At 48.4% G+C, this 63,076-nt stretch overlaps 5 protein-coding genes and 4 long non-coding RNA genes across 9 annotated transcripts; 5 read left to right on the top strand and 4 right to left on the bottom strand.

Annotated features, from left to right (window-relative positions):
* The first annotated feature begins 4,930 nt into the window (after positions 1–4,930).
* Positions 4,931–15,202, top strand: LOC120697924 (zinc finger protein BRUTUS-like). Its single transcript, XM_039981308.1, has 15 exons — positions 4,931–5,404; positions 6,261–6,470; positions 7,061–7,255; positions 7,346–7,689; positions 8,060–8,285; positions 8,387–8,555; positions 8,652–9,854; positions 9,940–10,111; positions 10,225–10,443; positions 10,909–11,046; positions 11,469–11,703; positions 11,778–11,837; positions 12,372–12,443; positions 12,513–12,651; positions 14,259–15,202. Exons 1-14 carry the CDS (start codon positions 5,114–5,116, stop codon positions 12,645–12,647), a joined length of 3,669 nt encoding a protein of 1,222 aa, XP_039837242.1. The 5' UTR covers positions 4,931–5,113; the 3' UTR covers positions 12,648–12,651; positions 14,259–15,202.
* On the bottom strand, positions 13,415–18,031 carry LOC120697925. Its single transcript, XM_039981309.1, has 5 exons — positions 16,702–18,031; positions 16,500–16,579; positions 14,498–16,288; positions 14,253–14,382; positions 13,415–14,122 (listed from the first exon to the last, which is right to left on the bottom strand). The coding sequence occupies exons 1-5, from the start codon at positions 16,868–16,870 to the stop codon at positions 13,449–13,451; spliced, it is 2,844 nt and encodes a 947-aa protein (XP_039837243.1). The 5' UTR covers positions 16,871–18,031; the 3' UTR covers positions 13,415–13,448.
* Positions 18,032–25,045: 7,014 nt separating this feature from the next.
* On the bottom strand, positions 25,046–26,596 carry LOC120697923 (formin-like protein 14). The gene is made up of 2 exons (XM_039981306.1): positions 25,809–26,596; positions 25,046–25,489 (listed from the first exon to the last, which is right to left on the bottom strand). Exons 1-2 carry the CDS (start codon positions 26,505–26,507, stop codon positions 25,424–25,426), a joined length of 765 nt encoding a protein of 254 aa, XP_039837240.1. The 5' UTR covers positions 26,508–26,596; the 3' UTR covers positions 25,046–25,423.
* A 3,098-nt stretch (positions 26,597–29,694) lies between these two features.
* On the bottom strand, positions 29,695–31,033 carry LOC120701261. Its single transcript, XM_039985381.1, has 3 exons — positions 30,238–31,033; positions 30,050–30,109; positions 29,695–29,950 (listed from the first exon to the last, which is right to left on the bottom strand). The coding sequence occupies exons 1-3, from the start codon at positions 30,739–30,741 to the stop codon at positions 29,936–29,938; spliced, it is 579 nt and encodes a 192-aa protein (XP_039841315.1). The 5' UTR covers positions 30,742–31,033; the 3' UTR covers positions 29,695–29,935.
* A 2,055-nt stretch (positions 31,034–33,088) lies between these two features.
* Positions 33,089–34,434, top strand: LOC120697922 (predicted GPI-anchored protein 58). The gene is made up of 3 exons (XM_039981305.1): positions 33,089–33,823; positions 33,925–33,984; positions 34,073–34,434. Exons 1-3 carry the CDS (start codon positions 33,278–33,280, stop codon positions 34,076–34,078), a joined length of 612 nt encoding a protein of 203 aa, XP_039837239.1. The 5' UTR covers positions 33,089–33,277; the 3' UTR covers positions 34,079–34,434.
* An 822-nt stretch (positions 34,435–35,256) lies between these two features.
* LOC120701260 lies at positions 35,257–36,457 on the bottom strand. The gene is made up of 3 exons (XR_005686019.1): positions 36,279–36,457; positions 35,704–35,806; positions 35,257–35,616 (listed from the first exon to the last, which is right to left on the bottom strand). It is a non-coding gene; the product is annotated as an uncharacterized LOC120701260 (long non-coding RNA).
* A 1,840-nt stretch (positions 36,458–38,297) lies between these two features.
* Positions 38,298–38,722, top strand: LOC120701259. The gene is made up of 3 exons (XR_005686018.1): positions 38,298–38,354; positions 38,435–38,550; positions 38,657–38,722. It is a non-coding gene; the product is annotated as an uncharacterized LOC120701259 (long non-coding RNA).
* A 19,852-nt stretch (positions 38,723–58,574) lies between these two features.
* On the top strand, positions 58,575–59,630 carry LOC120701258. Its single transcript, XR_005686017.1, has 3 exons — positions 58,575–58,846; positions 58,930–59,404; positions 59,499–59,630. It is a non-coding gene; the product is annotated as an uncharacterized LOC120701258 (long non-coding RNA).
* A 191-nt stretch (positions 59,631–59,821) lies between these two features.
* On the top strand, positions 59,822–61,658 carry LOC120701257. The gene is made up of 5 exons (XR_005686016.1): positions 59,822–60,312; positions 60,437–60,831; positions 60,952–61,189; positions 61,302–61,377; positions 61,523–61,658. It is a non-coding gene; the product is annotated as an uncharacterized LOC120701257 (long non-coding RNA).
* Positions 61,659–63,076: the final 1,418 nt, after the last annotated feature.

The following is a 63,076-nucleotide window of genomic DNA, read 5'->3' as shown; positions in this document are numbered from 1 at the left end:
CCCCCGCCTTCCTCCGCATTCCTCGGCTCCGGCGGCCTCCGCTGTCGTCTTCTCTTCGCCCCTGCCGCCGCCCACCGCCCACCGGAGATCTCGCCCGCCCCGGCCGGCGGCGCTCCCGCGCCGCCTCGCCCTCCGCCGGCCGAACTGCCGCCGCCGGGCCCCCCCCCCGGGCCTCTCCTCTAGGTCCGACGGCTATGGAGCCCGGCCCAGCCCCCAGCAACCCGAAACCCTAAACTCCGGTGCCTCCCACCACCACCCGGTCGCCGGCGACCTCGCCGGCGGCCACCCCCCCCCCACCAACCACCCCCGGACCCTTGCATCCCCCCTCCAGTAGCTTGGCGGCCGCCACCATCGCGAGAAGGATGAAGCACAGTACAAGGGCCCACCTGCAGCAACCGCCGGACTTCTTCTGCGATGCGTCGCCCCGTTTCGCGCGCGCGATGAATAGATCCGGCGGGTGAACCCGGCGACGGCACCAGCAGCGTCGCCCTTGCGGTCGCCCTCCGGGAGCTCTCAGCGCCTCAGCGGCCATCTCTGCCCTCCCTCAGTCATAAATTTCCATGCAGACTCGCATCAGCATGGCTGGGCATATTACCCGAAGCCCGAAACCCGTACCCGAAAAACCCGAACCCGTATCCGAAAAACCCGAACCCGAAAAGTCCGACCACTATTTCGGGTAGCAAACTCCGGTACCCGAAATTATTACGGGTAATTCGGGTATTAAATCCCGGTACCCGAAATACCCGAAGTGCCCCGTACCAAAATCTGTCTCAGAAGCAAATTTGGCCCACCACAGCCCAATCCCTGTATGGCTACCCACCTCCAACGCAACCTTATCCTCTTTACTGTCTTCTTCTCCCAGACCTAGTGCCCAATCCCCATCAGGAAATTTTCGGGTAGCCCGAACGCCCAGGCCTACGCATCAGGCAGGAATCTCGGAATTTTGCCCCGATTCCAAGAAAATGAAGAAATTCCCAGCGCTTGGCCTTCCGGCGGCTGGCGCAGGTGCGCGCTGGACCAGCAGTCCAGCACGCGGACGGAACGGAACGCCGGTTGTCCGGTGTCTCGGCCACTCAACAAGGTGTGGGTGCGCGTACGTGACGGCGTGTGCGCCACACGCGGAGAAGCACCAGGCAGACACGCGAGGGGCTCGTGCCGCGCCCGCCCCCGGACCGTGCCGCGCGTGCCGACCCCACTGCACGGCACCCGTTTCCTCGCGCCAAGCCAGCGGCGCCACGCGCGCGCGCGGTGACGCCAACCAGCGCGCGAGGTGGCAGTGTGGCGCTGGCACCTGCGCGCACACCGGACGACGCGCGCCGCGCCCACCTGATCTCGCCGTGGCGCTGGGCCCGCGACTATAGCCTTGCCGCCGCGGGTCGTTCCTCCGGGGTCCGGGCGATGCGAACTCCCGGCCGCCGGGCTACGGCTGGGCATAGTTCTCGGGGAGTATCCACCTGGGCCGTGCGCACTTGTTGGGTGCATGCCGCATGCATGCGTGATTCACGCTTCGCCTGATCAGGCGCATCGAGAGTCAAAGACACATAGTATATTTCGAGAAATAGGAAAGGTTATTTGGAGGGCTAAAGTTTAGTTCAAGAAAATAATTCTTCAATGAATAGCTGTTGAGGTATTTAAATCCAAAGACTATTTGATTCATAAAATACTTTTCCAATCTTTTGACTGACATTTTTTCAAGAGAGAGTGGGAGAATCAATAGACCCCACCCGAAATAGCACTAATAATACCCTTAGATGAATAAATTTTTGTGTGGGCTATTTGCAAATAGTCCAAAAATAGCCTCTTGTTTGACTAGCTATTTAAGACTATTTGAGAGAGAGTTAAAAAATAACACATGAATTCAAACAAGATCTATATCTACTATTCGTCAGAGTTCAGAGTGCCAGCACGGCATGCAAGCAGAAAACACCTTCTCCAGTAGTCCCTCCGTGCTACCCCGGGGCCGACACGTCCGTTTTTTGTTCGTTATCGCTAGCAAGCAGCAGGCGAGAAGAAGTTGGGGTCAAGCCTCGGGGTTCTCTCTTGTCAGCAATCATCGTTGTCGCCTTCATCGTCGTCATCATGGACACTCTTGCCGTCGTCTTTTCTTAGCCCGACAGCGACCGATTCGGCCGGACTGTCATGCGCGCCTGCAACCATGCACGAATCCACGATCACATATAGTGGATCAGTTTGGTTTGCTTGATCATATAATCACCAAAGTGGCCCGAGAGCTCTCCATTTCGGACGGCTATGATGACCATGACCCGCCAGTGCCAGAGTGCCTCCAGCACTGGCCGCCGCCGGTGCCGAATCGAGCCTTTTTTTTCCTTCTCTTATCAGCTCGTTGTTGTGTAGCTCAATGGATTTATTTTTTATTATATATACGCAATTATTCCGGACCGGGCCGGGCCACTGGGATCACGACGGGAGGTGGGATCGGAGGGCACCCACCCAGGCCACGGCCACGCGCGCGCCCTGTCAGTCGGAATACTCTAATCATCTTCCTCCTGTAATCTGGCTTTTTCTGGAAGTGCGTGTGGTTTATTTTAACTGATCGACCCGCCGGGTAGTGCGTAGATGAACCCACCCTCTGGGAAAGCTTGCATGCATTGCTAACTTGGATCATTGAGTAGTATATATATCCAAGTATCTAACCCACCCTCTGGGAATAATTTTATCATCTTTCGTGTATGGTAATAGCCTATAGTATACGAAAGCGACCCAGATTCAGAAATGTTGACCGCGAGGTCGTCAGGCTCTAGAGACCGTGTCCGTGTAAATATAATCGAGATCAGCGACAGCGTTGGAATGTTGGTTTGCAGCTAGATCCGGTAATAACTAATAAACCCCACACTAGTTAATTAATTTGGTTGTCAACGTCTCATGCAAATCTACTACTATGGTGCTGTTGTTTCCACGGACTTAATTAAATTTAATCCCTATCACATCAAAGAGAATCTTGCTATTTAAGAATATTAAATAAAATCTATTTATAATTTTTTTTGACAGATGAGTGCTAATTTTAAACCTAATTAATCCATGATTTGCAAGTAATTATTCACTAATTATGGATTAATATATATCATTAGATTCGTCTCTCGGTTTAGCCCAGAGTTCTTCAATTAGTTTTATAATAAAAATTTATTTAATACTTTTAAATATCAGAATTTTCTTTGATGTGGCAGGGACTAAAATTTAACACCTGAAACAAAGCAACGCCTATGTCAGCTAGCAGCCGATGGATTCGGATCGGCATTATGTATCGGAGGCATGGTTCCATGCCATGCGCCATCAGATTTTCTAAGCGGCACGCGGCACGCCGCTTCACTTCCTACTACGGGCTACGCTACGGCTGACACGGCACCGGGAGGAGGAGGGGCCACGTGCGCATGGGCTGCATGAATTTGCACCAATCCGCAGCCGCGGCACGTCCACACGATTTTTGTAATTTTCTCTGTTTTTGGATGGATGGTCGAGCATTCTTAATTAGCTGCAACCTGCAACGGGGGCACCTGGTGTGTCAAATTAATTAAAGCGAGGTCACTAGAGCTGGTAGACACTGTGTTAGACTGCTACACCTTGTGTCTCAAGTCTGAACTGCTTTCCCGGTCGGTCACAGACTGATGACAAGTGCACGATCATGTTCCCCTTTCTACAGTATACCTGAGAGGGGCGAACAGAGGCGACGCCGCTGCCGGCGTCGATCCGTCCGCTCCCCACCCTTCGACGGCCTTTCCGGCGCCGGAGCGCGTGTGGGGCGGGGCGAATCGACGCCCGGCATAGTTTTAGCTGTTAGTTTATAGTTGTCCATAGCTAGTAGGCTAGGTTTGCTTGTCGTCCGTGTGGCGGCGAAGCTTAAGCTTTCCCGGCGATGGTGGTGCTGCTATCCCGGCAAATAAAGAGTCTCCAGGCCTTCTCCGACGATGCCGACATCGGCTGTGGCGTCATCTTCGGCGAGGGCGCTGTGATCTACTTTTGTCTGCTCTGCTTCCACTTCGGCGAGCTAGCGGAGCTCTCTGGCGTCGCTGGCGCAGCTGGCGGCTTGGGTGTCTCCTCTTTCTCCGGCGGCGGTGGTAAGAGCTTTGTGTGCCCACTTTTTTTGCAAAAGGGTGGGATTTTACGGCATCCCCGATGGATTCCGTTTCCGCGCTGCTGTTGGTTTCGGTGGCGTCGGTTTGTTCTTCCAGTCGTCGGCCTTTTGGTCGGCGGCGGCGGATTGTTCTTCCTCTCTACTACTGCACAGGTCGGCGGCCGATGTTCTTTCAGTGATAATGATGCGTTTCGGTGCGTCCGTGCGCTGGTTTATGCGGCGTCTCCAAGGATTGGCGCCCCCTGCGTGGTTTGGAGGTGGACCTTGGCCGGCTCTGGGTTGTCTTCTCCGGCGAGATCGACGGGAAGATGCTTGGGCGGCGATGTCGAGAGCGTCCTGGAGATTTGGGGCTGCACTTTGTAATTTCCAAGTTGTCCAGGGTGTTTTCTCCAAAATTTTGGGGATGCACTGTACTTCATCTTAATATAATTCCCCTTTCGCAAAAAAAAACTGATGACAAGTGCACGCTTCGAATATCAGAACATGAATGAATGCATGGCTGGCGTTCGCATCGTCCTTGAATGTTCAAGCTAATCCCTTGTCGATACTATCGGTCAGAATCAGATGGCTACCGCCGTTAACCATTCACAATTTACATCGATCTCATCCACTACGGAAAAGGCTAGTAGTAGTACCGGGACAAGGTACGAGTAGTACAAGTCAGCAAAAGCACGCTCAGTGTGATACCTTCCCAAGCTACGCTCTACACCTGGACCGTAGAAAAGTCAAATATGTGCTCCTACCGTCCCTACTTAAAATGAAATCCCACTGGAAAGTGAGCGAAGGCGCTCGCCAGACCACACCACCGGCGCACACAGGCAGATCGCAGAGCAGAGCCGCCCACAACGCCCACCCGCACCCGCGCCGCCCGGCGGCCGCGAGCATATAAGCCCACAGAAAACAACAAATTAACCAGTCAGAAGAGAAAAAAAAAAACACCGAAAAAGTTAGCCGAGCGGGCGAGCGGGCCGGACCAGCGCACGCAGAGCCACCGCGCAGCGCCAGCCGGAGCGAGCGGAGAGCATGGCGACGCCGATGGCCGGGGAGGGCCCGATCGCGGCGGCGATCCCGCGGTCCCCTCCGCCGCCGGCCGCGGCGGCGGAGGGCGGGTCGGCGGCCGAGGCGCCCGTGCTCATCTTCGTCTACTTCCACAAGGCGATCCGCGCGGAGCTGGAGCGGATGCACGCCGCGGCGGTGCGGCTCGCGACGGCGGGGCCCGCGAGCGGGGGCGGGGGCGGGGGCGTAGCGGCGCTCGAGGCGCGCTGCTGCTTCCTCTTCGCCGTCTACAGGCACCACTGCCACGCCGAGGACGCGGTACGTGCGGTTCGGGCCCAGCGCCGCCGGCGATTCTGCTGTCTCTCGTTGCATTTCTGTTTCGCTGGTTTGGTACTGAGATCGTCGCGGCTACGAGTTACGAGCCTGCGGAATTGTGCTGGTTGGGAGGAGGCCAGGAGGGGAGGATTTCGCAGTTGCGCAATTGACACAAAGGTTGGGAGGATTTGGTTCGGTTCCGGTTGAATCGCGGTTGCACCGACATGATCTGAAAACGGGTGGAGTTTGCAAGCGCAGCCGGTTGGCTGTGATTTGGTTATTCTCAAGTGCGCAGTCTGAGATTCGTTTACGTGTACGGGACATGTGACTGCAAACAACTAGCTGTTGTCTGACATCATGCGCGGGATTCGACTGCCACTGTGATGCCAACGTCTCGTTATGCGTTTAACTAATATGCCACCCTGGTAGCGTCTGACTTATTCGGTTCCATCTTGGATTGCATTTTTTGTAGTACTTGTTGGAGTAGCATAGCCACTGTGGCTTGTTAACAACGGAGTTGATTAAACTTGTTTCATTTTAAGTCCCATTAGAAGCTTGATACTTGGACCAAATGAAGGCTGCAATCCCTTGTGTGAATTGTTGCAAACAAATATGTTATTTGTGATTACAACTATTGTTCCTGTTTCATACGACCATACTGGGAAATGCTAAGCCTTTTATATTCTGATGATCGTTCAAAAATGGACCCTGCATATTTGCGCTGTAGATAATTTCTGTTTTCTATAGATCCAATAGGTCGGTATATTTGAGGAGATTTATAGGGCAATATAAGTCTATTGTGATGCAGAGTGTTTACATAACATTTTGAGATATAAGATTCTTCTGTTGGTAATTGCAGGTTATTTTTCCAGCACTTGATATTCGAGTGAAAAATGTCGCAGGGACATATTCTCTTGAACACAAAGGGGAAAATGATCTGTTTGAACATCTATTTGCTCTGCTACAGCTAGATGTGCAGAATGATGATGCTATTCGGAGGGAACTTGCATCCTGTACTGGAGCAATTCAAACGTCTGTAACCCAGCATATGTCCAAGGAAGAAGAACAGGTTTTCCTGTTTCCCTGCTTATTATGTCTTGCCTTCTGTATATATTTTATTAAATACTGAGATAAAACTAGCAGGCTTTCAATCTGTCCATTAAGCAGCTGTATGAGATGCGTTGGCATGCTCTTTAGTAGTCTAATAAGGAATCATTCTTAACTTTTTAGTTGCTCTTGTCACAATTGTAACAGTATTGTTGTAATCGAACCACATGGTTGTCTACGCGTTTTAAGAAAACATGTTCTCATCTGTAGTTCTAAACATTTTACTGAGCAACAGGTTAAACATGGTAAGGCACATTTTGTAACTTCACAATTGCATCCTAAGTATTGCTAGTAGCTGAAACACTTCTAGGAATCACTGCTAAACAAGTGTAGTAATCATATTGAGTTACACCAAAGGGAAGTGTATCCTTGAACTTCAACAAATGCTACGGAACCTTTTTAGATTGTGGTCATCTAATTTAAAGTGTATCTGAATTATGCAACTGTTCAGCATTTCAGTGTCCTTGTGAATTCAGACCAGCTCTAGTATTGGCTTCTTCTTCCAGCATAGGCAATATAATGCTGCTGTCTAATCTTCTGAGAACTTTGCAGGTCTTCCCATTGCTCATCAAGAAGTTTTCACATGAAGAACAGGCTAATTTAGTTTGGCAGTTCTTATGCAGCATCCCTGTAAATATGATGGCAGACTTCCTTCCATGGATTTCTGCTTCTGTTTCGCCTGATGAGAATCAAGATATTCTTGACTGCCTACGTAAAATAGTTCCTGAAGAAAAACTCCTCCAAGAGGTCCTCATGATTATGACATCATGCATATTAGCTTTCCATTTATAAAGCTACTGGTGTCTCTCACTTAATTTAGTTTTTTACTTTGTGAAGATTGTATTTGCATGGATTGGAGGGAACTCATTCAGAACAATGGCACAAAATTTCAGTGATTCTTATTTGAAAGGCAGTTTTACATGTGAGTATATCTGTGATCAAACGGATAAACATGCATGCACACTTGAGCACTCTAAAATTGGAAAGAGGAAGTCCACAGATTCTAGTCAGCTGGTCGTGCATCCAATTGATGAAATTCTGTATTGGCACAATGCTATTCGGAGAGAATTGAGTGATATAGCGGATGAGGCGAAAAGGATCCAGCAGTCAGGAGACTTTTCTGACATAGAAGGCTTTAATATGAGGCTGCAATTTGTTGCAGATGTGTGCATTTTCCACAGGTATGATGCTTTGAATCTCAACTCATTTGAATCTTCTTTCACAACCTGTTGCATCAAATTGGAATTCAATTAAATTTACTTCTATCATGTTAGACTTATTGATAGTTATCAGCTGCACATTATATTGCTTAGACATGATGCAACAGCTCGTTATGCTTTGACTCTTTAGCTGCAACAGATGCCACAGTGAAGATGTGAACATACTAGCCATATGCTAGAATATGTTCTTTATTTGCTTTGCTTAAAATAAATTAAATCTATTTTTTTCAAAGCACTTGAAGTTTCAGATCCAACTTTGTTTTTTTGTGCTCTCAAGTGAAGTGTATTGCTTTTCTTTAGTTTCATCAGTTGCATTTTCGTTGGTCTGCAGTATTGCCGAGGATCAAGTTATATTCCCAGCAGTGGATGGTGAATTATCCTTTGTGCAGGAGCATGCTGAAGAGGAGCGTCGGTTTAATAAATTTAGGAGTTTAATTGAACAAATCCAAATTGCAGGAGCCAGATCAACTGTAGTGGATTTTTATTCTGAGTTATGTTCACAAGCTAATGAAATTATGCAGAAAATCGAGAGGCACTTCAGTGATGAGGAAACAAAGGTTAGTTTAGTATTTAAAAAGCGGACTGCTGTTCTATCAGTCAGAATATTAACTCTACTTTCCCAACAGATTCTCAGCTCTTGTTTGCCTTTGTTACCCAGGTACTTCCTAAAGCTAGGAAAAATTTCTCTCCAGAAAAACAAAGGGAACTTTTATATAAGAGTATATGTGTCATGCCACTAAAGCTATTGGAGCATGTTCTACCATGGTTTGTAGCAAAGCTGAATGATGCAGAAGCAGTGTCTTTTCTTCAGAATATGCGATTGGGAGGTATATGTGTTCACCTTTTCTATTTCTCTCTTGAATAATTAACAGTTTTGCACAGCCTTTCCTAATTTTAAGTTATTAACTGATAATGCATCACAGCACCTTCCTCTGAAACTTCATTGGTCACCCTTCTCTCCGGCTGGGCATGCAAAGGTCGTTTGGAGGACACATCCAGTCCTGGAAAGTTCATATGCTTGGCATCAGGAACAGCAAGCTGTGCATCGAATGGAAATGATTTTAAACAATGCCAGTCATTCTGTCCATGTTATGCAAGTGAAAATGGAGCTTTTTCTAGACCAGTAAAGAGAGCAAGTCATGGAGAATCTAGCATTAATATTAACAGAAGTCACTGCTCCGAAAGTGCTGGTACTCAAGCATCCCTGTCTAACAACAGACCCTGTTACATTCCCAGGTTAAGAATAGAAAGTAGCTACCTTGGTGTTAATTCATTTACCCCTGCAAAATCCTTTCGCTCTCTGCCGTACAATTATTCTGCACCTTCATTATATTCAAGCCTTTTTTCATGGGAGACAGACACACCATTTTCTGGCCCAGATAATATTTGTAGGCCAATTGATACCATATTCAAATTTCATAAGGCAATTCTTAAGGATTTAGAGTTCTTAGATGTGGAATCTGGAAAGCTTATTGACGGGAATGAATCTTGTCTTCGCCAATTCATCGGAAGGTTTCGTTTACTGTGGGGTCTATATAGAGCACACAGCAATGCTGAAGATGAGATTGTATTTCCTGCTCTTGAATCAAAGGAGACACTCCACAATGTCAGCCATTCATACACTCTTGATCACAAACAGGAAGAAGAATTGTTCCAAGATATATCCACTGTCCTATCTAAACTTTCGCAACTACATGACGGTTTGAGCCACCCCCTTGATGTTGAAGATGGAACGGATCATATTTCAAATAATGAGATTGATTGGGCTAGAAAGCATAATGAACTTTTGACAAAGCTTCAAGGATTATGCAAGTCTATCCGGGTTACCTTATCAAATCACGTTCACAGAGAAGAACTTGAGTTGTGGCCATTGTTTGATAAACATTTTTCTGTAGATGAGCAGGATAAGATCATTGGTCGCATAATTGGAACTACTGGTGCTGAGGTTCTGCAGTCAATGTTACCTTGGGTCACGTCAGCACTTACTCTAGAGGAACAGAACAAGATGCTGGATACATGGAAGCAAGCCACCAAGAATACAATGTTCGACGAGTGGCTAAATGAATGGTGGAATGGACCTTCAACTTCATCTGACCCATCAGATAATGCTTCCGCTCCTTCAGAAGGTATGTTCCAGTTAGTTCTCCTCTCCTCGAGAATGATGGAAGGGACTTCTATGTCACTGAGATATTTTTTTATTTGGCATTGTAGAAAATCATTTTCAGGAGAATCTTGAACAGAATGACCAGATGTTTAGACCTGGTTGGAAGGACATCTTCCGAATGAACCAGAGTGAGCTCGAGGCTGAGATACGTAAGGTCTCTCGAGATTCTACTCTTGATCCAAGGAGGAAGGCCTATCTGATCCAAAATCTCATGACCAGGTTTGTTTTTTTAAAATACAGTAAATAAGTTAAGTGACATTACCCATTATTCCCCCTTATAATACAGCAAGTTTGTGGGGCTATTATATATATTTCTAATTTTGTAATTTCAGCCGTTGGATAGCTGCTCAGCAGAAATCACAACCAGGTGCTGAAGAACATAACGGGTGTACACGACTACCTGGTTGTTTTCCTTCGTACCGAGATCCAGAGAAACAAATATTTGGTTGTGAGCATTACAAACGAAACTGCAAGCTTGTTGCTGCCTGCTGCAATAAGCTATTCACATGCAGATTCTGCCATGATAAAGTTAGTGACCATACAATGGACAGGTAACTTCACTATGGCCACACTTTTCCTGCTGAGGGAGACTTATGTCTTTATGCTAGTAGAATTTTAAGATTTTTTTAAAAGATTGAACTACCAATATCAAATAAGCATGCAGTTTTACTTGGAGAGAGTTGTTTGTGATGCTGCTATGGACCTGCGCTTTCCTTGTGAAATGATCCCTTTTTCTCTCATTGAACTTTCTAATTGTAGCTTTTATTTTCTATGGGGTATTTGGCTCTTGGTATTTAAATTTTGCATAATAAGGACAAAACAACGTGCTTGTATTTGTATACTGGGACTACCTGTGCTAAGATCTGATTGTTAGAACTTAGAAATCTCTTCCAAGGCAAGAATAAAAAAAGCAATATTTTCTGTGTTAAGATCTGCTGATTGTTAGGACTTAGTAATCTGTTACAAGGCAAAAAAGGTTATATACTTAGCTTACTTTGTGGGGCTACTATTTGTAGGAAAGCAGTGGTGGAGATGATGTGCATGCTGTGTCTGAATGTTCAACCAGTTGGTTCAAATTGCCAAACTCCTTCTTGCAATGGACTGTCCATGGCAAAATATTATTGTAGCATATGCAAGTTTTTTGACGATGAAAGGTAATACTGCACAGATCTGCATTTTGGTTCCTTATGCAGTATTCGGTCTTTGCCTTTGTAGCTTGTGTACAATTCTCACATAAATGCATTGGTGGCTCAGTTTTCACCGTTATCTTTTGGAACGATGTTGATTTTATTTCTTTGTGCCAAATATATGGGTGCTTATTCTATTATCCTCCTATTGTTGTATTCTACTTATGAACAATAAAATTACCCTGTGCTATTTTCTTCTCTAAGTTCAGCTTCATGCATGAGTTTGAGGCTTCATGCCACTAAATAGTAAATAGTAAGATGTTAGAGTGCCTATTATATTGTGTGCCACATTTAGTTTATTTATTTTGTTGCATCATTACATGAAGTTTCTTGGTTGATGTGGTTCATCTTTGTGACATTTAAACACCTAATTTTGGGCTGTTTCACAGGAGCATCTACCATTGTCCTTTTTGTAACTTGTGTCGTCTTGGGAATGGCTTGGGCACTGATTTCTTTCATTGCATGAAGTGCAATTGTTGCCTTGGGATAAAGATGATAGAGCACAAGTGCCGAGAAAAGATGCTAGAGATGAACTGTCCGATTTGCTGCGACTTTCTATTTACATCAAGTGCACCAGTTAAAGGTCTTCCTTGTGGCCATTTTATGCATTCAGCTTGCTTTCAGGTATGATAATCTAGTAGTATTTTCATTTACTACTATGGCTGGAGTAAGTGCTGTTTTGACATATTCAATTTCAGGCATATACTTGTACCCACTACACTTGTCCAATCTGCTGCAAATCCTTGGGTGATATGACGGTAAACTACACCACTTTAGCTGAAAGAGTATTTTGCGTTTGCCATTTGATTTGCTCTGCCACTGACAGTACATAGGAATACTATTCTTGTGCTGCTTGAAGTGTGTTCCGTTTTGAAAATAAATATATAGAAGGGCCAAGAAACAGAATTTGATCTATTATAGGCTTGTCGCGTTATGCACTCCAAGTTGCTCATACCTACTATGCAGAAAGCGCTGTTTCCTTTTTTTTTCTTTTTTGAGAAAGATAAAGCAGTGTTTCTTATTTGGAGTCGTAGTAGCAACAGCAAGCCTGCTCAGTCAGCCTTAGAGGCTTCGTTTGGACCCCCCCCCCCCCCCCAGTAAATTCCTTGATGCTTTCTCTTGGCATCTCCGGCTGAATGTTTTCGAGCTTCTGGAGTTGTCTACTGGTGTATCAGTATTGTTTTTGGACATGTTATTCTGCTCACATACCTTGATGCTTTACGTCCTACAGCCATTTGCCGCATTATCTAATCCGTTAAGATGGTACCTAATGCAACCTTTCGCTTCTGAAGGTGTATTTTGGCATGCTTGACGGTTTGCTGGCTGCAGAGCAGCTCCCTGAGGAATACCAGGACCGGTGTCAGGTAACATTACTCTCCTATTCCCGGTTCATTATTTCGTGCGTGTATTTACCATTACATCGACTGTCCCAGGATATACTATGTAACGACTGTGAGAGAAAAGGCAGATCACGGTTCCATTGGCTCTACCACAAATGTGGCTTCTGTGGTTCGTACAACACCAGGGTCATCAAGACCGACACGGTAGAGTGTTCTACATCAAACTGACCAGGCGAGACTTCCCCCCCCCCCCCCCCCTGCAAGTTTCGCACTTTGTAATTTCTTTTTTGCGATTCATTTGTAGATAATATATATCTACGGGAGAGAAACCTTGTGCTTGTATAGCTGTGATAACTTAAGCAAGGCATCCGTTTTCGTTTCATAGCCGGGTCGGCATGGATTGCAGCGTACGCACCGTCCTGGCACGCCGCTTGCTCGGCTCGGTCGCTCGATAGGTTCCAGTCTTCCACTGCGGATTGGCGTCGGTCGTTTCTACCCGTGCAGTTGCCACGAGAACGAGACGACCGAAACCGAATCTGCCCAGCTGGGCTTGAACCGTGCCTGACGCGTGCAAGGCTGCGGTCCCTGGCCCGTGCGTGCGGGAGACCCACATGGTCCAGACCAGGACTACGACGCGGCCAGCTCATTGATTGTTCTTCCCTTTCCCGAGCGAGGCGCCCTGAATTCCTCGTCTTGATCTCTAGCACGCGGCACCGCAGGCGCGTCTCGATTGATTATTCTCACCCGATCAGACAGGGCCCAAACCTCCTTTCCCTGTGGCCGTACGAGGCGGTGCGGGAGCAGTGCGCTCTAGTTCTCAGCTCTCGCCCCTGTGAGTGTGCCCTTTACTGATCTTGAGCAGCGCTGCGAGTCAGCACGCACCCAGCATGCTAACGATATGCATGTTGGCATGTTGCCTTGACAATCTTGCCGACCAGCCGGCTTTGCGAACGTAAGGCAGGCAGGCAGCTTGGCATTGAGAAATAGGCGAAGTATTAACTAAGGAAATATCAATCATGTATTATGAAGTCACCAACGCCTGAACAAGTCAAGCCCCATCTCGTCCACAAGCTCCTGGACCAGATCCTGCTCTATCTGGGCTCCGATCTGAAACGCTTCCAGCATCGAATTCATGCCAGCCTCAACCGCGTTCTCCACTTCGCTCACAGCCAGTTCGTCCAAACCCCACCCAGCCATGTCGCCGCACGTGGCGACCTCCTTCCCGACCTCTGCAGCCAGCCTCTCCTCGGTGCAGACCAGGCCCAGCTTCGTGAACGACCTGTAACCCGAGTCGCAGAGCTGGGTGCACATCGAGTCAAGGCAGTCCCAGACGAGATCGAGCGCGAGGTTCCTTAGCGAGCTCGCTTCCTTGGCCTCCTTTATGGTGCTGTTGGGATCCTGCTTGGAGCCCGGCGTCAAGGTGGACAGAGCGGACTCAATTGTCCGGAGGAGGAACGTCTTGGACGGCTCCTTCGATTTATCTCGAGTAGAAGAGCGGACGTTTGTTAGCAGCAGCTCGACCGTTGTTGTAACCTCTTCAGGGTGTTTCAGCTTGCTGTCTTGGAATTCCGGCTCGAACGGTTCAGCACCGTGGTGGCCAAAGCTGGGTTCGGAACACCTGGGGTTGCTCTCGGTAGTTGCATCTTGCATGCTAGCAGCCGGTGTACATGTGTCTGTTGGATGGCAGTCGGTGAAGGCAGCTTCTGTTGGCAGTAGTTGATGACAAGAAACAGTCACAACACAGCTCAAATTTCCAGGATGTTGCGTGTCATAACGTGATAACATGGCAACCTTTTTTTTTTTGTCAATGCACTAAAATGGTTGTTTCCTTACCTGCAGTTTTGAGGGGAATACATGGAATGAAGGCATCATCCACGGATGTAGATTGCTGAATAGATGTATGGGTTTTCTTCTTGCTGCCTCTGGATATAGATGGAGATGGACCGCAACCTTTTGCATCAGCCTGCAGATAGTAGCGAGCAAAGAAATTTCTGTCAGACTAAATTAAAAGTGCTGTTTCCATGAGAATTGACTGTGTTATCCAACGGATGAGAACAAGAAGGATCAAAATGACTGACCTCATGCTTCTTACGAGTTTCACACATCTGGACCCGTTTAGAATTGTCTCTGAAGCCATAAGTCACAGTATCCACTGAGTTGCGCTGCCATAGCAGCGCATCACTCAATGATTCTTCTGTAACACGTACAGCCCACTTATTTTCAAACAAAGAAGAGGCTGTTCTACCACCAGGAATATCTCTATTTTTCAACTCATCTTGGTTAAAGAAAACTGATTCTGTGGCCTCCAGACTTGATATGCCTTGTAATACTTCCCTGGAAACTAATCCTCTTTGAGGAGATGTATTTTGCCAGTCTCTACGAGAGTGTCTCTTAGGGCAAGCACTGACTGGAGATACCTGAACAGCGGTACCCATTCTTGTAGAATTGTCACCACACAAAGAAGTAGCATCAACTTTCACTGGTGAGCTGAAATTGGAAGAAATAATGCCTGATTTCTTGTTACCCCTTGAAACATTGCATGGAACTGACTGTCTCTGGAAATCATTCCTTGCACAGTTTTGACTGGCAAACTTCGGCTTCTCACTGACCAATCCTGCTCCTTTTGCAATTATTTTGTCTTTCCCCATAGCTTTTGGCATTACAGTTACAGTCTTTACCTTCAGTTTGTTAGAGGAATCACTATGCATGCTGCTGCTTTGACGACCTTTTATGGTCATGTTCTTGTTCTCTGCATTAGTATGTGACTGACTAAATCTATCCAACTCCTTCCTTTTTGACCTCAAAGATTTACTGCCACTCATCTTTTTGTTCAGAGAAACAAAGTCGTGAGCTGTGTTTGCCGCATTTTGCTCCCCACTTCTATGTTTATTTCTTTGGACCATATATCCTGGATCTGCCTCTCTACAAGCTGCAGGTAGTGTATTCTGCTTCAGGTTGTTTTGCTTAAGAGGGCCACGACGAGCGCTCTCCCGGGATGTGCTCCTAGGCTGAATTTTTCCGGCATCTCCATTTGTAACAGCAACACAATTGGAGGTCCTCTTAGCACTGTCCTCAAACACAGGGTTCTCACTCGAGCTAGTGAGCAAGTACTTGCCATTTCCTTCATGTTGCATTTGACATGGTACATTCTGGTCTGACCTCCTAAGCAGAAAACTCTTTCTGCTAGTATCCTCTTCAATCCACTTATTAGAAGTCGAGTTGTGCTGAGATGTAGCTCCCATGTTGTGAGCACCTAATCTTTGTGCATCGACATCAGACATATCCCTTAAGAATTGATCAGACAAATTATGCAAAACAGCAGCACCACCGGGCACACCATCATCACTGCTGCATGAATACTCCAAATATGCATGTCGCCGTGAGAAACGGCGAGTTCTTGACTGCAACCCAGGTTCCAGAACCTTGACTGCTGCTTCAATCAGCCGAGCCTTGTTCCTGCTGGACATCGACCTTGGGCTCTTAATAGGTGAGGCCACCTTGTGTACATGCCGTCGTGGCCACAATGGCCGTGTATCTGGAGCATTGAACTGACTTCCATTGTCCTGCCGCCGATCATCTATGACCTGCCCTGTCTTCTGTTGCTTCTGAGGTGGTGTGTATATGCTCCGAGATGTACCGGACCAATCTTGAGGGCATGAATTCCAGTGGTCACCGAGCTCGGTGGAGTCTGTGGCTTTGGTCGGCCGTAGATGGTTCACAGCCGGCATCGAGCTGAGACCCATCAGCCGGGCTACCACTCCGGGAGCACACATTTCATTCTCACCGCAGTTTCTGTCTTGGCCAGACTGTGGGTAGTGACTGGTGCCATTGCTTTCAACTTTGCTCCTTGAGTACTCTGCAGAATCAAGCTGCAGGAGAAGAACATGAATGAGTTTGAACTATTGGAAAAACAAATTAACAATGGCTTGGAAGAAGGGGAAATTATCTTCTCAGGCATAATTTTTTTTGCTGGAAGCAAAGGGCTCAGAATTTCAGAACAAGAACTCCAAAGCAAAATTGCAGTTTCATGGCCCCAAAAAAAATCTGATGAAGAAAAAGAAAGAGGAATTTTTGCTGTACCAAAAGGGGCCTCATCTTGGCCGCCTCCGTCTTCTCGCCGCCGCTCACCGGTCTCCCAGGCGAGAACTTCTGTGCGCGCACTGAAACACCGAATTTGCAAAGGCTGACGAACAGCGGCAGATTCGCACAGTTGCCCGGAGGGGGGGGGGGTAAAGATAATTTGCGCGCAGCAAAGGACAATGCAGTTTCGTTGCAATCTTACCTGAGGGGAGCAGTTTGTTCTTCTTTGAGGACGAGGAGAAGAGCTTCCTCCTGGCGAACATCTGGAACAGCGCCGCCACGCACGACGGCGCCGGCTTCTGCCGCTCGGTGATCGCCAGGCTGCCGCCGCCGGCGTTGGGCGCGGAGGCGCCGCCGCTGCCGTTCTTCATGTCTCCACGCCCGCAAGAAGAATTCAAACTCAATTCTCCTCTCTCCTTGTACCGGAATGCATGTCCTCCCTTTGAATCTCGGATGCCTCCTCACTCCCGCACATACTTTTGGTACAGCAAACAAAATAGAGGACCAGAGCAAAATAAGAACTGGTGTAGTGAACCAGAGCAAGAGGCAGATGATCCAAGTGTTGGAACCGGGCGACTGGAGAACGGAGTGGAGGCCAGGAGGGGGAGAGAGAAGAGGACGCCAGGAGTGGACTTGTGGGGACGCTCTCTGCAGGCTTCTCTTGGCACTGTTGGCTGTTGCAGATAGGAAGCGACGTCTCATGACTGTTCTTGTTTGTTTCTTTGCATGTGACTCGGCTTGCGTGATGCGTAGGTGACAGCCCTGTCAGCGGCTAACCTTTCTGCGCTGACATCTCTGGGGTTTTGTTCGTTTTCCTGGCACGTCTAGTAGCTGTTACTGGCCTAAGCTAATGTCTAATCCTGATCCAAACTTCAAAGTTGTTCCAGAAATCTGCGGTTACTATGGCTCCAACGGAGGGTTGGGTGCAATTCAAGGCAAGGCAGGTCAGGAAAAGTGAAACGTTGCTTGTAATGCTAGACAGCATCAGTAACGGAACATAGCGATGGTAACAATTTACTCGTACAACAGCCTAGCTAAGCTTCTATCATTACAGGGCGATTAGGCTGCTCAGATGCCCCGGCACGTTCGGTGATGGTGCATCTACCTATTGTTGGATGTTGGGCTGCCGACTCATGTCTACTGTCTAGCTAACCGAAGAGTGAGGTCAAAGCAAAGAGAAAGTTGCTGCTGCGGTACACGGACATGTCAAGTACTCCTCGTAACTGAACTAGAGACACACGGCCACCTGCTACATCTTCAATTTACTGTCCGAGGGAACACGTAGCGATCCCGGAGTACATTTGCTCCCTTTTTGTCAAATGTCAACTACCCTGCACTAGGAAGTTTGAACAGGATGGCGCATATGGACAGAGACGCTTGATTTGAAATTTGAAACTTTTCAAATGCTTACAGTGCCTGTTCCGCGGCGGCAGAATAAAATGACGCATCACGCGACAACAAATGACGAAACCGACATTTAATTTGTTTTTGTGTCCTTGAGACGGGCAGCCTTGAGTGCTGAACCCACTGACATACTACATATACTACTATATATAATAGTACATCAAGTCTACAAAGTGTACAAAAATATGTTCCAGGACCCGGGTCAAATGTGGCCTCGTATTCTAAGCAGGTTTCTAGTCGGACATCCTTGGGCACAGCGTTGACTACTGGCAGTTCGGCCGCGTTGATAGTAAACTGCTACGGTGGATGTGGATGGGGTGCTTCCGGGCTTTCGGCCGCGTTGATACCAGGGTCTTTCAGTCAACCGCCAGTACTACCGATTATAGATTATTTATTGGTCTATAAGAAACTCTGATACGCAATGATTTGGCTGATCGCTTTTTTTTCATAATTATGTGGCTCTCCATTGCGGACCATACCTGCCGGGAGATGAGCATTTCAGCTCGTTTCTAGGATCTTGTCCGAGATTGCAGCACCCTGTTCAATGGCGGGGCCGGGGTACGAGCACTGCGCGCACAGTCGAGTGAGCCGCAGCCACCCCACAGCCTGGCCAGTGGCCTGTCCTGACTCGCTCGAGGACCGTACCGTCTACTATCTGCAGCCCTTGTGATTGTGACCCTGACAGACACCTCGTCCGTGCGCCGTGCATGGTCCAACACTACAACCCCCTTGTCAACGGGCACCTCCGGGGCCACCTGCAGAGGCACTTGTCGAGTACTACTAGTAAACTGTTGTTCATATGCATGGGTGATTGGGTGGTCCTCCGTGTCCTGTGATCCTGTCGTCGCTTTGGCAGTTGCGGTAAGAATAATCGCACTCTTTGGGTCGTAACTGCCCGGGGGATTAGAGCAAATCGTCGTGGTCGCCGTACTTGCGCCGCTCGAAGTGGGAGGCGCGGAGGCGTCGAGGCTAACCCAAAATTGGGATGGGCGAGGGCCGGGCACAGAGACAGAGTGTCCTCGGCCTTCTCTCTTCTCTCCCTGGATGCATGCACGCGTTGAACCGACACGGCGCGGCACAGGCAGTAGCAGTTCGAGGCGGTGAAACCAGAGACCAGAGTGATCGTTCACTCAACTCCCGGTGTCCTTTTTTTACCGCCGCAGCTACGAGTAGATCGACTCCTGTAGCCTATACAGTAATTGATTGCCCCCTGAACAAGAAGAAGAACCGGCGAACTGTCAGGAAATGAGAGTGATTGATTTGACGCTAAGTTGTGTCATGCATTAATCTGATCTCAAGTGGGAAAGTGAAATTACTTGACGCGCTACTAGCAGCACGCGGCGCGCGCGCAGGAGGAGGAGCACCACCTGGCCGACCGTGCACCCAAAAGGCGTGTGGCTGCAGGGCTCGCCGCTGCCACCTGCCCTGCCCCCGCCCCCGCTCCCACCGCCACTTGCGACCCGCATCCATCCAACGACGGCAGCCGGCGCGCGCGGGCATGCACGGCTGACCGGTGTCGGTGCCAGTGCTGTCCGCTGCCTGAACCTGGAACGCCATGATTAGGTGCCCTGCCGTCATGGAGGCCTAGAAGAATAAAAGAAAGCTCGATGAAAAATTCCGGTTACAAAATTTATTTACATTGAGAAGAACAACGGAAGGTTTGTCTTTTACAAATAAGAAAGAAAAAAGGATGCGTTTCTGCACCTACTCCAGGTAATCCCTTCCCATGGCGCATTTCGGAAACACAAGTGCGTTGCGCCAGTGCCCAACCGCGACCGGTGGTCCGGAGTACTGGCAAGGCACGCGTGACGTGTTCGCGTCGAAGGCAGCTGAGCAGGGCCGTGTTTAGTTATAAAAATCAAAATTTCAAAAAAATTTCTGGCACCTACATGGAAACTTAAATCTAGATGAAATAAAAAAACGCATTGCGACTGCTGTCTGTAAATGGCGAGACGAATCTAATGAATCTAATTATGCTATAATTAGATGCTAAATTGTTACAATAATGCTACAGTAAATAATCTCTAATGACGGATTAGTTAGGCTCATTAGATTCGTCTCGCGATTTACAGACGAGTTCAGTAATTATTTTTATAATTAGTCTATGTTTAATATTTCAAATATAAAAAAATGACTTTTCAAAAACTTTACAACGCGACTAAACACGGCGCAGGTCTCGTGGCCTGTGTGCCTGGCCCCCAGAGGAGACGAACAGGGTACGGTCCCTGTGTTCCTCCCTCGCGAGATGAGTAGCCGCGGCGCGTGTCACGTCGTTTACGTTGTCCCATCGATGCCTTCCTCGTCTCGCTTTAAAAAAAATACAGCAAGAAGATAATTAAGGCCTTGTTTAGTTGCGTAAAGATTTGGGTGTAAAACACTGTAGTACTTTCGTTTGTATTTGATAATTATTGTCCCGTCATAGGTTAACTAGGCTCAAAAGATTCGTCTCGCAAATTACAATCTAACTGTGTAATTAGTTATTTTATTTAGCTACATTTAATACTTCATGCATGCGTTGAAACATTCGATGTGATGAGGAATCTTGTAAAATTTTGGAATTTTGAAGGGAACTAAACAGGGCCTGATACAAACTCGTCTCCAGACATTCCTCTCGATTTTATCCAACGGAATCCAGACGAAGTTGACGTGCGCCTACGACCGACGTCTCTCAATCAAGGCCCTTCCCAAAAATTTTCAACTCTCCTTTGAACGTATGTATGAAGCACTAAATATAATTAAATAACAAAACTAATTACACAATTTGGATGTATACGACGAGACGAATCTTTTGAGCCTAATTAGTGCATGATTAGCCATAAGTGCTACAGTAACTCACATGTGCTAATGATGCGGTCGAAGGCCTCAAAAGATTCGTCTCGCAGTTTCCAAGTGAGTTCTGAAATTAGTTTTTTAATTAGTGTTCGAAAAGTCCTCCCGACATCTGGTCAAACATTGACGTGACACACAAAAATTTTCACCAAATAGAACTAAACAGTCGACAAGACTGAAGACTCGATACCACTGCTACGATACAGCAGACAGTATTCGCTGAGCTACTGAATTTCGCGTGCCTGGAGAATTGCGTCCAGCGCTGCGCTGCTGGAGCATCGCGTCGGTTACGCCGTCGCTTGTAGACAGTCCCAGCTTTCCTTGTACACACCACAGTCACACACACGTGAAAGTGAAACTGCAAGTTCTGGTGAACTGGGGGCATCCGACAGCCCATAACGCGTTTACAGCCCGGCCTGTACGATGGCAGCACTACATTCCAAACCCAACACACAACAGAACATGAGATGCCCGAGTCGCGTAGCCAAGCCCAGCTGATGCTGCTCGAGTGACCCTCGGCCCATGTCTATAAGGTCATCCCGCAAGAGTTCTGGCCCATCCCGTCTACCTTCCTTCCTTGGAGGTCGCTGGTCATGCCGCCCGCGGAAAATTCCCAGAGGAAAAACAAAAACCGCCGGCAGCAGAGCAGAGCAGACTCGGGCGCGAACCAGCGTCTCGCGCTCATGCCTTTTGACCATGGTACGGATCGTGCGCTGCGCCGGCCCACCCCGAGCCGGAGGGCAACGTATCGCTGGCCTACCTGCTGGCCGCTGGCCGCTGGCCGCTGGTGGCGCACCCCTTCGCGTTGCTGCTGCCGCTCTGCCTGGAACAGCGACGTCGCAACTCGTAACGCCACGGAGCCGAGCTAAGGCGCCAGTTTTCATTTCACGGCTGCGGGTAGGGTCTACTGTCTACACAAGCAGAGATAGATCGACGTCTCTCTTTTTTTCTTCAAAAGAGATAGATCGACGTCTCGGAGCGGCCGTGGATGACTATCTGAACACGTCACGCCCACTGTTCGGTTATCACTAGAAATCCAAGGGCGCGGCATTGCCGCACCATCTTTGAGTTGGACACCAGGGATTTCTTTTTCCCTTGTATCCAGTACATTAACTTTAGAATTTGACGGACACTTATTTTAGTTTTCCATGTCATTACTGAATTGCTCGTATTGGTTGTCTCTAGAGAGCATGAACTGTATTGAACCCCCAATATTATCTTCCTATCATGTAAATGCAAATATGACATGCTCTTCCTGACCTAGGCAGGTCTTTCGTTTGGATTGGGGAATGGTAATCCTCTCTGAGGTCGCCGTTGTCTTTTTGTTGGATTGGGACAATGCAACGGGACTGATTGTTTATAGTACAATGAAGCACATATGTAGTTGACAACATGGTTGCCAGGAACAGCTTGAATTATGATGTAAACATATTAATTTACAGAAGGAAAAAGAACTCTTGCTCTAGTAGTTAACCGGTTTGGGCTAGAGGGATTGGTATTTAAACTGTAACAAATGATGAATACATAATCTAGATGTGCCTCTCCATTTTATTTTGAAAGAAGCTTATCGGCACTTGTACAGTCAGAGTGCAAGATGGTTCTAGGTAAGCAGATACGACACACTACCTGACACCCTGATTGTGTGCATCATGAAATGGATATAATCAGCAGAGAACAAATTCTATCAGCGTACTGTTCCTTGATCTGGTTATTCTCAGACAGCCTTATTTGTGTAACACAAGGCATAACATCTTAGCATTTCAGTTATTTAACCTGAATAGAAAGATAATTAAACAATAGAACATTATTTAGAATCATGTCACCAAGAGTTGCATGTAGCAATATGCGTTGGGCTTCTGCTGATCAATTGCCTATCAGAACTTGAAGTTCAGATGTATCAATTGATTTGAACCTCTATACGTACCATAAAGTAATTCACTTGAGATGTTGCAAGAGCTCCCAGAGCAGTTGCAGCCACATATGCTAATTAATACATGTGTTAGCTTTGGCTATATGCCATCAGATGATTGACATTCAGTGGTACACATGCAGGACATGGCTGCGAAGACGATGCTGAGCGTCTTCATATCGCACATGTCGATGACGGCCTGCTGTATGTTGCTAGCCACGTTCATCGCCGGCGCTTCTTGATCTTGCGTAATAACTGGACTCTGTGTCCTCACGCAACTATACTGTTGTTTCCCGCAGCGATGGGCCACACCTCGAGGAGAAGGGGAGAGGTGGGCGATACGAGCATGGCTACACAGAGGGGAGGGCGAGCCGGGTAGATGAATAGTCGTGTCGCTGGCCGCAATGCAAGAGGATGATGCTGCACGAAGGTTCAAGAAGATGGCTGAAGGCAGTGGCTGCGCTTAGATTCTGGCCGCTAGATGCAAGATTGATGGTAGGGGATTTGAGGCAACGTGGCCCAATAACCGCTCGATTTTCCGTCCAGGTTTCGTCTTTTAGAGATGTATACACGCCCTGTAAATACAACACAGTGGGTACCCCGTGTGTGTTTAATGAGTTGGTTACTCGATCTATTTAATAACTGTTCAATCTGTATCAATAATCGTTTGTTTTGAATAGATAGCTGAACAGTAGGTGATCGACTGTTTAGCATTCACCGTTTAGGCTAACACTCGTCACGCCGCACCTTCGCCGGAACAGTGGCTCCCGCACGGCCGTGCGAGTGCGACGTACCGCCTACAACGGCGGCTGGACCCCCGGCTCGACCTGACCGACGTGTGTAACGGGCCTCCGGCCGTTCGCCCAGCACGTGGGCGCCGTGCGAGCCCCTTCGACGGGTACGTACAGGCAGCGGCGGTACATGGTGAACTTATTTGATTTTTTTTTTCTCTCATTCTTTGAACACAAGTCACAAGGTGCATGCTGGGGATCATAAACCACGTGCCTCATCACCTCCAGACGACGACGCAGCGAGCGAGGGAGCAAGGGGCGGCCTAGGATTTGAACTGCAGGGCCATTCTGATTCGGTGGGGCCTGCTGGTTTAAAGCCTGCGGTCCCCGGGGGAAGCGAGCTCGTTAGCCTTACACGCGGGCCCCTGCCCGGGCCCGTCTACAGCCCCGGGGGGGCGCCACGAGCCCACGACAGGTCCTGCGCGTAGCAGTACTACCAGCATCCATTGTTTTACCTACCTGACGCTGATGATCACGAGCGTACTCGCTGACCCTGACAAGTGGGTCCGTCACGCCCGTACCCGTGTACCCGTCTCGCCGCCTGATTGCCTTCCTTCTTAATTGACCGTGAAACGGGGTTCTATTGACTATTGTATGCCTCTGTGCCTCGACACCGTACGGCAACAGCGCATCCCTCCGCTAGGCGTTAGCATGGCACGGGCAGGCGTGGCGCGGCGGTGTGGCGTGTGCTGGAGTGATGGCGGCCGTCCGTGACCGTGCTCCATCGCTCGAGAGCTTCCGAACATGCGCTCAGAGCAAAGAGGACGGCACAGCGTCCAGTGTGAACACCGAGCAGTGCGAGTCTGCTGGACGTTCGTGCACTGTTTCACCGGACCGGACGGACGGCAAGAAACCGTCCGTTTTCATGGACACCACCACATCCACATGTCCGCGTACATGGAGATGAGATTGAGAAAGAGATGACAAGACAAGACAGAAACACATCCCCGGGCGGTTTCATGATTCATCGTTCGCTTGGCTGGGACCTGACAAACCTGCACGTCAACAAGGCCGCCGGCCGCAGCACAGCGGCGGCGCACCACCACCATGCATGATGAATCCCAGGGCCCCGTTTTTTTTTCTTCTCCCAATCTTCTGTAGGCTGTAGCAGTGCTATCCTGGTGATGATTGGGTCAGAACGAGGTCGCGGGAAAGTGGCGGGCTCCCTTTCCCTTCGTGGCGAGCTATCCCCGGCCCCGCCTAGCTCCCAGTCCCAGCAATGATAGACGGGGCGCTGCACTTGCACCGCGCGGTGGTGGAGCGGTGGTGCGCGGCGTGGCGTGGCGACCCCAGCGGCGGGAGAAGGGGTCCGGAGAATCCAAACACGCCCGGCCGCCGGCCCAACCACCCAGCTGCTGGCTCGCTCGCTTTCTGCGTGGTACGCTGCTGCCTCCGCTCCGTCTCGACAGGCGCTGGGTAGCCCCCGATAAAGCACCACCACGACCGGATCAAACACATCCACGGGGGCGGGGCAGCACAAAGTAAAGCGCGCAGGACCCCGGCCGGCACGCGGCTCGACTCGGCTCGTGCCGCTGGCATGGCTGGCGGCAGGTACCAGTACCAAGCAAGCACAGCAAATGGAACGAGCACTGAATGATAACGGTAAGAACAGGTACTGGAACTTGTTCTTGAATTGAGCAGCAGCAGTAACCACAAAGCACACAACTGTATGTACAGCCTGCTAGAGGCAGGTGCGGGAATGGAGCACACGTACAGCACCAGGAGACGAGGGGAGGAAGCCAAAAAAAAAAGTGAGAGAGCATGGGAGGGCATACGACAATCAGGGGAGGCGGACCTACCAGGCTGGGTGTGGGCTCGAGTCGACCTGAGTTGTAAATTCGGGGCGATGAGACGACGCGACCGCGACGCGATGACGCGAGGTGGTTGGATGTCCCAGCTTCCTTCCCTTCCTTGGAGCCCTGGTGTTGGAGCTTGGAAACTGGCTGGCGGCGCCGGCAAGGCGGGGGCGGCAGGAGGAGCAGCAGCAGGAGCTACTCGTCCGGCACCCGGTACGCGTCGGCGGTGATCTCGGTCAGCCACAGCCCGGGGAACAGCGACTGCACAGGCAACAGCGCGCACGCGATTTTGTTAGTGGTTTGGATCGCGGGGTAGGATATATAGGAGGATTATTCTTGCACACAACAATTACTGTATGTAGGTCAGTCAGTGTGGGATATTTATATATATATATATATATATATATATATATATATATATATATATATATATATATATATTATTAATAGCAATATAAGCAAAGCTTAAAGCGTATCGAGCGGGGTGATAAAATAACAGCGGAATTCAACCGGTTTTAATTAATTAATAAAGTGGTTCGGAAGGAGGGGGGGCAGGGGCAGTTCGGGGAGTTCGCCTTACATCGAGCTGCCGCTGCACGGCGCGCGGCCGCTTCCGGGGCCGCCGCCGCGGCCGGGCGCCGGTCAGCGAGTAGATGTCCTCCTCGACCTCCTCCGCCGTCAGGGACACGGAGAACGGGGCGCGCCTGCGCCGCCTGCGCGACGACGACGAGGGAGGCGGGGGCGGGGACGCGGCCCACGACCTGGCGGCCGGGCGCCGCCGCGACCGCTCCCGCAGGTTCCACGGCCTCGTCGCAGCCTCCGCCTGCGGCTGCGGCTGCTGCTGCGGAGGAGGAGGAGGAGGCGGCGGAGGAGGCGCACGGAGCTCGGGCTCCGAGTCCGTCTCGGGCGGTGGGCTCGCGGCCTTCGGCTGCGGCGGCGGAGGAGGAGGGTGGGGCAGGGAGGAGCCCCAACTTCTAGGCTGCGGCACGCGGAGCCGGTCGGCCGCGTCGCGCAGGTGGCCCATGAGCTTGGCCCGCAGCGCCTCGATCCCGCCGCCGCACGGCTCCTCCCCGACGCCCTGGGCGGCGGCGCCCCGCCGGTGGGACGACGACCTGCGGCGATCGCGGGCGGCCGCGCACCCGCCACCCGCGGCGGGCGAGGCTGCCACGGGAAGGACGGGCATGCGATGCGGTGACGGCTGACGCGCCGACCACGGCTCGAGGTGGTGCGGCGGTGGCGCCGCCAGGGGCTTGGCCCGCGGATCTGCCGTGGCCGCCATGGCCAACCAACTCGGCCCGTGGAGGCGGCGGCGCGGAGCGGCTGCGTGCGTGCGTCGCCGACGAGAGAGAGAGAGAGAGAGAGAGAGAGAGAGAGGTGATGGGTAGGAGGCGAGGCGAGAAGGTTTTGAGGCCACAGGGGGTGGGGTCTCTCGCGTTTTGTTACGGCCGCGGGGGCAGCCTGGTAATTGCCCAGCCAGGACTGGCACGTCGGAGGTTTCGGCCCTAAAGGACCAACCGCCTGGGCCGTTAAGTAGCTACCCTATGGCACTGATCCATGGGCCCGCTCAGTTTCCATGCCCGCATGTCAGTGGCAGCAGCGTTGCCGGCGACGGAAAGGGAATTGGCCTCCGGCCAGTTCTGTTGCGCGACCACCAGGCGTCGCGGGGTGAAAGCCGGTGGCGTGCCGGTGTCCGTGAGGTCGAGAGGTTGGGGGGCCCGCCGCGCAGGGAGGCGTCCATGCACGGGTGGGGTCCTCGTACGTGCGTGGTGGGTCGCCTGGGATTTTCCGGGGCGGGGCCCGGCGGCCAGGATCCCGGCGCTCCCTGGACCTGGTCTTTCCCCCGGCGGAGCGGTGGAGGACGGCCGCGCGGCGCGGTCCCCACCGCCGGCCAGCACGGCAACCAAACCCAACCCTGGCGGCGGGGGGCGGCCGCGCGCGCTCCCCTCACGCTGATATTCCCACGGCCACGGCCACGGCCACGGCCACGGGGGTCGCAGGCTTGGCTGTCGGCGTCGCTAATGAAAAGGGCCGCCCGGGCCTCGCGTGCTCCGGCGGTCGGGCGATCTCGGCGGACGGCGGCTGCAGTTGTTGCTCTGCAGCCAGCCAGTACTCGTACTCACCAGGGACGACGAGCCAGTACGGGCGACGTTCGTTTGGAAATTTGGAAAACCCAATCCTGGATTTGGGCTTTGTATATAGGAGTACTTGGAACGCAAGGATTTATCTGTCGCCAATTTTCGCGTAGCCATTTGATTCTTGAGGGATAAGTAAAGACTGATATGAGGCATTCCAAACAAGATCATGGATTGAGACAACCTCGGCAATCGATCGCAAAGCACGCCTATTGCCCTTCCAACTGTGTGTTGTCCCGGAAACGAGCGCTGCTGGCTTTGATCGGGGTTGACAAGCGTGAGGCGACCGTTTGTTTGACCAGGAGGACACGGCTCCCTAATTTCTTGTCCACGACGGAGGATTTGTTAAATAAAACAAGAGGCGGCGGGGTGGCGCTGTCGCGTTTGAGCTCGCAGAATATTACGCCTGCCCCCAATGGATACCGTCCGAAACTTCCTTTCCTTCACGACGGATCCGGATCGTCTCTACACGTGCACGACAAGGGGGTAGATCGGGGGGCTATACAAAGGCCAATGGCGATTGGAGACCAGGGCGCGGGTGTTCGCTTTTCAGAGCAGTGAATTCCATCCTGGCTGGTCAACATGGAATCGTAAAGCGAAAAAATTCCTTCGAGAGAGGCCGCGATTTGGAGTTCTACGCGTGACCTATGTTTTTTTCCCCCAATAAACGGTTTGCTTCGCACCGTACGTCCACCTGTTTAGTACAGTGCCCTTTAAGACTTGATGGTGGTCTTTGTAAACTACTCTAGAGGCTAGTGGGGGGCAATTTTATAGTATCGGGCACGCGGCGCGGCACGAGGAGTATCGTGGCTGATGGCCAGCTAACAACTAACCGAAAAATACTGCTGCTAGTACAACCGATGCTCTTGTGGCAAGCAGAGTCTATCGCATATGATGGACAGGTAGGACGATGATTCTATTCTTCTCTCACCATGACAGGTAGGACAGCGAGCAGGAGGCTACTAATTTTTTTTTTAAAAAAAACGCAGAATAAATCGGCGAAACTATGTCGGTGGAAGCTCTTCGTAATCCTCTCAAGTGTAGTTCGGCGAGTAAATACGGCAGGAAGCATGGTCACAGTAAAAACAGCACACGGAGAGGCCCCAGTGAGGCATGAGCACGATCACTGGGCGCATCGAGATCGGCAAGTACATTTGGCAGGAGCGCCGGCTAGTCTGGAGCGCGAAGCTGCGTGAGAAAGAAATCATAGATTAGCACTAGTCATTGCTAGCTGATCATGGCCATTGCTTGCTATAAGACACAAAGAACTGGTCGGTTACAACTTACAAGGACACATTTGGCTCATGAGTCAGAGTGGCCGAGTCTCAAGTCTTTGGCCTGTTCACCAGTCTGGTTAAAAGCCCAACAGAGATCAGTGCGATACAATGGCATCTTTGGGCAGTGTAATTTTTTTAGAAAAAAATGTGGAAAGTAGAATACTGTTTTTTTTTAGGATGATGAGAAGATTGTACTCCAGCAGGATCATTCTCATTCTGACATTCTCGTTGTTTAAGGGGTCGCTTTCAGCAGTGGCAACTGACGGAACAAACATCCCAGTACAGCGGATTAATGATTGCGAAATCATGGTGCTCTAGCGTCACACATTTCTCTCCGTCCTCTCTCCCCTCTCCTTGGAAACTGCTTTTCGTTTTCCCAATCTTCGTGAGCGCCTACTGAACTCGAGTCCCCGCACGCGATTCTGATGAACCACTCGTCGAGTCGAATGCGTGTGGATGGAATTTTCTGACCATCCCAAATGGGCATACAGGTCCCCTCTTTTATCTTGAAGCAGATGGATCAATGTCAAACAAACCGCGTAAGTGACAGGACTCTTGCAAGACAAAGGGGAGATGGGAGTATTCTGTTCCTGTGCCTGTCTTTCGAGAAAATCAATTGGCTGATGATTAGAGCAGGTCTTGTACTCTGGTGAGGTGTTGTTTGAGAAGCCTTTTGCTTTGTTTCTGTAAGCTGCCACTGTGTTCGTGCGCGTAGTGCCTTGAAGTCTACCACTGTGTTCTTGTTGCTGCAGTGGCAGCTGTCTATGCTGGCGCTGAACAAGCTGAACACATGCTGCTTTGCTTCGTTGAAAACGAGCAGGGCAAATGTTGTGTGTGTTTTTTTCTAAAACAGAGCAGGTCCTGCTATGAACTGTACTACACAGTGCAAATCAAGACGCAGCGAAAAAGGTACTGGGCTGAAATCAATGCCCAAGATTACATGGCATCCGGGAGTGATGGCAGATGAACGGAGAATGTGCAACTGCATCTCCTGCTGACAGAAATCAGAGATTTGTGATTCTTCTACTGCAGAATTGGCGCCCGTGCTTGGGCCAAAGAACGGGAGAATCAGGCTTGATGGATACCCAAAGGTAAACCCCCAATCAGTTTAAGAGAAAGAGAACCCAACCAACACATATACTGTTAGGGTTTGGCATACATGATCAATTGCGTAACTACCGAAAGACTGAGGCAATTAACCCTAAATCTCTCTTGCAACTCTGATGAGCCAGCCATTGCTCGATCAAGCTCCTCGGTTGGAAATCCATCTCCTCCGGTCCTCCCTTCGCTTATGCAACTCAGAACCCCCCTTTCTGCACCATTAAAGAGTCGAATCAATCGGTGTCTCTTCGAGAACCTCACAAACAGATTCCGGGGGAATCAAAGATGGAGTTTTTTTTTTTTATGCATACCTCATTCACCTTGTACCGGTCGCGGGTCATCTCCATGAGCGAACTCCCAGGGCAAAGCGTCTGCGCCACAGGAGGAAGAGGAAGCACGAACTGGGTGGTCAGTAATCGAGGAACCAGGACGAAGATTCGCGATCGCGGTTAGGGAATCAAGATCGGCATTGCTCTGTTTGCGTGCCAGGAATACGTACCTCGATTTGGCGCTGGACGCTCTTGGTCCGCTTCCTCGGCCGGCGCGGCGGCTTCCGGCCGGTGATCGCGAGGAAGTCCGCCTCGATCTCCTGCCGCGTCAGGGCCACCGAGAACCCGCGGGTATTGTGGCCGGCGGCGTCCGCGCTCCCGAGCTTCTTGGGCTGCCGCGAGTCCTCCGCTCTGTAATCCCGCCACGACGTCCGCTCCCGCAGGTTCCACTGCCTCCGGGGAGCTGCTTCCCGGGGCTCCTCCGGCGCGGGCGCGTGCTGCGCGGCCGGGGCTCCTTTCGGCGGCGATCGGGAGCCGCTATTCCCGGCCTCGGTGGCGGTTGCGCTGGGCAGGGGCGCGGCGGGGGAGCCAATGTCCCGGCAGAAGCCCATGGGCTTGCGGCACCCCCAGCCGGCGGGGAGGTCGAAGCTGCCGAAGAGGAGGGGGTCCCTCGCCCGCGACGACGGCGCGGGCGGCGGCGGCGGGGCCATGGCCGCAGCCGGCGAGGACTCCATTGGCGAGCGAGAGGGAGGAAGGGGATTAAAGAGGCGGCAAATGCGTGCGCGCGCGCGGGGGAGAGAGCCCAGCAGCAACTGGGCTCGCCGATCGCATGTGCCTGGCTATATATGGCGCGCCAGGGTCTGGGGCTCCTCTCGATTTCTCGCTAAATTTCGCTCCTCCTCCGATCGGATTAGGAGAGAGCCGCCGATGAGGAGGAGGAGGCTTGCGGGGAGCGCAAGGCTGCGACGAAGGCGAGCAGGGGGAGGAGACGCCGCGCCGCGCGGTTTCCTCCTTGTTGGGTTTGGGGTGGAGCCCGAGCCGAGTGCGGTTCGGTTGCATCTGTCCCTGTTCGCCGGCTTGGCCCTTCTGCTTCTCTTGGCCGATCGGCCGTGACCGGCTGCGACGGCGACCGTATGACGCTGCGGTTATCGAGCCGTGAGCAGCGTTGGATCCCGATCCGGCGGCTGCTGGTGCAGGCAACGGGGGCGGAGGGGGCCGGGCCGGGTTTAGTCCACGGTTTTCCTTCCTGAACGCGTCCCGCTCGAGCTCCTCTCTGAGAAGGAAAGGAAGGAAATGGAAAAGGATTTGCGGTAACTTGCACGAGATGGAGTATTTTTTTTTATTAAATTGAGGTCGATTGTATAATTTTGGGTGTCGCTACTTCTACGCATAGCTGGATATACTCGGTGACGATGTGTCTTATCTTGGTACATGTGTTAGAATGAACTAACATATTTTGATATGATCCCACGAAAAAAAATATGAATACCGGGAAGATATTAAACATGTGTATATTTGTTGTAACTTGAGCTGGTGGTAACTTTTGATTTGAGGATCTAACTTGATACCTCGTTTTTTGAGGTAAGGTCGGAAAAGAAAGATTAAAACTTGAGTGAGAAAAGTTTTTGAAATATGTACCCTGCATGACAATCGAACACGTTGCCTGTCACACATAAAGTATTTTACTGACATTTCTTTGTCTTTTTCAAAAAAAAACACTTTAAAAAAGGGTCTTAGCAATATTGATTTTTTACAGCATACATCCGACACATTGCTCTTATTATACTCGGTGATTACTTTTGTCCAATCTTGATCCATGTGTCAAGTGAACCAGGCCACGTTTGCAATAATAATATTCCACAAGATGACGTGCCGATTAACACATATTTTTGCTATAGTAATGCTTCCACAAAGAATACATAAAAGTTCAAAAGATAGACATGTATATTTTCCATAGGTCTTGTCACGCGAAAACAAAAAGGAAATATTTGGGTAACATTTAGCTTTTAAGTTTTCCATAGGCATTAACTTTTAAGTTTTAACCCAAGCATCTAGCTTTCATAGCCCATTTTCTTGGTAGCAAACTCTTAAAAGAAAAATAAAAATTGCTAGTGAAAGGTGCTTAATGAACACAAACTACGAGCGGCGGACAATCACATTGTTTACCAACACAAAGTGTTTTGTTAACATTTATTGCATTTTTAGAGATATCACCTTTAAAAGGCTCATGTTTTTGCTTCCACGGTGTCAATGTTCACCTAAACACTAAACTGTAGTCATTCGGTCATCCCTCGAGTAGTGAGTAGGTCGTGTACAAACAGTGTGTATATTGGCTACACGGTTTGTAAGGCAGAAATGAAATTCATATATTTATGCAAGTGAAATTTGAAAATTCTAATATTTTATAAACCAAACATTACAAATTACCAAGCTTACATGTTAAATAAATCAAATATATAATCGTATACTCATGTTAACAATTGATCATTCTTACATGTCATACCGTTTAAAAATAAGGCACAGTTGATACTTCTCTGTAGCCTAAACGTTTTTTGTCATGTAAAACCATGTAGTTTCTTTTTTTTTCCAACAATGGAGATGGTGTAGCGGCTCTATTTGTAATCGTGTAAATGGTTGGGCTGTGTAATCATCTTTTATGCCCTAAAACCGCACCGTAGCTGTAGCTTGTCGAGTAGCGTGTACATGGCGTGGGCACGGGCTGCACAGCCGTTATGGCAACATTGCTCGGCGTATACATCAGCTATATTGCTCGAGTCCTTTGTGCATCATCTATTGACAATACGATCATAAACACCAATTCAAGTAGCAACAAAGTATTGACAAGGCAAGGGGCAAGGGCGGCCGAAACCAACCGCCCTGCCCAAGTAACCCCATCCACGGCGCGTCGTCACGCTCTGGAGCACGCACGCACGCACCGGCGGCGTCCTCCCGTGCCGTGCGCCCCCCGTTGGCGAGCCCTGGCAGGGAGGCGACGCAGTCACCACGCGGCCTTGCCGCCAAAATCGCGGGACGGAGCACCAGAAAACCGCCCCACCGCGGCGCCGATCAGGCTCAACCATCCATCCATCCGTCAGGGAATTCACGGGAGCCGGCCGCCGAGCCGACGCCGTGAGCAAGGCTTCCTTCCTTCCCCTCGGCTCCTCCTGCCTTTGCCTTTTTGAAAACCTCACCCCTTGCGTCCTCCTCCTCGTCTCCTCCCCTGTCCTCGCCTCGCCCCCGCCTGCACCCACCCACCTCTCGCCTCCTCTCATGGTCCTCATGGCCGGCGCCTCCGACTCCGACTCCGACCACCACGCCACTGCCAAGGCCGCGCCGGCGCCGGCTCCCTCGGCCCCGGCGTCGTCGCCGTCGCCGTCGCCGGCTCCCGCCGCCGCGCGCACCCGCCTCCATGACTTCTCCTTCCCGACGCTCAGCTGGGGCACGCACCGCCTGCTCCGCTGCTCCAAGGACGGCGCCTCCGCGTCCCCGCCGCCGCACCCGCAGACGCCGTCGCCCGGGAAGGAGAAGCCCCAGGGCCAGCAGGCCTCCCCCGGCGCCACGGGAGCGTCGCAGCCGCCGCGCCCGTGGAACCTCCGCACCCGCCGCTCCGCCACCGTCGCGCCGCTCGCGTCGAGATCGGAGGGCGCTTGCAAGGCGGCGGCGGCGCACCAGCCGCTCGCGTCGCCGCCGGCGAAGAGGGGCTTCTCCGCCTCGCTGACCAAGGAGGAGATCGCCGAGGACTTCGCCGCCATCCGCGGCACGCGCCCGCCACGCCGGCCCAAGAAGCGGCCGCGCGCCGTGCAGCGCCAGCTCGACGTAAGGATCACATACACCCTCGTCGCCCCCTGCGAGGACGTTCCGATGCGCGATTTTGGGTCCCCGTGCTCAATTCTGCTTGGTTTTGCTTGGAATTGCAGATGCTGTACCCGGGATTATCTCTCGCCGATGTCAATCTGGACTCGTACAAGATCGAGGAGGTAAGAAATCGCTGTTTCACTGGCGTTTTTCCTACTTCTTTCCCCCAAAGTTGGTTCTTTTCTTCATGCGCCTTTTTTCCTCGTGCAGAGGTGATTGGCGCCGTGGTGGAGCTGCAAATAGGAGGAACTTTTCGGATGTGTCCAGCTTTCGCTTTCTTCTTGCGATGGCGAGCATCTTCATCCCATAATTATTCTAGTTCTTGCTGATTAGAAGATGGAATGTTAGATCTCCAGTGCTAATTCTGTACATGGGAGTCCTGTTTTATGATAAGTTGGGCTGATGGGCGATGCTTGTGCTTCGTCGTGTGATGTTGAGTTCGGGTGGTATGATTCTGGTAGAATTGGGTAATATCATTAGGTGATGGCAAGTTCTCATGCTATGTACATGGTTCTAATCTATGAAATGCTTTTTTCACTCGGTTCAAGTTTCCCAGATAATTTTGTTGATTAGATGGCCTCCAATTTTCTGTGATGTTTTTGTGGATGATTGCTTTCCGTATTTTCTGATGAAAGACATGTCAATTAGTTGCTGGCTACAGAAGAGACAACTTATATTCTTCTCTGGTAGAGTGTATGTATTAGTATATAAAATTCAGCATTTCTCCTGAACGAGATAGTACAGTACTTGTAGTGGTACATATGGAGAATGGTCTGTCAAAATTCTACTTAACATTGTACAACCTACCAAAGTTCCATGATATGCATCTTGCATGTGCTTGTGTAATGTGCACAAAGGTCTTCTTTTTTCATTGTCCATCTATTTTCTGTGTCTTATATCACTTATGCTTCACTTTTTTTTTTGCTGCAAACTTTGACATTTAATAAAGTTGGCGCGTTTCATTCTCGCTCATAATGCTAATAATTTAACCATTTGCTGGCTTGCTCCGTATATCATTTTCTTTGATCTATTTTGCATTATGGTGAAGGTACCATGTTCAGTAGCCATTTATGAAGCTGTTGTGGCTTTTACACAGATGACTGGGAAGTCCCAGCAATTCATAAGAAATAAGTCTTTATTTGCCAAATGCATTTAATTTATAATTGAACTCTTGCCCATCCTTTTTACTTGAATACATTTCAAATACTTTTTAACAAAGACAAGAAAAGGCTGTTTGATTTTAGTATTACACCCTGAGCTATTCACTATCTGGTGGTTCAGTTTTTTTAATAATCGACTGAATGGGTCAGGTGTTTTGTTGGTTCCGAGAATTTGGATAAGCCTAGCAATTCAAACTTTGATCTCCGGGTAACATCATATATACATTTGGCTCACTGTGTTGTTGTATCAGTAATTTTACTTCACATAATTGACTCAGTTGACAATGCCTCATGTTCCTGAAAGTTTGGCTGTGGTTTACTGACTAGTGCTGGTGGGCGAAACTGCACTCATGTCCTCTCCCTGGAGCAGTGCCAATTTGCAGAATTCAGGTTCAAAACATAAAATTGCATTTTCACTGCATCTTCTGTGCATTCATGTCCTCTCCCTGGAGCAGTGTCTTATTTCTCTTCAGTAAGACATGGACAAAATCTCTCTTTTTCCTCTGTGAATATTGTTCAAGTTCCTTAAAGACACACGAAGAGGAGAAAGGAAGCAGCTCCCCAAGGTTGAGAGGTCTCTCTCCACCAGCTGTCCTGAAGTTTCATGTCAAGTAAGAATGGGCAAACAGCAATGGAATAGACTAATGTATGTGTTCACCGAAATATCAGTTGCCTACTTACATTGTCCCACCATTATCTGTATTGTTGAAGTTGACCTGTGTCCTAGTACGGAAATCTTGACGCACAAAATTGGTTCTGTTAAAATTCCGATGTGACTTCAGATCTGCGGCCGCGGTGATTGATTCTGTTAGAATTCAGATAAGCGGTGATTGATGCAATATGATCTCAGTACTATATGAATTGCGAGGAACAACATCAATTATTCCACATGGAGAGTGAAAAATGAAGTAAGAGCATCTGAGTTAAACAAAGTCTCTGGACAACACTTCTCATATGGTTAAAACTAGCAACACAAATACAGTGTATACACAGAAATGTACAGAATGTGGTTGCTTATATTATCATCATCTAAGTTTCGGTCCAATCTAAAAGTTTCTAGTTACTTCTTTCCTTCTCCCATTCCTGAGTGAAAGAAAAAGGGGCACCTAAAGAGCCTCTCTTTTATCTCAAAAGCGGAAATCTGAACCGGTGCCTGGGGCTTGATTCGCGGTCTGATCTCCTCGATTGATCTAAAGAGATAGGTCGAGGATGAAATGGATCGAGATTCAATAGAATTCTGATAAGACAGAGGATACCATGCTGGATCCGAATCCACTGGAGGTGAAGCAGCGCGGGAGGAACCTCGGATCAAAATTCATCCGAGGCTTGCCGAAGGCCCGCTCCAAGAGATGCAGCTCGCGGCGGCGCCGCAAGAGAACGGCGGTCGTCGTCCTCGACCTCTCGAGCCTGCCTGCATTCCTCTCGTAACAACCGTCCTGACCGTTAAGTTTTTTTTCTGAATGTATGGTTCATGGGTTTCTCTTTCGAATTTATGGGCCTGGAGGAGCCCTTCACAGCTCATCAGACCTATATGTTTAACTAGCAAGGTGGCCCATGCTAATAGTGCGGGTAGCTAGCTTATTTCATGATAATATTTGGCATCCTTTTAACTAAAAGTAAATATATTTAAATGATTTTATTTTGTTATTTCATTTTTATTATTTTGTCAAAATAGCCCAATTTATGATATCGCTTTTTTATCATCTTATTTCATTGCACAAAACATGTACATGATAAAAGGGAATATCTATGTATATTTTAGATGCATATGCCTTATTTTGATGAAGCTTCTACAAACTCTTCTCTTGGTTGATTAGTCCTTATCCCGTTATCCATGTACCTCAATTAGAACAAATTATGAAATTAAGAGGAAAACACTAAAAGCAGGGGTTATGTTATATTCTTTCAATCCTCCTTTGCTCGTTAGTGTCCCTTTTCTTAATATTGTATTTGATACTTTTTTTTTTCCATTTTTTGTCTAAACATTTAGTTATTATGAATTAGATTTAGTCATTTATTTACTTATTTTTTTCCTGATACCTATGAAAATAGTCTCACAAAAAATATATATGAAAATATATTGATTTGCTTAACTTGTTTAAAAATCTCTCGGAGTTACTTTTATGTATTTGATATACAGTCTTATTTGATTACTTTTACTATTGTACAAAAATTAGGATGCTAATTTCACTTAATTCTATTGTCTTTTTGGAGTCATTATGGATCTTTAATTTTAGTTGTTTCATACTTTTTTATTTTGTTTATTGTTTCTATGGTTTCACAAAAAACATTTACTTGTAAAATTATTTCATTGACATGTACCAATGCCTCGTGCACCCTCCCGTATCTAGGAAGCCTCTCTGCCTTCCGCAAGCTCATTCACCGATTCTATTTAGCTTTTTCCATTTGCTTCAGGGGCGGAGGACCTGTTATGGCCCAGTATGGCGCGCGCCATACCTAAGCCCAAGCCCAACATTTTTTTTCTCAACCCCACGCTGCATTCCGCCCGCCGCCCGCCCCGCAGCAGCCTCCGCGCCGCAGCCGCCGCCTGCCTCCGCGCCCCGCCTCCACGCCTCCGCGCCGCCGCCGCTGCCTGCCTCCGCCGCCCCGCCGCAGCCACCGCCTGCCTCCGCGCCGCGCCTCCGCCTTCCCCAACCCGTCTCCCCCGAGCTCCGATCCGGCGTCGCGCGTAGGGGAGGAGGACCGGTCGGCTCGCCGCCGTGCTGAGCTCCCCAAGGTCTTCTTCGCCTCCTCGACCCCCTCCTCGCGCCGCGCGGGGGCACTGCGCCGGCTGCTCTCCTTGCCGGCCTTCTCCGCGGCCTGCCCCCTCTTCGGCCTCGCCGGCTTCCTCGCCGCCGACCTCACCCCCTCCACCTCCCTGTCCGCCGCGCGTAGCTGCTGCCCGGACTCCTCCCGCCTGCTCTGTCTCCGTCGCATGGGACCGCCGCCCCGGGGATGTCTCCGGCACGGGCTCCGCGGAGATCCCGGTCCACCTCGCCACCGAATCGCGCGGTCGGCACAAGGTCATGGCCTTCGTTGGGATCTTGACCGGGTTCAGCAGTCCTCAAACTTCATGGCCGCCTTGTTCACTAGTTGAGGGGTCGCTTGAAATAACTGTCCGCTTGCTCCTGCAGCGGAGTACATGAGCTTGCCGGCGAGCCAGTACTCGGTGCTAGACGCGGAGCGCATCGAGCACGCCGACGACTCCACCTTCCGATGCTACGTATACCGCTTCCGCTTCTTCGCGCTCGAGGTCTGCCCCGTCCTCCTTGTCTGCGTCGACGAGGAACCCAACGGGCAACGGCTGCTGCATTCGCCTCCTCTCCTGTAAGGTACCATTCAGCAAATACAGGTTATGCTTCTTATAGTGTTTTTTCATAGTCTAAAATAAACTATTTAATCCTTGTTCCAGGATACAATTGACATGATTTGCTGTGGGATGCAGCTTCCATGGTGAATAGGGTTTTCTGCAGCAGCACTAAACAAGATTCAGCTATTCAACAGCTTACATCAGATACTACAATAGAGGTATTGCACTCTCAAGGTCCCACCTTACATGGTTGAATCATCATTGAATTGAACACAATCAGCTTATATTTCATTGGCTGACTTCTACTAACCCTTTACTCATCAGTGTCGCTGCAGGTTTGCATCATTATGAACTATTGAAAATTGGCAAACTTTATGCTGGCAAGGATACCACCATCCATTTTTCTCCTTTCTATCCCATGCAGTGAAACAGGTACAAGTTTCCTCTTATCTTCTTATCTTACATTACCTAGCAAGCAGTTCCAGATTATTTTATTTTATGTGCTAGCTTCTCGACGCATAACAGCATCAATATAGAACTTAACTTTTAGTTCTGCCCCTATCAGTTTTGTTAATCGAAGTAATGTTGTATAGCTAACCATGGCTAGCTTTTTCAATAAATTGTAAATGAATTTGATGGTGGACGATGTAAAATTCCTGATGGACAGAAGCAAAACTCTATAAATACACCGCCATACCTAAATTTTTGGTCGTCCTCCGCTACTGATTTGCTTCACTGGTCTTTCTCTAGATTGGCTCTAGAAATTAGGACACAACGGATCTTCTTGACTCCCCTCATTGCACCTTGACGATTCTACAAATACTAATTCACTATGCACTTATATACTACGCGCTTAAGGTAATCGTCATAGGTGTGTCATCCTGATCGAGAAGCTTTAAGTTTACTCTTGTATCATAAAAAGTTGATCTGTTATGACAGGGATTGTAGCAGCACCGTCCAAATTAAACCGGCTTAAATGCACTAACCATCATCTTAATACTTAATCAAGTTACTGTGCACTTAAAACGATGTAACCTGACAGGCTGTCGGGTAAAATCCCGATTAAACTACTGTACTCCAGGATCACAATTGCACTTAGACCCGTACGAAGACGAGCACAGGTGTTACCAGCAACAGAAATCTTCAAATTAATTTACAACACCGGTTTTACATAAAAGTCTTAAATACAAACAACAGAGTTCAAACGCACAGCGGAAGTTTAAAACTGAGTTCGAAATACAATACGATAGCTACGACGACGATAAAAGGTGAGCTCCACATCCTGCCCACCGATGTGACGCCAACCTGCCCAATCTTCACGGGGAAGACGGGGCCCACTCGACGGTCCAACCTGGAGGGAGTGGCTGTCCAAACCAGGACGCACAGATCTCCTCGAAGTCCGCCGGGACACAACCTGCTCAGAAGGGTTACAACAACAACCCTGAGTATACTAATACTCAGCAAGGCTTACCCGACTCTGGGTATACTTAGCCCATTACCTAGACATGCAAGGCTTTTTGGCTCTGGAGTTCTTTTGCTGAAAAGCTACTATAAGTGAATCCTTACTTTCAATATTTTAGCTCCATTTAGTATACCAAGTATTACTAAGTTCGCCTATTCATCTAAAACACACATGGTGGAACAGATTATCTTTTAGCAACTCCAAACCAGTCTTTTCCATTCCGTTTCCATTCCACTTTCTTACTACGATGTGACAAAGAGATCAAGGCTCTCATAACCGCGAGTCACGGCGAATCGATCCGATTTAACCTTGCAAGGTGGACCTAACTCACACGACACATGTAAGCCCCGTCGGGCCACGCGCGTCAACTGTTTCCACATTACCACGGCATCTGAACTACGCCTGCTAAAACCCAGGTGATGGGCCCCTCGCAGTGAACTCCCGGAGAACCCGGAGGCGGCATCCTATCCAACACCCACCAACTCCCACGCCCAGCGTAGCATGGCGGAATTCAAATCACCGCTGTAAGGTGGTACACAGCTTACCGGTTTCGACTACCTCCTACTTCCGGTATGTGGTTAGTACTGTTCAATCCTCGATCAGCACTGCCAACAACGGAACGGTCCTCAATTGACACAGGCGGAGCTAACTTTCCATCCATTCCAAACCAACTCATTTCCGCCCGGTCTCCATTTCTTTTTACTCAACAATTCATTTCAAACCAAAGCTAAGGGATCAAGATCCTAAACTCGCGAGTGACAGTAATCACTCGACTTCTACCGAAATCCTATTTAGCAAAGCATATCTATCGACACCTGCATACTAGTATAGGCCCACGGTACCTAGGGAACATGCATACTATGGTTCCATTCAACTCCTAGAACATAAATGCACAATACTTAATTAAACAATGAATACTTTAAATTATGGTTATGCTCCGGGGCTTGCCTTGCAAGTCAGCGGGGTTAACTAGGTCTGCTGGAGCGTGCTCAACGGCGGCCTGCTGCTGCTCCTCTGCTCGTGGCTCCTGGACCGGCTCAACGATCAGCTCGTGGACAGCGTCGGTCGTGGCGTCTACACGAATAAAATATGTCATGCAATAGATAGGACACAGAGCAATGCATAAGAGCTTACGATGCGAAAACAAGGTTTAAACATTTAGCCTGAAGTGTTTCCTTCGAAAACAACTACTAAAACGACTTAGGTTAGCATGGATTAACAGGAATTTGCTTTGCATGCACGAAACAAAATAACTAACCCTAGCAAGCCAGCGAAGTATAAATAGATCTACCAAAAGCGCATAGCAACAGGCCACGAAACTTTTACAGTGGATTACACATGAAAAGAGTAAGCCACTACGAATTTTTTATAATTTTTAGAGTAACAAAACAAGTGGTACAAAATAAACTAAGTTAAACACAAATTGAATTTTTCATCAGAGAAAAAGTGATAAAATGCATGATTAAGTATTTTTCCTCTGAAGATCCTGATTTTAGAAACCTAACAAAATTTGTTTGGCATTTTTCGCATTTTTCTGTGAATTTCTACACAATTATGAATTATCAGCTGAAATAAATGAAAGAAAACATAAAAGTTAAGGGGGGGGGGCACTGACAGCCGGGCCCCACTTGTAAGGGAGCCCAGGCCCAGCTCCAGGCGCCCCCCTTCCCCTGCTTCGCCCGCGCCCGCGGGCCACGGCCGTGGCAGGCGCGGCGGCCAGGGCAAGGCGCGGCGGCGCCCTCGCCGGCCCACGCCCAAGACCCGCAGGCGGCCCGAGGCGCGCGGTGGGGCGCGGAGTCCCGCGCAGGGCGGCCCCGTGGCGCGCGCGCGGCGCGCAGAGCCGCCCGCGGCGGCGTGCGGCGGGAGCGGCGGCGCTCAGCGGTGGCGCGGCCTTGCCGGCCTGCGCGGAGCCCGGTGGCGTTGCTGCGGGGCGGGGCTAGCACCACCGCAGCCAGGCAGCGCCGGCGCGCGCGGTGGCGTGGCGCGGGGACGCGTGAGCGCGGCCCGCGGCGTACGCGCGGCGGCGGCACGGCGACAGCGGCGGCGCGCGGCTGTTCCAGCGGCGGCGAAACTCGGCGGCGGCGGGAGCGGGCGGCGGGAGCCTCAGCGAGCTCGGGCGGCCCTAGGGCGCGCGGCAGCGGTGAGCGGCGGCACGCAGGGGGGTGCGGCGGCGGGCGCACAGAGGCGGCGGCGCGTTCCGCGGCGGCGCGGTTTCGAATCGACGGCGGCGGCCGCGAAATCGGGTGGAGAACAGGCCGGTGAGCGAGGGGAGGTCGTAGGTGAGCTCACCGTGGTCCAATTTGAAGCGGAGGATGGCCGGAAGAGGGTGCTCGGCGTAGAGGTCGAAGCTCGGCGATGAACGTCAATGGCGGCCGCGGCGGGGGTGCCTGATTCGGCCGTGGTGGAGCTCCAACGGGCTCGCGGAGGTTCGTAGGAGGTGAAGGACGAGGTTGCGCAGCTCTGGGTGCGTGGAAATCGATCGGGGCGACGAGCTCGGCCAGAGGAACGTCGACGGCGAGGTCTGCTCGCTTCCGCTCGCTGCCCCGAGGAAGGAGAAGGGAGGAACGGGACGGGACAGGAACCTTCGAGGTGTTCGCGAGGATAAGGACGCCGACGCCGAGGTCGGGCGCGATTGCCGACGCGTGGAGCGGCGCCGACGAGCACAGTCGCCGGTATGGCCGGCGAGCGCCACAGTGCGAGCAGGAGATGCACTGTTTCTTCGTTTAAATGATTTTTGCCCGAGTTTGACCAGTTGAAACTCAAATTTTCATATGGGAACATGAAATTTGGCCAAAATAAAAGTTGTAGAGAAAAAGAAAATCTACAACTTTCGTTTTGGGTGAAAGTTGATTTGAGGCTCGGATCAAGGACAAAAACGAGATCGAAACAGCTAAGTAGATGTTTACTGCGCGAACGCGATTAGCGTTAACGACGAATTTGAGTCCACGATTAGCGAGTTAACTCTTGATTAGCGAGACGATTAACACAGGGGTGTTACAGCCTTCCCCCCTTAAAGGAATCTCGTCCCGAGATTCAGGCACAAAGGAATAAAGACAGGCAGAAGGGGTTCGAAGTTGTAGTACCTGGATGAGTGTTCAAAAATTTCGGATACTTGGATTTCAGAAATTCCTCCTTCTCCCAAGTCGCTTCATCTTCGGAGTGATTACTCCATTGAACTTTGTAGAATCGGTTGGTTGTGCGACGAGTAACTCGATCCTTGCGATCAATGATCTTGATAGGATGCTCAGAATAGGTGAGATCAGACTCTAATTGAATCGAGTCACTTGCCACCACTTCAGTCGGAATTCTAAGGCACATTCTGAGTTGCGATACATGAAAGATGTTATGAACTGCAGAAAGATTTGCTGGAAGATCCAACCGATAAGCCACAGGACTGCATCGTTCCACAATTGGATATGGACCGATGTAGCGGGGAGCTAGCTTTCCCTTTATTCCAAACCTTTGCACACCTTTCCAAGGTGATACTTTGAGATAGACGTGGTCACCGACCTTAAAGACGAGTGGATCTCTTCTTTTATCTGCATAGCTCTTCTGTCGAGATTGCGCAATCTTTAAGTTGGCTTGGATAAGGCGAACTTGTTCTTCGGCCTCTTGAACCATGTCGGGCCCAAAGATTGTTCTTTCCCCAGTTTCAGACCAATTCAGAGGTGTACGACATCGACGACCGTATAAGGCTTCAAATGGAGCCATTTTGATGCTTTCTTGATAACTATTGTTATAAGAAAATTCAGCTAATGGCAAACATTGATCCCATTTCTGTGGATAGGTCAAGACACATGCACGAAGCATATCTTCCAGAATCTGATTAATTCTCTCTGTTTGGCCATCTGTTTGAGGGTGGTAAGCAGAGCTACGAATAAGATGCGTTCCCAAGCAAGCATGTAATTGCTCCCAAAAACGAGCAACGAACTGAGTTCCTCGATCGGAAATGATAGTCTTTGGCACACCATGTAAACAAAGTATGCGATCCATGTACAATTCCGCATATTGCTTAGTCAAGTACGTCGTCTTAACTGGAAGGAAATGTGCCGACTTGGTCAATCTATCCACTATAACCCAAATAGAGTCGTAACCCTTTTGAGTTCGAGGTAAGCCGACGATGAAATCCATACTTATATCTTCCCATTTCCATTCTGGAATACTCAAGGGCTGAAGAGTCCCAGCTGGTCTGAGATGACTGGCTTTAACCCTCCGACAGATATCACACTCCGACACATACTTGGCTATTTCCCTTTTCATCCGAGTCCACCAAAATCGTTGCTTCAGGTCTTGGTACATCTTGTTGCTACCCGGATGAATTGATAATCGTGACGTATGGGCTTCATCAAGGATCTGTTTCCTGAGCTCAAAATTCTTAGGCACCACTAATCGGTTCTTGAACCATAACACATTCTCAGTATCTTGGTGGAAGCAATTCACTTTAGGGTCTCCTTCTGATAGTCTTCTCTGAATTTCCTTCACCCCTTTATCTAGCTTTTGTGCCGCTATGATGAGATCGCGAAGAGTAGGAGTAAGCTCTAAATGAGCCAATGTGCCATGTGGTACAATACTTAAGTTCAGCTTTTCCATTTCAAAGCAAAGAGACTCGCTTAATGATATAGCTGAAATGCAATGACAGTGAGCTTTGCGACTTAGCGCATCGGCAACTACATTCGCCTTGCCAGGATGATAATGCACTTCGAGCTCATAATCTTTAATCAACTCAAGCCATCTTCTTTGACGCATGTTCAAATCAGCTTGAGTGAACAGATATTTGAGACTCTTGTAATCCGTATAGATGTTGCACAATGAACCTAAAAGATAGTGTCGCCAAATCTTCAGTGAATGGACCACAGCTGCTAATTCAAGATCATGAGTGGGATAGTTTTCTTCATGCCTCTTGAGTGATCGAGAAGCATAAGCAATCACTCGGTTCTCCTGCATCAAGACACAGCCGAGTCCTGTGCCCGAGGCATCACAGTAGACATCGAAAGGTTTTGTAGTATCTGGTTGGGCCAAGATTGGAGCAGAAGTGAGAAGTGTCTTCAATTTCTGGAAAGCTTCCTCACATTGATTACTCCAATAGAACTTGACACCCTTTTTCAGAAGTTCAGTCATCGGCTTCGCAATTCGGGAGAATTCTGGAATAAATCGTCGATAATACCCAGCTAAACCCAAGAAACTGCGGATTTCAGGAACTGAAGTGGGAGCTTCCCAATCGAGTACATCCTGTACTTTACTGGGATCCACAGAGATGCCCTCAGCAGATATGACGTGACCGAGGAATGGTACTTCCTTCAGCCAGAAGTCACACTTGCTGAATTTGGCATAAAGCTGGTGCTCTCTCAGACGCTGAAGTACTATATGAAGATGATGAGCATGCTCTTCCTCATTCTTGGAGTAGATTAAGATATCATCAATGAAGACCACGACGAACTTGTCTAACTCCGGCATGAATACCGAATTCATGAGGTACATGAAATAAGCTGGAGCATTGGTTAATCCAAAGGACATCACCAAATACTCGTATAACCCATAACGAGTAGAAAATGCTGTTTTTGGTATATCCACCGGTCTGATTTTTATCTGATGATAGCCAGATCGAAGATCTATTTTTGAGAATACCTTAGCTCCGGCTAGTTGATCAAAAAGAATATCGATACGAGGAAGTGGATATTTGTTTTTGATGGTGACTGCATTCAGCGGTCGATAATCCACACATAGCCTCAGTCCGTGATCTTTCTTCTTTACGAACAGAGCCGGGCAACCCCAAGGTGAGGTGCTCGGTCGGATATAGCCTTTATCCAGCAACTCTTGTAACTGGATTTTTAATTCAGCTAACTCACTGGGAGTCATTCTATATGGTCTTCGAGATATGGGGGCTGTGCCAGGCTGTAACTCAATGACAAACTCAATATCCCGATCGGGAGGCATACCTGGCAAGTCCTCCGGAAACACATCGGGATACTCACAAACCACTGGAATTACCTCTAGGATTTTCCCCTCAAGATGGTATATGACAGTGGCTGGAATTGCATGCTGGGAAAGATGAATTTCCATAGAACCATACATGGAAGAGTTGAAATGAAGGATACGAGAAGAGGTATTGATGATAACGCCATGCTTCTTCATCCAATTCATTCCAAGTATGATATCTATCCCATGACTTGGAAGAACAATGGGAGTAAGTGGAAAAATTTTCCCACCCAAGTTAAGGGGAACATTTCGAACTACTTGGCCAGCATTTAATCGGGTGCCAGGTGTCTGAATAACGTAGGGTTTCTCTAGGCATGATACTTGTAAGTGAAGTCGTGCCACACATGCTTCACTGATAAAATTATGAGATGCTCCCGAATCAAATAGCACAGTAACAGGGCAGTGATTAACGGAGAACGTACCCGCCATCACTTGAGTGCCCTCCGGGACTTCCTCCAGAGTAGTGTAGTTCACACGACCAGTCTTGGCAGGTACAGTCTTCTTTTTCTGATCTTTCTGGCTGGAACCTTGACTCAGCGCAGGAGTCTTGTAGATATTCTGCCGAGGTGGCAGACGGCAGTCACGTGCAAAGTGCCCCAGGTTACCACAATTGTAACAAGGGTAGTTGTTGGGGCGTGGAGCTTGTAGCATTAGCGGCCTCTGCTGCTGTGTCGGGAAACGAGGTACCCACGGCTGCTGTTGCTGGGGTGGCCTAGCGACCCAACGGCCCTGCTGTGGAGGACGGTTTGAAGCCTGCTGATTCCCTGTCTGAACCAGCTTGTACCTCTGGGGTGCATTGCTGGAGGATCCAGCAGGTGCTTTTCTCTTCTTATCAGCTTTGTGTGCCAGTGTGGCATCTTCCTGCGTGATGGCCTTATTAACCAGATCGGTAAAGTTGTTGCATGTGGTGAGGACTAGCTTGTCCTGAAGCTTTGTGCTAAGTCCCCTTCTGAAGCAATCTTGCTTCTTCTCATCAGTGTCCACATGAAAACCACCATACTGGGATAGCTGGTTGAAGGTCTGAGCATATTGGAGCACGGTGTTGTTCCCTTGCTTCAGAGCTAGGAACTCTGCCATCTTTCTCCTCATCAAACTGGTAGGGATGTGGTGTGCTTTAAAAGCTACCACAAACTCATCCCAAGTGAGACGTGTACCAGCGGGAAGTAGAGCCTTATGATTGACCCACCATATTTTCGCAGGTCCTCGCAGCTGTTGCGCTGCAAAGGCGGCTTTGTCCATCTCTGTGCAATTGAGGATGCTGAACTTATCCTCAATGGTGCGAATCCAGGCATCAGCCTCAAGGGGATCATCGGCCTTGTGGAACAGAGGTGGCTGGGTGGCCAGAAAACCGACATAGTCAGTTTCTGCTGGTGCTAGCGGGGGAGCATGTCGACCTCTGCCGGCATTGACCTGGGCTTGCACCAGTTGCCTTATCAACTCCGTCTGCTCGTTGCGGTCGGCGATAAGAGCTGCAACAGCTTGAGCCAAAGAGGGAGGTTGCTGGGGCAGTGCCTCGTGATTGTCATTGTCATGATTATCACCCATCTGCAAAAAGAATCATTCCCCTGGTTAGCCATTTCGCTAGCAAGACTAATCCATGCAAGTAAAGAATGTGCATATATAATATGAACACACGGCATGAATCATTTCTCTCGCGAGATGGTTCACCAAGGGAATTAAAATTTACTTGCTTTGGTTGAAAATGCATCAACACAACAAGTTTCGCCCAACGTAGCTCTAACGTATGCAAAACTGAACCTCACTCAACCATGTTTCAGATTCGAAGACGATCAAACACAACTCAAATCTGAAAATTCACACACCGACAGAAAAGATCATTACGGGAGTAAAATTTACAATAAGCAGCCACGCTGCTTCAGCTGGAACTAGATTCAGTACAAACCAAGCCGTGCTACGGCAACAAACTAACATGGGAGAAGGGTTCACAAACGACCCTACAACACACCACTACGGGGTCTTACACGACCCGGCTACACACCACACTAGCGAGGGGTTATCCTACATGGCTCGAACTACTGAGCCACAAAAGAATTCTCAACCCAAGGTTAGCCTAAAGCTCTATGTTGGTCATCCTACCCAACTATCCTACAGTAAGGCTACACTGCAAGGGGAGAATCAACACTATCCATCCACGTCCTCACGGAGTCCCAGGTCCCGACTCGACTCCAGACACTCCCTCGATCTCCTCAGGGTCCTCTTCCTCTTCTTCTTCTTCTGGCTCCTCCTCTACTGCATCAGCCTCCATCTCTGCTGCTGCCTGCACCTGAGCCTGGGCGTCCTCAATCCACTCCTGGGCCTGCTGAAGCTGCCCCTCAAGGTGCTGCACCATCTGAGTCCTGTTCTCTAACTCCTCCTGCAACTCCTGAATCCTGATCTTCCTCGCTCTGGACTTGGCCTTCAGTGTCTTGATCTTGTCCTGGGTACCAATCATGTGCTGCTCATGGAGGTGAGCCTCTCGAGCCTTACTCCTGCATATTGCATTTTCCTCACGAAGCTGCTCATACATGTTACTCAAAGCTGAGGAGTAGCTGAACGAGAGTGCTGTCCTGACACTGTAGTCGGGCATCATGATGTTCAGGTTGCGGTTAACCCGATCTGCATAGGCCTGAGTGGTCTCATCCCTCAGAGGAAACACACTGTAAGGAGTATCTATCACCTCTGCATTATGCTTTTCTGAGAACTCCTCAATGGCCCTCCTAGCTGCAATCTCCCAGGAGTCTGCCAGCTTCCTACCATAGACAGTGAGCTGCCACGAGTCCCAGTCCAGGCGAGCGGGGCAAGCAGGAATCTTCACAACCATCTGACAGCGCTCGGTGCCCAGCAAGCTAGACTCGTGTCCGGAGTACTGTGGGGGCTCAGTGTAGTCAAACGCCCTGAGCATCTGCCACAGCAGACGAGGAAAGTGGCCGGTGTGGAGGGCACTGGAGTGCGCCCAACCCTCAGCGTCCACGATCACGTGCGTGAAGCTAGCCATCTGTAAGAACATATAGCGCTGACGTAAGTGACAGTTTTCAAAAGAAAACAGGTTTAAACTTGGTAACGCAACACAAATAAATTTTTAAGAACACATAGTAAAAACATGGTGATCCAATAATTTTTTTGAAGCGCAACCGAAGGTAACAAAACAAACACCCAACTCAGGAATACAAGATGCATGCCACGTTTCTAGCGTTTCTCACCCAAACAAGTACCAAAATATGGTATACGAGAGCAATTGGTGGCACGTTTACGTACTCTCCCTATATATATAGACTAGTCGTTCCTACGATCAAGGATTTTATAACGCGCTTAACGTGGTTAGTTTCCTGCAGGAGAACACAGAGACAGATATAAATATCCATTTCTGGACCCTTCGTGCCAGCACACACGAACGGCCCCCATGTGTCCTACGCCACACGGGTAACGCATATGCAGTTTCCCACATATTCACACATACATTACCATCCACTATAGAGATGGCACCCAGACGTTCGACGCTGAATGGGCAGCGCTGCATACGTCATAACAACGTATTCACTTCCCGTACACTCGCCTTACGGGACATCCAAGGGTAGACGTGTCCCAAGGGTCACGGTCATGGCCAACCGCATGACAGGTTTACATCTCGTAACATTGCCTTACGAAATGGCCGTGATCACAATCACACGGCATGAAATCCGCACTCCATATCAGGCGGCAGATAGCGACAGACTCGTTTGAATTGAGCCTTATCACCTCCTCGTATGCTCAACATACGGGACCCGCGCACGTATGAAACACGTGGGCTATTCTAAGGACTACCAGAATGCTTACCTTGCTTACCTCAACGTAGGTGCGTCGTTACCGAAATAAGGTTTAACAAAAAGTAAAAGCTGGAAGTGCTGGAATAAAATAGATACTTAGTTGCCACCTAACCTATATAACATAATTAGGGCATACGAACTATCTATTCTATTCCTTAGCGCATCTAGCGTCAACTTTTCGAAAACTTTAAATCGTTGCAAGGTAATCACCCCAGTGCAATTTAGAGCTCTGATGCCAGCTGTAGCAGCACCGTCCAAATTAAACCGGCTTAAATGCACTAACCATCATCTTAATACTTAATCAAGTTACTGTGCACTTAAAACGATGTAACCTGACAGGCTGTCGGGTAAAATCCCGATTAAACTACTGTACTCCAGGATCACAATTGCACTTAGACCCGTACGAAGACGAGCACAGGTGTTACCAGCAACAGAAATCTTCAAATTAATTTACAACACCGGTTTTACATAAAAGTCTTAAATACAAACAACAGAGTTCAAACGCACAGCGGAAGTTTAAAACTGAGTTCGAAATACAATACGATAGCTACGACGACGATAAAAGGTGAGCTCCACATCCTGCCCACCGATGTGACGCCAACCTGCCCAATCTTCACGGGGAAGACGGGGCCCACTCGACGGTCCAACCTGGAGGGAGTGGCTGTCCAAACCAGGACGCACAGATCTCCTCGAAGTCCGCCGGGACACAACCTGCTCAGAAGGGTTACAACAACAACCCTGAGTATACTAATACTCAGCAAGGCTTACCCGACTCTGGGTATACTTAGCCCATTACCTAGACATGCAAGGCTTTTTGGCTCTGGAGTTCTTTTGCTGAAAAGCTACTATAAGTGAATCCTTACTTTCAATATTTTAGCTCCATTTAGTATACCAAGTATTACTAAGTTCGCCTATTCATCTAAAACACACATGGTGGAACAGATTATCTTTTAGCAACTCCAAACCAGTCTTTTCCATTCCGTTTCCATTCCACTTTCTTACTACGATGTGACAAAGAGATCAAGGCTCTCATAACCGCGAGTCACGGCGAATCGATCCGATTTAACCTTGCAAGGTGGACCTAACTCACACGACACATGTAAGCCCCGTCGGGCCACGCGCGTCAACTGTTTCCACATTACCACGGCATCTGAACTACGCCTGCTAAAACCCAGGTGATGGGCCCCTCGCAGTGAACTCCCGGAGAACCCGGAGGCGGCATCCTATCCAACACCCACCAACTCCCACGCCCAGCGTAGCATGGCGGAATTCAAATCACCGCTGTAAGGTGGTACACAGCTTACCGGTTTCGACTACCTCCTACTTCCGGTATGTGGTTAGTACTGTTCAATCCTCGATCAGCACTGCCAACAACGGAACGGTCCTCAATTGACACAGGCGGAGCTAACTTTCCATCCATTCCAAACCAACTCATTTCCGCCCGGTCTCCATTTCTTTTTACTCAACAATTCATTTCAAACCAAAGCTAAGGGATCAAGATCCTAAACTCGCGAGTGACAGTAATCACTCGACTTCTACCGAAATCCTATTTAGCAAAGCATATCTATCGACACCTGCATACTAGTATAGGCCCACGGTACCTAGGGAACATGCATACTATGGTTCCATTCAACTCCTAGAACATAAATGCACAATACTTAATTAAACAATGAATACTTTAAATTATGGTTATGCTCCGGGGCTTGCCTTGCAAGTCAGCGGGGTTAACTAGGTCTGCTGGAGCGTGCTCAACGGCGGCCTGCTGCTGCTCCTCTGCTCGTGGCTCCTGGACCGGCTCAACGATCAGCTCGTGGACAGCGTCGGTCGTGGCGTCTACACGAATAAAATATGTCATGCAATAGATAGGACACAGAGCAATGCATAAGAGCTTACGATGCGAAAACAAGGTTTAAACATTTAGCCTGAAGTGTTTCCTTCGAAAACAACTACTAAAACGACTTAGGTTAGCATGGATTAACAGGAATTTGCTTTGCATGCACGAAACAAAATAACTAACCCTAGCAAGCCAGCGAAGTATAAACAGATCTACCAAAAGCGCATAGCAACAGGCCACGAAACTTTTACAGTGGATTACACATGAAAAGAGTAAGCCACTACGAATTTTTTATAATTTTTAGAGTAACAAAACAAGTGGTACAAAATAAACTAAGTTAAACACAAATTGAATTTTTCATCAGAGAAAAAGTGATAAAATGCATGATTAAGTATTTTTCCTCTGAAGATCCTGATTTTAGAAACCTAACAAAATTTGTTTGGCATTTTTCGCATTTTTCTGTGAATTTCTACACAATTATGAATTATCAGCTGAAATAAATGAAAGAAAACATAAAAGTTAAGGGGGGGGGGGCACTGACAGCCGGGCCCCACTTGTAAGGGAGCCCAGGCCCAGCTCCAGGCGCCCCCCTTCCCCTGCTTCGCCCGCGCCCGCGGGCCACGGCCGTGGCAGGCGCGGCGGCCAGGGCAAGGCGCGGCGGCGCCCTCGCCGGCCCACGCCCAAGACCCGCAGGCGGCCCGAGGCGCGCGGTGGGGCGCGGAGTCCCCGCGCAGGGCGGCCCCGTGGCGCGCGCGCGGCGCGCAGAGCCGCCCGCGGCGGCGTGCGGCGGGAGCGGCGGCGCTCAGCGGTGGCGCGGCCTTGCCGGCCTGCGCGGAGCCCGGTGGCGTTGCTGCGGGGCGGGGCTAGCACCACCGCAGCCAGGCAGCGCCGGCGCGCGCGGTGGCGTGGCGCGGGGACGCGTGAGCGCGGCCCGCGGCGTACGCGCGGCGGCGGCACGGCGACAGCGGCGGCGCGCGGCTGTTCCAGCGGCGGCGAAACTCGGCGGCGGCGGGAGCGGGCGGCGGGAGCCTCAGCGAGCTCGGGCGGCCCTAGGGCGCGCGGCAGCGGTGAGCGGCGGCACGCAGGGGGGTGCGGCGGCGGGCGCACAGAGGCGGCGGCGCGTTCCGCGGCGGCGCGGTTTCGAATCGACGGCGGCGGCCGCGAAATCGGGTGGAGAACAGGCCGGTGAGCGAGGGGAGGTCGTAGGTGAGCTCACCGTGGTCCAATTTGAAGCGGAGGATGGCCGGAAGAGGGTGCTCGGCGTAGAGGTCGAAGCTCGGCGATGAACGTCAATGGCGGCCGCGGCGGGGGTGCCTGATTCGGCCGTGGTGGAGCTCCAACGGGCTCGCGGAGGTTCGTAGGAGGTGAAGGACGAGGTTGCGCAGCTCTGGGTGCGTGGAAATCGATCGGGGCGACGAGCTCGGCCAGAGGAACGTCGACGGCGAGGTCTGCTCGCTTCCGCTCGCTGCCCCGAGGAAGGAGAAGGGAGGAACGGGACGGGACAGGAACCTTCGAGGTGTTCGCGAGGATAAGGACGCCGACGCCGAGGTCGGGCGCGATTGCCGACGCGTGGAGCGGCGCCGACGAGCACAGTCGCCGGTATGGCCGGCGAGCGCCACAGTGCGAGCAGGAGATGCACTGTTTCTTCGTTTAAATGATTTTTGCCCGAGTTTGACCAGTTGAAACTCAAATTTTCATATGGGAACATGAAATTTGGCCAAAATAAAAGTTGTAGAGAAAAAGAAAATCTACAACTTTCGTTTTGGGTGAAAGTTGATTTGAGGCTCGGATCAAGGACAAAAACGAGATCGAAACAGCTAAGTAGATGTTTACTGCGCGAACGCGATTAGCGTTAACGACGAATTTGAGTCCACGATTAGCGAGTTAACTCTTGATTAGCGAGACGATTAACACAGGGGTGTTACAGGGATCCACTAAGATCAATGATGGAGATATTTTTTTTATTTTTGATCTATTATTGTGGTAATTTATAAACCCGTAGGTGTGTCTATTAGATTCATTTAACACTTAAGTATTAAGGGGGTGTTTGGATCTCAGCTGTTATTTAGATGCCAAATAAAAGAGCTAAATATGGGCCAATTGGTAATCTAATTGCCCAGATAATGCTTAGTTGGTTATTAGAGCCTGTGAGTCCTGATTAGAGGTTAACTCCATATTTAGCTCATTAGGGCACCTAGGGATAAATTTTAGCACCCCTATTTTAGCCGGTCCAGACACCGCCAAATTATTATTTTTCATTTCAAGGCTACACCACATGTCATGTTGCTTTTGGAATAACTTAAGGTAAACCTACTAACAACTCTATATAACATAACAAAATTGATTGTTTTATTTACTTCTTTTTAATTTTAATCTAAACTTTTGTTTATACTTATAACTCTCTAGTGTTGTTGATGCAATTAATTCACCAAATAAATAAATAAAAATTGTATATCTTTCTTTATTCCCATTAATTAACATGCAGATTTCTGACGGCCTTTTAAATCTCAAGCAGTATTCTTTTTGGGCTACCTGCTATGGAGCCATTCTCCTTTGTAGGCGGTTAAAGAAGCGCTCTTCTCTATGTTGATGTTGATTTCTAACTCCCGATATCGAATGGATGTGGTATGTGGTGACTTTTAGATCTAAAGTATTGCTTTCTCTCTACTGTTGATGCAATTAATTCACCAAATAAATAAATAAAAATTGTGGATCTTCTTTTTTCTCATTAATTAACATGCATATTTCTAATTCCCGGCCGATATCAAATGGATGTGGTACATGGTGGCCTTTTAAATCTCAAGTATTATTCTTTTTGGGCTACCTACTCCAGAGCCATTCTCCTTTGTAGGCTGTTAAAGAAGCGCTCTTCTCCATGTTGATGTTGATTTCTAACTCCCGATATCGAATGAATGTGGTATGTGGTGGCTTTTAGATCTAAAGTATTGCATTTTGGGCCACCTGCTTTGGAGCCATTCTCCTTTGTAGGCGGTTAGAGAAGCCTGCTTTGGAGCCATTCTCCTTTGTAGGCGGTTAGAGAAGCGATGCTTTGGAGCCATTCTCCTTTGTAGGCAGTTAGAGAAGTGCTCTTCTCCGTGTTGATGGTGCGAACAACAATGTTGCTCAAATTTGATGTCTTAGTTTGAGGTGGCCGGCGAGGTGAGAGATGGCATGGAAACAAACATTTAAGACGCGATGATGCATGACAGCGCGATAATATACCACACTTAAGTTTGTTTTTATGTGTAGTGATTTTTTCCCACCATAATTTCGAATGGACAAAAGATGCTATATTATTATTTGGTTAAATTCATCGTTTGTGGTACATCTACTGTTATAGTCTGGGTGCTAATTTAATCATTTGTCCTTTTCTATCGTGAAATTTTCTATTTAATTGAATCTATATCTATATATGTTATTCTACACCTTAAGGGTAACTTTACGTAAAATTACTGGAAAAAATTTAATAATAACTATTGCATACAATTACTGGCACTGTTTTACTAAGCATAATTCAGTAATACGGTAACTCAGTTCAGCAGTAATTATGGTCCTAATACCCCCCTCACAACCCAACTCAACTCTTAACTCGATCCTTAAAATATATTAGCTGAAATTTTAAATGGAAAAAGTCTAAATTACTCCCTTGAATTATAGCCAAAGTCTAGATAACCCCTAACTATAACTTGGTTCAATTTACTCCCTAAACTATGAAATTTAGTTCATTTTACCCTATAATACAATTTGTTCTTTTTGTTTCTCCATACACAAGTTGAATTTTAATTTCAAATTTTGTAGAGTAGTAGTGGACATCACAATGCATATTAAAAAATTTTGTTATAATTTTTTATCATTATTTTTTATATAGTTTTGAACTCTACTGATTAATTTATTAATAATATCCTAACCTATCAAAATAATAATAAAAGTGTATGATGTATTTTTCTAAGATGCGTTATGATGTGTACTACCATCTTGTAAAATTTCAGCTTAAGACTCCACCTATGCAAAGAGAAATGAAAAAGATAAATTGTATTAGAGGGTAATTTGAACCAAAATGCATAGTTTGGTGGGTTTAAAATGAACCAAACAATAGTTTATGGGGTTATTCAAACTTTGGCTATAGTTCAGGGGAGTAATTTAGACGTTTTTCTTTTTAGATCCATTACCACCCTACTCATATACCACTCTCATATTGCATCTTAGCCTTTGTGCAAGCAAGATTCTCCCACCTTCTTCTCTTTGTATGTTATATTTTTTTCAATTCTCTCTCTCGCCACAAAGTATAGCTTCTAGGTCATTAGTTCGAAGTTGAGCTATTTGTTAACCACCACCGAAATTAATGTCTCACTATAGCTTGAGCCCATTTACATATATGAAATCGAGATCAATAGTGATAGTATGAACACATGAGGCTCACATTATCAATTCAACGATTGCGTGTTGTCCATTGCATGCATTGCAGAAGAGAGGATGAACATGATTGTATCAAGTTGTGTTTGCATGAAGGGTGTCATTATTTTTTCTTTTGTTGTTTTGTCAAAACAACTGGCGCAAAGATCAAGGCATGAAAAAAGCTCATAGGTCTCGTTGGTTTTGTTGCTACGTGGAACCTGCTAGTTGGCCATCTGTTTATTTACTTGGCTGGATTAATTTTCTTGTCCAAATTCTATAATTTTATTTATTGAGTGATTCCTGTCCAAGTACATGTGGATGCGTACACTATCAAATATGGAAAATTTTAAGCATGCGGCAGCTAAGTCAGATTCTAATACAATACGGACTCTAGACTCAACCACCTAATAGTTTTTAACTGGATATGGTCTCTACATTAACTTACACGGTTGCATCTTAATTGAATTGGTATGGACACTTCTCATTACTTTAGACCGTCGGATCTTCATTAAATCTGACGGTTCAAATCTTTCTCTTTTTTAAGTTAACATGAGAATTTCTAAACCCTCTCGGCGAACGTGGTGACTTCTTTTAACACTCTCTTATTAAATATAATAAATAAATTTTTTTATCGGGATAAATTTCATGTAGTTCCGAACTTGCGATGGATCGGAATTTCTATCCACCAATCGCGTGTTTGGTTTTCACTCGTTTTCTGCACGGATGGGATTGATTGAAGATTTGTGCGGCAAGCTTCTGTTGCTTGGTGTGCCGGTTTGTGTGCCCTCGTATCGAGGCCGTGCACGACGGCCTCCCATGTCGTGGACGACAGCCGGCCGCAACGGGCGTCGTGGCCGGCTATTCAGAGGGTGGTCTTGGAATGGCCATGGTGTCTTCGGTGGCGGCGCGGAAGCTCCTGCGCCCCACGCAGCCACGCCGAGCTGGGTCCGCCCGTCAGGTCGTCACGCTCGGAGTCGGAGGCGGCCGGGGCGGAGGTCCGCATGCCACGGAATCGAACACGGTACGAAGAATGCATGCATGAATGAATGGGGACGGGACACGATGGCCTGTGTGATCCGGGACCTTTTCGTATAGGCCGGACCCACTGCAGGAGGCATGCAGATCCGGGGAAAATGCTTTTAAAAAAGGTGAAGAACAATCTGTGGCCCCTTCACGGGACTAGCATGCAGACTACTGGTTCTTGAGCTAAGGCTGTGTTTAGTTCGTGAAAAAGTTTGAGTTTTGGTACTACAGTACACTTTGTTGTTACTTAATAAATAATACTTAATTATGAACTAATTAGACTTAAAAGATTCATTTGGTACTAATTAGTTCGACTGTGTAATTAATTATTTTTTAAACCTTATTTAATACTCTATGCATATGTCCGAACATTCGATGTGACGGGTACTGTAGAATTTTTTTTTTGGAAACTAAGTCAGATTAACTGAGACTGAAACCAAAGTTCCGTCCACTCATCACGAAACAGAAGAATCAGCCGTCCCGACCCCTTCACTCGACGAACGCCGGCCGGCCGGCGGCTGGGGTCCAGTTTTGCAGCACCCAAGCCAGCTACGGTACATTGCTTGCTTGGTCACTGTTCGTTGCGAATACATTGCCCGACGCTGAGCAAAAACTCTGTTTTGTGCCCGGCTACTCGTGAATCTATTATCCAGGGCGCTGATTATGTATCGAGATGTGTGATCGTTTGTCCCATATGGAAGTATTCATGGACTTCGAATTTCTTTGAATGCGTATTCCGGCCTAGGTTATACACCTTTGGCAGGTTAAAGCTGGCAGCAGCTAAGTGTTTAATTCGCGGCATAGGTGTACTGTTTTGCCTTGGTTGCGGTGATAGATGTTGTTTATATTTTTTTTGCCGGCGCCCATTGTTGTGGTAACTTGTGGCCCTGGTGTCTCGATGAAACATGTGGCTGGTATTTTTTCGTTGTTTTGCCTGTACGAATGTTTTTTCTGATATTTCACGGAAGGCTGGCAGTCGCGGGGTACATGAATGTACGCGGATCATGGCAGAGGGGACATGCGAGTACAGGTTTAGGGTTTTATAGTAAGTTAAAGTGAGGTTGCATTTTAGTAGTATTGTTATTCTAGTGTTATATTCGGTACACATTTAGACTTACTGTATACACACATTTGGGTTCTTCTACTTTTTGCTGAGCCGCTCATGTCTTAGCGGCTCCCTCTACTGAGCTTTTCACTACGATTCCCCGCTGGTTAGGAATGGTGGTCGAGCGAGATGAGAAGTGGGTACCTGAGTTCCCGTCCATATCGAGGCGTCCCTCATCGTCCGCTCCTCCTGGGAGGTCTGTCGGTGGTGGATCCGTGACGCCGTCCTCCCCCAATTCAAGTGATGATGAATCTTCTTCCTCTGCGAGCATCACAAATCGGTGTTCGCCCAAGTCAGTTTTCTCTCTTGTCTCTAAGATGAGCGAGTTTAAGAAGGAAATCGTTAGGAAAACGGGTTTTGGTGGTATTCTGGACATCCCATGTATTAGCAAGCTGAATCTCAAGCTTTCAGTTTGGTTGCTGAGTAAATTGGATATTGATGAGAGCTGTCTCGTTTTCGACGAGTCAAGGCGCATCTACGTTCATGAGGACGATGTAGGTATTGTTCCTGGTATTCCTAGTGGGGACATTGATGTTTCGTCAACATCTGTTTCTGAAGAACAAATAGACTGCTACGGGCAAGTATTGGCTTAGTTGGGTCAGATCCTCGTAGTATAAAAGGAATTGAATATGTTCTTTAGAAGCATCTGGATCACCAATCATCAACTCAGGAGATTGATGGATTTAAAGTTGCATTTGTTGTATTTGTTATTGGTCACCTGCTAGCACCTTGTGTGAAACATGATCAAGTGCACTTGGATTTTTGGGGTGCTCTGAAAAATCCATCATCATTGGATAGGTATAACTGGTGTCGATATGTGTTTGGCCATGTGCTCGAGGCCGCTCAGAAAATACGGGCTGAAATTATTAGTAGGGGCAGAGCTACATCACTCTCTGGGTGTCACTATTTCCTACAGGTTAGGGTCCTGATGCTTAGTTTGTAATTATTATGTTCCTATTGGTATTTGTCTATCAGACATATTAATCGTTTTTTTTTCAGATTATATTTCTGGATAATGTCGATCTCAATAGGCTGAATAAAGCTCATAAGGTTGTTCCCCGCCTTAAGCTGTTTGACCAAGAATCACTGAGGTTGATGGCATTTATGTGTGCTAGTAGGGGTGAACAGGACTTTGCTCGATTCATTGGTGTATGTGACTGTCCGCAATCGAACATTCCATCTGCAAGTTTCTTATATAGTTTGACTATCTCTTTGTTTTATTTTTTTGAAAGGTTTAATTATGTTATATATACAGGTACGTCCTGCCGGCACATCCGCTTACATGAGGCGTACCTATCAGTCTCCTCATGCCACCCCGACCGTACCTTCCCCCGTCAGCCGTGTATTTGCACCCGCAGCACGAAGGGTCCCGGAAAACCAGAATCAGTGTGTCGAATCCATATGTTATAATTCCTTCGCTTTCAAGAGTCCATCTGACTTTTCTGCTTATATCAATCAGCGTCATCCAGGGCTTGTAAGTTGCCATTGTTCTTTCATGGTTTTTGTTATTTATTGTAGTTATGATGTTAAATCTGTCCTTCAACCTAATAATATTATAAATATTGCAGGGGAGAACTTATTTTGCTGACTACATGAAGAATCTTAACGCTCTTATGATGCAGGACATTTCTATTCTTAGAACGTCTATTATGCGACGCAATGCACAGCTTGTAGACTGGCTATCTGATCACTTTGGTCCAGTGAAGTTGCAGATGATACATAAAAAATCATGCACTGAACCACACTTGAACCCGGTGACTTCGTCCGGTCATCTGCCTCCTAAGTATTCTTCTCAGGGTATCAAAAGGGCTGTTGTTGATGCGGAAGTAACACCTGCAAAAAAAATGAAAGCTATCCTAGGTTATGGTTCCTGCTAATGATGTGCTTAATTGGCCAATCAGACCTACTGGTTTTTTGCTTTACCCCTGTTGTTTTCCATTTGATTTCAGGAAGTGGCGTTGAGCCTCCATCCTTTGATCTAGGTGTCAATACTTCTCCAGCAGCTGTTGGTCAAGAAACTCCAAAGGAGCTAATTTTTGCAATACAACCAATGCTTTCGCCTGAGCAGAAAGGATTTGCAAGTGCTGCCTCAACACTGCCATCTTTAGGTCTTGCTGACATGTCACCAACCGATGCAACCAGACAGCTTGCGCAATGTATTATCCTTGACATTGTGCATGTCATAGAGGAGGGAATTGACCCTGCTGGTAAGGTGCTGTATGGGCAATGGATTACCGAGCCTTTTGACAAAGTGCATGCATTGGTCGAGCCTCCTCATTGTATTTCATGGTCATTAGTGCATCGTCATCCTATTCACGACTTGAAATTTCTGGGCCACCTGATAGATTGCTGTAAAGAACTTGTTGACCATGTTATTCGAAGGTATGTTGGCCCCCATGTGTCATATATAAAATGTACTGAATAGTCCCAGTTGTCATTTGTTTTGTTACATACCTGTTTTTTTGTTTTTTCTTGAATGTCCCATTTTCCATATTTCATTATGCAGAGAATGGGTGGTTCATCCACTTCCTAGGTTCCTTGTTCTTACCGGCTCAGAGATCTTGAACACATTCGTAGATGGCAAGGCTGCTGACTCGGATATTGTAGATGCCGCAATTCGCCGTTTCTCTTAGCTAGACGGTACTGCCGAATCTTGTGGGTACCCTGTACGGTGACGACATTTATTGGAATCGGATTTTGCGGTAATTCATGAATAATTTCAGCAGAATATTTATGCACCAACCTTAACCGTATCTGTATGTTTCCATTGCGCCTAATTACGTTTTCGCTATCATAATTTTTTACAAGATGAACTCCCTTGCTGGATACAATCCTAAAAAGATCCTTCCAGTTTTAAACCAATTTGTTGGCCTAGACTATTGTATCCAGAGCTGCCGCATGGTACGTGTTATCTTTGTTCTTTGCTCCGGAAACATCGCGTTTTCACTTCATAGCTGATTTCTACATTTTGTATCCAGGTTTGCCATAAGTTCTGATGCACTTTTGCTGTCTAGTTTGTAGTGCCTGTTATTGTTGAGAGTGCATGGTGTGCTTATATGTTCGACATGCATGGTTCAGAGGTCCATGTCCTTGATCCTGCATATACTTCTGTGCGGATTTCTGTTCACAGGGAGATTCACAAGCTTGTCCATTCCTCGCTCGCTAATTGTTTGTCTTATTTCTTCGATGGTTGGACATTGAAATCGATCGACTGTTGGAAACTACTATATCCGACACTTCCTCTGTTCGATCTTAATCAGTACGAACTAAATTTCTCTCTGATATAATGCATTAAGCATACTATTACATTCTTGATTTCTTGTTATCTTTCTTATCCATTCACAATTTTATATCTTCCTTTTTCTGCCCAGGTATGACTCTGCTATTGTGATGCTGTACTATGCTAGGTATTACAATGGAGTCGAGTTGGATGCCCCGTCGAACAAGGTTTGTATGCTCCAGTCCCTGTTCATCATTTTTCTTAATCTTTTTGTACTGGTTCTTCTTTGCTGGCCGTGCCTCTGGGTTTTGTTTCAATGCATTCTCCACTGCCTTTTCATCCCTTTCCTAATGTATTTGTTCTGGTTTGCAGGCTTCGATGTCAGAAATTCGTCATTCTATAATGTTTGATATCCTATCTTCCGAAGGGAATCTAGCATCTTTGCCAATTTATGTTCTCCAAGTCAAGCAAGGATGAATTGCAACCCTAAGAAAGAGAGTCATTTTGGCTTGTTTTCTGTGATTACTCCCCCCCGGTCCCGACAAGTAGGCTGTCGCACGAACGCCTGTGTATATAGTGCTTCCGCCCTAGCATTAGGTACATCTGAAGTCTTAGGAATGCGTCGGTGCCCTTTAAATCTTTTGTAGTTGGCCGTTCGGTTTCTGTTCTAACCTGTTCACTGATGGACGGTTCACTTAGTTCTATGTGTTTCCAAACATGATGTCTGTTCAAAAGTTAGATGATGTGCGTGCCTCAAACCAATGTTTTTAGTATTGTCGAACTGCTGATATGGCATCTATATTTTAAATCGCTTAATGTTTCATTTATTTCCTTGTACGATTTATCCTAACAGATTCAAAGCACAATGGTTTTAGTACTCAGACTTATTCAAATACATTCGCATAATCCTACTCGACGCTCACACACGGAAGCAACCTCAAGGAACATGGTTGCATGCACAAGGACAGGTACACTACTTCATGACATAGCTACACAAAACTAGGAAGATTGCTACCATGATAAACACAACCAGCAAATTATCATATGGAGCAGGTGCTGCTTCCCTCGGTGCACCGGAAACCTTTTCTCCAAGCCCCTCACGCCCTAGTTCAGCTGCGGCTGGGGGCAGAGCATACATATCTGCTTCCCCAAGTGCTCGTGAGGTAGATGGTTCTCCCTTGCCAAAGTATGCAAGGTACGCTGCCACAGCTTCATCCCGTGTTGAGTAGCTACGGTAACAGTTGTTCTTGTACCCACTCACTTGGTCGTGGCACGTCTGCCAGTCCTCGTAAACGCCTGCCTTCCTTCCCCTGAACACCACATACCACGCCATGCTTGCTCCTGTTTAACAACCAACCAATGCAAGACAAGGTTTCCCAAGGGGAAGATAAGAATACATGCACAGTAGCTAACAGTTCTGCTCAAGGTGAACAACAACAATAACCCATTAAATCACATGCTTTCATGCACAATCACATTGGGTTAGCTTCTGGATTTACCTTTGACTCAAAAATTTCCCCCGGGATCCTGAACCAGGCTCCCCCTGGGTCCTGCACCTTGCTCCTGACGGAATGGAAACCTAGCTGCGAATCTATGTGAGGAGGGGGGAGTGGGGAGGGGGGGTTAGGGCCTCAAGTGGGTCATCTGTCTCCATCTATGGATGCTGTTGTCTATAAAGGCGTGAACACACATCACGGGTGTGCCCAAGGCCACTATGTTCACGGGGGTGTACTTTGTTCTTCTCTCTTATCTTCTCGAACAGGATCTATCGTGCCATTTTGTTTCATGTGGCCAATGAGACCTGTCCAGCTAACTTCACGTGCTGCAGTTCAAATAGTATAAAACCCAATGCAAGCTTGCAAACCAGAGCACATACGCATAAAGAAGCATAGGCCACTCGGGCCGGAATAGTAGTTGTAGGCATTA

This window comes from Panicum virgatum, chromosome 3K (assembly GCF_016808335.1).
Source record: "Panicum virgatum strain AP13 chromosome 3K, P.virgatum_v5, whole genome shotgun sequence".
Lineage (NCBI taxonomy): Eukaryota > Viridiplantae > Streptophyta > Magnoliopsida > Poales > Poaceae > Panicum > Panicum virgatum.
This window is presented reverse-complemented; position numbering and strand designations above follow the sequence as displayed.

What these genes read in the sequence shown, in the direction of transcription:
- LOC120697924 (XM_039981308.1), top strand. Translation starts at nt 5,114, where the DNA reads ATGGCGACGCCGATGGCCGGGGAGGGCCCGATCGCGGCGGCGATCCCG. An exon ending in AAGAAAAACTCCTCCAAGAG is followed by an intron (nt 7,256 to 7,345) that starts GTCCTCATGATT and finishes TACTTTGTGAAG; the next exon opens with ATTGTATTTGCATGGATTGG. An exon ending in AAGTTTTTTGACGATGAAAG is followed by an intron (nt 11,047 to 11,468) that starts GTAATACTGCAC and finishes GCTGTTTCACAG; the next exon opens with GAGCATCTACCATTGTCCTT.
- LOC120701261 (XM_039985381.1), bottom strand. Translation starts at nt 30,741, where the DNA reads ATGGAGTCCTCGCCGGCTGCGGCCATGGCCCCGCCGCCGCCGCCCGCG. An exon ending in GCGTCCAGCGCCAAATCGAG is followed by an intron (nt 30,110 to 30,237) that starts GTACGTATTCCT and finishes CCTGTGGCGCAG; the next exon opens with ACGCTTTGCCCTGGGAGTTC.
- LOC120697922 (XM_039981305.1), top strand. Translation starts at nt 33,278, where the DNA reads ATGGTCCTCATGGCCGGCGCCTCCGACTCCGACTCCGACCACCACGCC. An exon ending in CCGTGCAGCGCCAGCTCGAC is followed by an intron (nt 33,824 to 33,924) that starts GTAAGGATCACA and finishes TTGGAATTGCAG; the next exon opens with ATGCTGTACCCGGGATTATC.
- LOC120697923 (XM_039981306.1), bottom strand. Translation starts at nt 26,507, where the DNA reads ATGGCGGCCACGGCAGATCCGCGGGCCAAGCCCCTGGCGGCGCCACCG. An exon ending in CCGTGCAGCGGCAGCTCGAT is followed by an intron (nt 25,490 to 25,808) that starts GTAAGGCGAACT and finishes TTGCCTGTGCAG; the next exon opens with TCGCTGTTCCCCGGGCTGTG.
- LOC120697925 (XM_039981309.1), bottom strand. Translation starts at nt 16,870, where the DNA reads ATGAAGAACGGCAGCGGCGGCGCCTCCGCGCCCAACGCCGGCGGCGGC. An exon ending in AAACTCGTAAGAAGCATGAG is followed by an intron (nt 14,383 to 14,497) that starts GTCAGTCATTTT and finishes TACTATCTGCAG; the next exon opens with GCTGATGCAAAAGGTTGCGG. An exon ending in TATTCCCCTCAAAACTGCAG is followed by an intron (nt 14,123 to 14,252) that starts GTAAGGAAACAA and finishes TACTGCCAACAG; the next exon opens with AAGCTGCCTTCACCGACTGC.